This window comes from Polypterus senegalus, chromosome 3 (assembly GCF_016835505.1).
Source record: "Polypterus senegalus isolate Bchr_013 chromosome 3, ASM1683550v1, whole genome shotgun sequence".
Classification (NCBI taxonomy): Eukaryota; Metazoa; Chordata; class Cladistia; order Polypteriformes; family Polypteridae; genus Polypterus; species Polypterus senegalus.
Genome location: NC_053156.1, coordinates 149,513,722 through 149,585,810, shown reverse-complemented (window position 1 = coordinate 149,585,810; position 72,089 = coordinate 149,513,722).

The window sequence follows — 72,089 nt, the reverse complement described above, 5'->3', positions numbered from 1 at the left end:
TGTGCTAAAGTTTTTTTTCATAGGTAGAGCTTCCCTTTCCCTTCTCCATCATCACTGCCTCTTTTTCTCTACACACTCCTCTCTTTATTTCTCCAAACCCATCCCTGTAACTAGTTTACCAGCCTGTGGATAAACCAGAGGGCACTAGAGCATATCAAGCTAAGCTTTACGCTCACTATGCTGGTTAGGTTTACTACTCCTCTATCAGCAGCCCTATTTTGTGTTAGTGAATTATCTTTAGTAACACAATTTGCAATCTGTATTTTTTCTCAAAATCTACCCAGGTTATATTTATATATAGGGAAATATAAGACAAGATGAAGTGGTGGGCACCCTGAAGACAAACCTTGCATAATTGATAATAAAAGGTAGCAAATATTGAGAAGCTCTTTTCAGACTGACATCAAACAACAGGCTGGCTCAAAATGATAGCAGAATCCCTTAAGAAGAAGCCAGATCAGAAGGGGCGGGGCAAGGAAACCATGACCCGGACGTGGCATCACTGATACTGCCAGTCATTTGCTTTGTAGGGGACAAAGTAGGAGAAGCATTTGGCAACAGCACAAACCCTCGAGTCGGGGAGGAATTACTATTATATTAACGTTCATGTTGTCTTCTGCGTGTACGTATGTGACTATATAATGTATAATTTCTCCTTTAATTTTGTTATAGCCCCAAGCTCTCCAAAATTGAGAAATATTGTCATCAAAGATGAACAAACCAAGATTCTTTTTAGCAGAAGTAAAAAAAAGAATATTGTATGGAAAGAATCTTACCATAGTAACAATATTTATTTAAACAAGTTTAAAGTTAATACACTGTGTCATTTGTAATTATTTTTTATCTTTCCATTTTCTTGGGCAGTATGTAGTACAAATGTAATTTGCACTCCATTATTCTGTTATAGTGGTGTTGTGGTTAGTGCTGCATCCTAATGTTCAGTCCATATGGGAGATTCTTTGACCTTTTCAGTTGACGGATTTCATGTAGTAGGCTAAGCCTGAAAGTCTCATCTTGCCTAATAAGAGGTTCAGTTTATTCTAGGAAATCTGAAGCACAAAGCAGGATTCAAAGTATTTTACATAGTTAGAAAATGACGCACAGCCTTTGAATGTTTTGTACAGCCAGCCTCTTTGCAGCATCAAGTAGATTTTGATTCCCATGGAAATCCACCCTGAATTGTTGATAATGAATTAGTGGCATTTTTTTGTGTTCTTAAATTGTTTGGGAGTGACTGCCCTTTGTTAGACATTTTTCAAAAGGAGTTCTTAATTCATTTGGTGGTTTGTTATAGAAATGGACTATTTGGTTCAGTTGCTTTCCTGACACTTTTGTAAAGAGCTCAGCTCAGCTGCAAAATTGACACTTACAAGGAGCCTTTCTCTATCTACTAACAACTGAATGTAGAGATATTCATGGAGCTTTGATTTTTTTCTCTGGCAAAAAATCTTTCTTTTCATTTTTTGATTAAAGATAATTAAAGATATATCATTTGTAATTAAGGAACTGGGCCATCTGGGAAATGTCATGTGGGTCTGATTGAAGACTGCATGAACCTACCCAAGTTGTGTAATTCTTTGTATTGCTTATATAATTTTTATGTGAACTCTTAAAGTATAAGTTTGATAGTTTTCAAGTCAAAGCTATTACTTCACAATAATGGCTTATATGAATTTGCTATATAAATTTGTATTCTAAAGTGAAGTGTTTTTCAGAAATTTTAAAAATACCTTTTCTGTTCCTTGCACCTTACAAAGGGGCTTAAAGTAACCTAAATTTATGAATTCATGAAAAAAAGGCTTATAGTTATTAAATTAATCCATTTTTCAAGGCAAGAATATTATCGGATATAAATCTGCATATTGAGATTTAACAAATATTGTAAAACAGTGTATCCATTTTGCTTCAGTAAGGAATTAAAAAGTAAACACATTATTAATAAGATTCTGCCATTTAAAAGAAAAACGTCTCTGCACCTCATCTTGGAAATTTTCTGTCCATCTACAATAACCTTTCACCCGCAAGGAACATCATTTCCTCTAGCTCAACTTGTGAAGGCTGCACAGAACACTTACATTTTGAAAAACTAGGACTTTTGTGTGCATTTTCTTTCATGATTTAAACAAATAAGCTAACACTTAAAATCATCAAAATGTCTAACTATAAACACAATGATGTATTAAGCAATTAACAAGTGGTAGTTGGTGGTGCATATGTGGAAAATGTGAAGTGCCTCTGTTATAGGGACTGGAGTGTGCTGCTTCCACAGCTGGAAAAGCTGGATGTGTCGGTGGATGAGCCCTTGTTGTTGCTGCTATATGAACAGCAGATAAGGATGAAATTTTCAGAATCCCGGAGACATTTTTCCACATTCCAAAATTAAACTGGAAGGAACGATCCAAACCTGAAGTAACTTCATTAGAGTAGGTTTGATCTTATTTTTTGCAGTGTAAAATGCATACTTTGCATTTATGCATGCAAGATCCAAGTGATAGTATGAATATTGTTATTATCATTATTGAAGATTGTTATTGTTATTATACAGACAATGATCAAGCATACTGGATTGGTCTACCTGGCTGCCCTTCATATGAGGTACTTATCTATACAGCATTTAGTTTGCTAGAGAAAGACACTGTTATTATCATATGACTCAACATTTCAGTCTGCTTCAGTGAAATAACTCGCCTGAAATACTGTATGTTTGGAACTGCAGTTGGATTACAATAATGTCTAATCAGGAACATGTTTTTTTCCTCATGTCCATGGAGAAATGGGCCCTACAAACTGGCAGGCCTGCTTTCAGTAGGTCTTCAATTTGAGTGTTCACATCTATCCTAAGCAATATAAGCTATAACTTTAAGGTATCAAGGGTAGCACAAAGAAGCTGATGGAAACTGTAAATGCTTTGTTTTGCAAATTTATGTTCATGTCCTGGATATGGGCATTTTTGAACCATTTTCTCAAAATACAAAATTGCTCTGAACAGCTTCAGACATGTATTTGGTTTCATGATGATTAATTTCATTTTTACTTCTAATCTCCACCCTGTGGAGTGAGCAGAACAGGAAATGTATTATGACTATAGATAAATGTATCATAGACTATGAATAATCTATTATAAAATAAATTATTTATAGTTTCTTTTCATTATCACAAGAATGCCTTATAAATGTGGAAGGTATGTTTTCTTAAATAAGAAGCTTTGCTGCTTCAAACTGGGCGTATTTGGTAAGTTTAAGCCTTTTTTCTTGCTTGGACCTGGATAACCTTAACACTAGAATCTCTGAAGCCTATGAAAAAACTTGTAATACTGGGCCAACTGGGCCTTCTCACCTCTCCATCAGCATCTTTTGTTTTGTCAATGTGTCGATCAGCACAAGCAGCAGGCAGCCTGCTATTCCATCCCCCCACTGCTGCATCTCAATTCGGACAAAAAGTTCTCCTAGCTCAAGTATGTTTATCTGGGTGTGAGGTGCCTGGAGTTCTATAGGATAAATAATATATCATTATTTGGAACACATAAATTTCATCAATTCATGTGTGTTCCATGTCTACAATGATCTGGATAAATGTAGGATGACAGGAAATGCCATGAAAGAAATGTTGAACACATAGCTAAAACAGAAACTTTTTTCATGTTACAGTACTAATGACATTTTGACATGAAGTGTATAATGTGTGAAGACTGAAGTCCAAATGTCAAATAAACACTTTCACAAGAGAAACAGATATAACAAAATAAGTGTGCTTTATTCAAGAATTTAACCGAAGTAAAAGAAATTGGAATAGGGTACGACACACACACCCAAATATATGTCTGCTTGGATGGTGTAGCGGTAAGAACTGCTGTCTCCAAGTTGAAAGGTGCCAGGTTCGATTCCAAGTCTTTCATGCATTAAACTGTTTTGAGCACTGAGCAGCTATTATTATTACTATGACAAAATAAAAACATACATTTGATTTATTTCAGTCTGTAACAGCCAGTGTAAATATATGGTACTTGTAAAAGTTAGAATTTTGTTTCATTATTCACTTTTATTCTCTCAGTCACATTCACACTCCATTCCAATCTGACGCTATTAGTTTTCAAATAAAGACGTGCTATAATAGAGGTGAACTCAGATAAGTATGAGTGTTCTACATTGGAGAAAGAGAACAGAAGCCCTTCCCTCAAGTAACGTCCACTCACTAATAAGAACAAAGCAGCTGCACCAGGCATAAAGGTGAAAGATGGCACCATTTGGATGCAGCAAGAGGTCGGGTGTCATCCTACTAGTGAATCTGCCACTCACATGTTCTTCAACGAAACAGCAGGGCTTACAGAGCTTGCCAAGGTATCGTGCAAAGTCCTGTTTGTGATTATGTTTTGTAATAGTCCTTATATAAAAAACATTTATATGTTAGTTATATAAAAGCCAGATCGATGGAGAGGTGCAAAGGAATTTAAGGTGGTCCAAGATTACACATTTTTTTGTAGGCTTCATGGATTCTAGTGTTAAGCCCTATTGAAAGATGTAAGAACAGACAATGTATTTTTTTTAAATTAATAAAAAAACACTTTCATTTAGATCACAAAATTATGTGTCAAATTATTATATACCATGATTGTGAACAAATAAATTTGATTTCCAAAAACAACATGTTATAAATCAATGTCTCTTTATGATTGAATACTAATGAGCCAATAGCTAAATTGATCATTCACCGTCTAGCTGTGGGCCTTTAAGAGCACAAAGGATGCTCATGTGATGCCATCTATTGGATGGAAATTGGGTAGAAGTAAAGTACTGTAAGTAAAGATAGTCCTAGTCACTGAAGCAGCCTGCCATACAGATACCCTGGGGTTGAATATACAGGGAACAATACAGATATTAAGACAGGTAAGAGGCCAAAGATAACAGTTGTAGAGCTGGATTTGACATTTTTTCCTATACTTTATAAAGAAAAGAACTTAAGTGGTTAGTTGGTACCTTTCATTTTAGGTGCATGTCATGGGTAATATAATAACATGATAAAACAACTCCCATGCCTGTTCACTGTCTGTGTGGAGTTTGCATTTTCTTTCAGTGTCTGTTTCAAGGTATTTCAGTGCATTCCAATTTTCCTTCCACCTCCCAAAGAAGTGTGGGTCAGGTTAATTGCTGATTTTAAATTGGATCAGTATGGATATGCAAGTTGGACCTGCAATAAACTGGCCATTGTCCAGGGTTGTTTTCAGCCTTGTGCCAAATGCTGCCAGGATATATTCTGCTTCCCAAAGACCCTGAACTGGATTATGTTGGCGTGGAAAAGTTATGTTATATTATACACTCCATTGTAATCTTGGGTACATACAACAAACCTGCACACTTATACATTACATTCTTCATGCTGTAAAATGTGTACAGTCACAGAAAAAACAAAAGTGAACTGGGCAAAATAATGCTGAAACCACTTCTATACTGTATGTTTATTATTTTCAAATTTATTATTGATTTTAAAGTTTCTATTCAGTACAACCTCACAGTACCATAATAAAATAAGTAAACTTGCAAAAAACTTTTCCTATGAACTGAATAAAAGCACATATGTCTAGGGGCATTATTTCAAATCTGACAGACTGTAATTCTAAGATATCATAGCGAGTCACTGGTTAAGCCAGGGATTGAATTTCCATTCTGTTAGATGTTAAGTTTTCAGCTCTATTTTTACACCTACCTCCCTTCTTGAAAGAAGAGATTTGCTTAATGAAGTGAACTCTTGTCCACTGCACTCCTTGTGGGTGTCAAGACAAAAATTGCTCCTGACAGCAAAACATACCCAAGGGTGAAAAAAAATAGTCTATTCAAGTTCGTCAGATTGTTGGACAATGCTGGATAGCTCAATACTTATGAATAAATCATGTTATAATATCAGATGACCAGTAGAAGAGGATAAATTAAGGTCACGTTCTGTTTTGATACTAAATGTAAAAATAATGATATACATTTGCATACAGTACAGTGTACATGCTGTTGTTCAGGTTCATACTGAAATGTAAAGTACAAACACACTATAATGTCTTACCAAAATATCAATAACAAATCCAAACAAATGTTTTGAAGTTTATGGAATGTGGGTGTATATTTAAAAAATGTCCAAAGATTAAATGTATGTTATATTTCAATAGAGGCATCCAGTCCATGGCTAATTCTTGTTTGGAGTCTGAATTTGCCAGGGTAGAATCAAGCCTCATAACCCCTGACCCTGATCTAAGCTCAAAGATTTATTTGAGAATGTTATGTTATGGTCTATTTCAAAAATCTTTACATTTGTGAGTTTAAACTACCAAATACTTTCTTTAAAAGTTGAATTTTACAATAAAATATTTTTAGCATAAACAAAAAATCAGTGCAGTGTTTAAATATTCAGAGAGGGCCCTTATGACAGCAAGAGAGTATAGAAAGGTAACAAAATTGATACCTTCACTATACATAATAAGGAAGAAATAAGCACAAATGCAAAGTAAGTGCAGAAAATAAATCCTACAGCCCATCTGGAACTCCTCTACAGGCATGAAGTACCACCTGTTACAATCATGTTTCACTTTCATCTTCTGTTTCTCTCTTTCTACCTAGATTCTGGCCTTTCTTCCTTTGTACCACTGTCCTTCTGATTACCCTCTGAAAGGATCTCTTTAGGTCTGGTGCCTTTAATCCTAAGCTTAAGGTCACGTTTGCCCAAGACTCATAAACGATTGCCTGAGGCATGGATGGACTTCCATTTGTTTGAGAAATAGCAGACTTGAACCCAGCATTGTGATTCCTGGTGTCGCAGCCTTCAGTTGTCCTTAAAGTGTCTTGTAGATTCCCAATTGCCTGTTTTTTTTTAAAGAACAGCACTATCTCATTATTTCGTTCTGCTGCCATGTGTACCAAAGGGGCAGGAGATTTCTTTTCTAATCTTGCAGACTTTTCAAGGTCATGTCAGGTGTGCCCCAAGCCTAGGCTAGGATGACTGCAATCTCACATCGTGGTAAAGTATTGCACACTTCTACCAAGACGGCAACTACCTCCATCTCTTGCTGTTGCTAGTACTCTCTTGTCTGATGCATTTCTGGGGTACACAGAACACCTGCAAAATTTATTGTCCCATAATAGCCATTGACTTCCCATACTGCCAAATCCAGGACCTTTGCTACTTACATTTATTTAGTTGACCAATGCCTTTATCCAATGTGTCTTACAACATTTGAGATACAGTTGGTTACATTTCTTTTCTTTTTCCAGTTGGAGCACAGGTGGGTGAAGTGACTTGCTCAGGGTCACACAGTATCAGTGGTTGGTTTTGAACTCACAAGCTCAAGGTTTGAAGTCCAAAGCCTTAACCACTGTGCCAAACTGCCTGCCTACTGCTACTACATTTGGTTCTTTCTATCCCTGTCCTAGAAGTATAATGTGTAAGTGTGTCATCCTGACGGTGATTTTGTTCCTTACTGTATGTAAATGTCATATATTCATAAACTTTGGTGTAGACATATTTATAAATCTGTGCAATCACTGTGATCCACCACTCAGTGGTTCAAATTGAATATTTATGAATATAATGAGTGCTGCAGTATTTGACACTGGCCTTGTGTACTTCAGTTTGCACATATTTTGGAAAATATGTAGTTTAAGCGACCATGTCTTTTTTTTTTTTGTTTTGTAATTTTTCCTCCACTACTGCACCCCTGCAGTATAATTTGAATCAAAGTTTATTAACTGTTATGTATCAGAAGTGAATTTTCACACCACCAGGTCAGTGTATGATTGGTGCACGACTGCTGACAAAGCCATCATCCATTCCATTTTGGCCATTCTCAGCCTGATGTTTGAATTAGGTAACATTCTATTATGCAAGCAAACATCATCATTCATCTGCACTAACAGTTGAACTGCCATTTTTGAGGTTTATGTAGCTGGTTGCCCCCTAAATCTGATTTCTTGATTATTCACAGTCCTCTGCATCCTTCACATTTTTTAATATCATATGATAACACCACCAACCACATCTCCTTTGGCCTGCTTCTGGACCTAACCCCCTCCACTGCTATCTTGGGGCCTTCACTAAGTATTTCCCTTAACTCAACATTTATCTTACAATCACTCCATGACACTCCACATGTCCATCTGATCATTCTCTTCTCTGCTCTTTCCAGCTTTGCTTCATGTAAATTAAAAAAAAAAAAAACAGTTTGAAAGTTTTCCTCTCACCATATGCATAGTTATGGAGATATTACCTTTAAAATAAAACAATTTCATAATAAATGTATCTATTTTAAATGAGAATAGTCAGCATCAAGTGGAAGTACTGCAATTTACTTTTGATAACTTTCAAAGATTCACTGAAAAACATAGAAGTTGTTAGTGTATAACATTAAAGCCAAAGAATTCACAGTTTAGAAAAATCAGGGATCTAAAATTATCCTGAGGGCTGAGAAAGCTGTAAAGTATTTGCAGAAGGCTTCTACAATGTGTTTTCTACTGGAGCTGGGTTTTTTAAGATACTGTATAGCGTATCCTTAACATAGTAGAGGATGGGACAGAATTCTTCTACATGGGCATAGTTAGGTGGCAGTGCTACATAAATGGTAAATGGCCTGTATTTGATATAGCGCCTAACTAGAGTTCAAGAACCCCCCTAGGCGCTTTACAACACAACAGTCATTCACCCATTCACACGCTGGTGATGATAAGCTACTATGTAGCCACAGCTGCCCTGGGGCACACTGACAGAAGTGAGGCTGTCGAACACTGGCACCACCAATCCTTCCGACCACCACCAGCAGGCAAGGTAGGTTAAGTGTCTTGCCCAAGGACACAACAGCTGCATTCTCATGCCGGGAGCCAGGATCGAACCTGCGACCCTCCGATTGCTGGACCACCCGCTCTACCGACTGAGCTACTGCTGCCCTAAAACTATTCAAAATTCATTGAGGATGATTTCATTGAAGACAGTAAGAGAACAAGAGCTTAGTTCAGAAAGCACCCAACAGTATAACAAAAATAAATGTTTGATAGATTCCTAGTCTGTGGCAAATTTATAACATGTGGCTCAAAGGAGTTGATGTCAGATGTTTCTGGTTGATCTCCAAAAATGAGAACAGTCTACAAATGTATTTTGTATTAATCGATGTCTAGCACAAAATTTGAAGGAATGTAATTCTTGAAGAGTAGATTTTTATTTGTTAGCTGTGATTGGAATTACAAAGTCTTTCTCCCAACATTGTCTTTTGGCATCTTCTAGACATGCATATTATTTAGAACATTACTTCTTTATTTCTGTGATTGTCTAATAGAAGTAACTGTATAGTACATAAATTAACTAAATGACATACAGTGTGCTTAAATTAAAAAATCACTTATGATTAGGGGAACGTTGCAAGTTCTATTTTCCACAGAGCTGTTCACGCTATAAAGAAGTATCTTCAAATATATATTTCTGTAAGAATCTCAATACCGCACAACTGCTAAGCATTAAAGCACAAATGACAATAAATGAAAATACCATTGGTACCAGGTTTTCAATGAGTTTTGACCCAGTGAATAAATTATGATGCACTCAGTAGAAGTTAATGAGAAGAAGAGATACTACACTCCCTTATCATAGTAATTCATGTACTTAGAGAATAAAATATATATACCAGTATATCTCAAAATCCCTTTGGGATTCCACAACCCAGTAACACTTCTATAGCCTGGTAATACCAAATTTTCTTCCTTCCACTGTAGATCTCTGGAGCAACAATTACCACAAAGAAAGCATTTTTATATTCCAAATACATTAATATATAAATTCATCTATAGTCTGAAAAAGGAAATAGCTACATAAACTTTAAAAATATGGGCATTAGAAAAATATTTTAATTCCACTATTTCTTATTTCCATCCATTATCTAACCTGCTACATCCTAACTACAGGGTCAAGGGGGTCTGCTGGAGCAAATCCCAGCCAACACAGGGCATAAGGCAGGAAACAAACTTCAGGCAAGGCACCAGCCCACCGCAGGGCACAAACACTAGGGACAATTTAGAAGTGCCAATGCACCTAACCTGCATGTCTTTGGACTGTGGGAGGAAACCAGAGCACCCGGAAGAAACCCACACAGACATGGGGAGAACATGCAAACTCCACACAGGGAGGACCCGGGAAGCAAACCCGGGTCTCCTTACTATGAGGCAGCAGTGCTACCCACTGCGCCACAGTGATGCCCTTATTTTTTATCTCCCATGAGAGATTTCAAAAACCCTGCTTTTCAGGATGGCAATAAACTTTTACTTCAGTAAAGGTTTGAAAATTTCTGCAAATATGACACTGAAAAAATATGACTTTAGACCTTGAGCACCAGTGATTACAATATAATTTTACTCAAGTTTATGATAAATTCTGAAATCTTTTGATACTCATTACTTATGTATAGCTTATATTCAAATAAACAGTTTGGACTAGAAATATGGAGGTGCAAATCATCAGTTGTTATCTTTGGTAGGCATTTCTCAACAATTTCTGAGGTCAGAAGGACAGATAATAGGAAAAGGGTAGTTTATTAAACAAATACATCAACAAAGAGGCAGGTATCACAGAAGGAACAGAAACATCAATAGGGATAAAATAAAGTAGACCTATGCCTTTCTGGGCTTAGCTATTACAAGACAGAGATCCTGCATTTACAGTTGTGCTTGAAAGTTTGTGAACCCTTTAGAATTTTTTATATTTCTGCATAAATATGACCTAAAACATCATCAGATTTTCACTCAAGTCCTGAAAGTAGATAAAGAGAAACCAGTTAAACAAATGAGAGAAAAATATTATACTTGGTAATTTATTTATTGAGGAAAATGATCGAATATTACACATTTGTGAGTGGCAAAAGTATGTGAACCTCTAGGATTAGCAGTTAGTTTGAAGGTGAAATTCGAGTCAGGTGTTTTCAATCAATGGGATGACAATCAGGTGTGAGTGGGCACCTTGTGTTATTTATTTATTTTTTTCTCCTTTTTCTTTTTTTCCTTTATTAATTTTATTGCAATCCATACAAAGCAATCAAGTTTTTACAAAAAGAAGAATTGAGTTAAGAACAGCTCGATCCCCACCCCTGAGAGAGAGAGTAAGCCAAACAGCGTAAAATTTAAGGCTTGTAAACATACCTAAATTAATAAATTCTCTGTGCTTCATGACCTTATTTTAAAATGTTACTGATTAGCTCCTGCCATGTTTTGAAAAAAGTCTGTACGGATCCTCTAACTGAGTACTGTATTTGATTTTTTCCAATTTCAAATAATATAACACATCAGTTTCCCACTGACTTAAAAGAGGAGAGTTCTTCCAGTTTATCAGAATCAGTCTGCGTGCCAAAAGTGTAGTGAATGCAATCACAATTTGTTTGTCTTTCTCCACTTTAAGCCCCTCTGGAAGAACCCCAAACACAGCTGTTAATGGGTTAGGAGGGATTGTGAGTCCAAGGCTGTCTGAAAGGTAATTAAAAATTTTGGTCCAGAATGATGTTAATTTGGTGCAGGACCAGAACATGTTACCTATTGAAGCTGGGACTTGGTTGCAACGTTCGCAGGTTGGATCATGCCCTGGAAACATTTTGGAGAGTTTTAGTCAAGACAGATGTGCTCGATATATAATTTTGAGTTGTATAATTGTATGCTTTGTGCATATGGAGCTCAAGTGAATTCTCTGCATTGCTACTTTCAACTCCTTTTCTGATATGTTAATTGAGAGATCTTTTTCCCAGTGTCCTCTTGGATCTCTGAAAGGGAGGGATTGTAAAATGATTTTATATATTTTAGAGATGGAGTCTAAGTCCTAAAGAACAGGGATCTATAAAAGTCTGCTCTTCACAACACGTTTGTGGAAGTGTATCATGGCACGAACAAAGGAGATTTCTGAGGACCTCAGAAAAAGAGTTGTTGATGCTCATCAGGCTGCAAAAGATTACAAAACCATCTCTAAAGAGTTTGGACTCCACCAATCCACAGTCAGACAGATTGTGTACAAATGGAGGAAATTCAAGACCATTGTTACCCTCCCCAGGAGTGGTCGACCAACAAAGATCACTCCAAGAGCAAGGCGTGTAATAGTCGGCGAGGTCACAAAGGACCCCAGGGTAACTTCTAAGCAACTGAAGGCCTCTCTCATATTGGCTAATGTTCATGTTCATGAGTCCAACATCAGGAGAACACTGAACAACAATGGTGCGCATGGCAGGGTTGCAAGGAGAAAGCCACTGCTCTCCAAAAAAAATATTGCTGCTCGTCTGCAGTTTTCTAAAGATCACATGGACAAACCAGAAGGCTATTGGAAGAATGTTTTGTGGACGGATGAGACCAAAATAGAACTTATTTGGTTTGAATGAAAAGCGTTATGTTTGGAGAAAGGAAAATACTGCATTCCAGCATAAGAACCTTATCCCATCTGTGAAACATGGTGGTGGTAGTATCATGGTTTGGGCATGTTTTGCTGCATCTGGGCCAGGATGACGTGCCTTCATTGATGGAATAATGAATTCGGAATTATATCAGAGAATTGTAAAGGAAAATGTCAGGACATCTGTCCAAGAACTGAATCTCAAGAGAAGGTGGGTCATGCAGCAAGACAACGACCCTAAGCACACAAGTCGTTCTACCAAAGAATGGTTAAAGAAGAATAAAGTTAATGTTTTGGAATGGCCAAGTCAAAACCCTGAACGTAATCCAATCGAAATGTTGTGGAAGAACCTGAAGCGAGCAGTTAATGTGAGGAAACCCACCAACATCCCAGAGTTGAAGCTGTTCTGTATGGAGGAATGGGCTAAAATTCCTCCAAGCCGGTGTGCAGGAATGATCAAAAGTTGCCGTTATTGCTGCAAAGCGTGGTCACACCAGATACTGAAAGCAAAGGTTCACATACTTTTGCCACTCAGAAATATGTAATATTCGATAATTTTCCTCAATAAATATATGACTAAGTATAATATTTTTGTCTCATTTGTTTAACTGGTTTCTCTTTGTCTACTTTTAGGACTTGAGTGAAAATCTGATCATGTTTTAGGTCATATTTATGCAGAAATATAGAAAATTCAAAAGGGTTCACAAATTTTTAAGCACAACTCTATATGGTGTAGCTAAGTGCACCTTTCCATAATTCCTCCTTAACACCCACACATTTCTCTCGAGTCAAACTGGACTCCGGACAATGGACTTCTCCCCTGCAACACGAACCCTCACTTCTACTCCAGACCCGATTCCATCTTCATCTGACTTGTGGTGAGGAAGGCTTTTTAAACTACTGTTCAAAAGGACATGTGGGTCAACGTGGAAGTTGCTAATGTATTTTCTGTAAAAGAGCTTTATCAGAATATGATCAAAGGGCCAAAATAAGACTTGTGCAATGTGTTGAATATGTTGTCAGAAATAAAATAAAAATATGAATTTGGCATGCAGAGAGTGACCTTGGCGTTACCTGGATTTCAAATGTAACATGCCTTTGCTTAGAAATCCAGGTTTTGAAATCTTTCTCTGTTGCTTTGCGGATATGTTCATTCATTTCTGTCAGTTTCTTTTTTTTCTGACTGCAAAATTGCAACTATGGGCATATTTACTACATAAGTGACTGCATTAGCATGCTGTAATCTATAGACAAGTGATTTGAAAAAATATTTTCATTAGCATTTAGTCTTGGATCATTTACTGCATTAACTGTTTTGGCTGTATGAAATTATTTCAATTTAGATTAATATTTTTCACAAATAATCTTCTTAATTATGGAAGTAATTTTATTTTCTTTAAATACTGCCCTTTTCACTAGCTTTCCAATGATCATGACACATGAATAGTAAGGATATTTCAAAGAAGGAAACTTTGAAGGACAAAATTGCTATTCCAAAAACATGTCATACCCCAGTTTTCAATCCACATCTGAGAAGGGATTTTTCTGTACATAGGGTAAGAAGTAGTGATGAATTCTTATGGCATTTAAAACACAAATTTAAGGTTCTGCCACTCTGACCCTTCAAAGTCATTTGCCTTGCTTATACTTGAGCTTTATAAGAAAACACAATATATGCCCTAAACAGTTGTGTTATAGGTCTGTACTTGAAATAAGACAAGACTTTTGGTTCCCTGTAGATGGAATGTTATATAAAATGAGTTGGTTTGCACGACTGTTTCAGGTTTTGAAAGCATGTGCTTTACAGAAACTACAGTATGTTTTATTGGAAACAAAGCTTTATGTGATAAACGGTTAGAGAATATAAATGTAGATAAAAATAACTTTATTAAAAAACTGTTCAAATTTATTCACTTTGTACAATTTCTGCATTTCAAAATATACATACCTGAGAGTACCTTGCTTATCCTGCTTGCTGTCAGGGATGCCAGGGGCAACGACCCGGCTGGGACACCATGAGGGTCCGGAAGAGGGTCAAAGCCCACAGTGGATCACGTGGGGGCCGCCTTCCTGGTTGCTCTGGGGGCCACGGGTACAGGGCATGGAAGCACCATCCTGTAGGGGCTCGTGGTCACCGCCAGGAGGCGCCCCAATGCCTTGGGGACCTGTTACCCCAGCACTTCCGCCACACCAGGAAGTGCTGGGGGGAAGATTTAGGACGGCACCCGGAGAACTGCCGGGAGGACAGCCGGCACTTCCGCCACGCTGGGGCGTGGCCAAGGGAGGAATGCTGGGAACACCTGGGGCTCATCAGGGAACTGGATAAAAGGGGCCGTCTCCGTTCATTCAGGGCTAGAGTCGGGTGGAAGAAGGACAAGGTAGAGAGGAGAGTGGAGGCGGCCCGAAGAAAGGCATTGAGTGGCCAGGACTGTATTGGGGTTTGTGCACTTTGAACTGGGTCTGAGTGACCGTATTATTGTACATATTTGTAAAATAAACGTGTGGTGGTTTGAAAACAACATGTCCGCCTGTCTGTGTCCGGGTCGGCTCCACATCTGGCATAGTCGGCAGGATGCTCTGCCTGTTACAAGGCGGGGACCTGTAAACCAAAATTCTGTTGTGGACAGCCTGGCGCAGCAGGGGACCCCACCCACGTGCCGCGGGTGCTGCGTGCACACAGCCCCGCGGGGTAAAGGAACCCCACGGACCACCAGGGGTCCGTAGGAGAGCCGTCTTCCCCTGTCACGGGCTGGTGGTGTGCATGGCATGACTGCAGTGGTCTCTGACGAGCGCTCCGTTGTTGGAGGCGCCCGAGACGGCATTGCGTCCAGAGAGGCCACGCCGAGGACGTTTCCTTGGTTGGACGAGTCCGGGGAGGTGAGTGCCCCTTGGGGGCCGCGTGTGTTTTTGCTTTTCCAGGCAGGGACTTCCCGGATCCACGTCAGTGGTGGGCGCATGCCGGTCTGCGGGGCTCCGGCAGCACGGCGGCAGCCGCGAGGGCTGCGGAGAAGGAGACACTGCAGCTCGAGGGCACCGGCAACAACAGGGCTGCCGGCAAGCACGTCGCCACCGCAGAAGAGGAGGCAAGATGGCCGCGGACCAGAAGTCCCTCCCCCTGACAGGCACGGGATTGGACGGTGTGTCTTGTGTGCCCGCCGATGACTGCAGAGAGACGGGACCAAGGAATGTCCATCACGGGCAGGGGGTAGACCTGATTGGGCCGGAGGAGAAGGCCCACAGGAAGTGGCCGGTGTCGGAGGCTGACAAACAGGTAGGCTCCGCGTCGGTTAACTTCCTGTCTTTGCCGGCTGCTCTGGCGGAGCAGGAGGCGTGCCTTCAGCCCGCAGAGCAGCGTTTATTGCAGATGCTACGTGCCCTCCGGGCTGATGTGCAGGTACTGGAGAGGAAGGCGCTTGCGGCGCTAAAGGTGTTTGCGACAACGAGACAGCGCGACGCTGGAATCTCCAGCCGGAGCGGTACGGAGGAGACGGTGAGTACAGCCGACTCCGTATAGCATGCAGGAGGGTCTGCTGAACATGGCTGTGATGCCAAAGATCAGCTTCGAGTAAGCATCCCTCCGACAGGAGGTGCGGCGCCGCGGGCTGTATGCATGGCGAGGGGGGAGTCCGTGAGGACGCTGAATGGACACGGGCTGCTAAGTGCCCCGGGTCCTAGCGCCCTCCGCCCTGAGTCGGCTGCGGTCTCGCGCCCCACTGTAGGGACGCAGACGGGAAAGAGGCTCTTTCTTTGTAATAAGGAGTCTCAAACCATCATGGCGTCCCAGAGTGAAAGGAGGAATGAGAGGCTGGGTGCCGATTCCTCCAATAGGAAGGGACGTGGTGCTGGGTGCACCCGTCAGAGAGCTGGCCGCCCTCTGTGGGGGCAGAGGGAATCCCTGAGGCCGGCAGAGAGAGCGCAGGTGGTGCCGGCGGTTCCACCATCAAGAGGGACACGGAAGCTGCGGAGAGGGTGCCGAACAGGCAAGTGCCGGGGTGCCGAATGGAGGGGGGAAACGCTGCCAGTGCGTGGCACAGGAAGGGTGCCTAGGCAGCGGTTCTGCCCCTGTGTTGTTCTCTATTGCAGAGACGGACCCCGGGCGAGCAGTAGAACCCCCTTCATTGGGGACCTGCCCTCAGATGTCGGACCGTCTGTTGAGGGATCTCTCTGCTGGTGTGCGGGTGCCACCACGGCTGGAGGAGGCTGCAAGGGAGAGAGTGACTCCAACCAAAGGGGCGTGGAGGCCTCGGAGGGGGTGCCGAACGAGGGGGCCCCGGGGTGCCAGTAAGAGGGGGGAGTGCAACCTGTGCGAGGCACAGGGGAGCACCAAGTGGTGGTGCTCAGGCCGCGTTTCCCCCCCTTATCCCTGCTTGGAGAGCGGGACCGGACCCGCTGTCCTGGAGTAGGACCTGCTTCAGGGCTGTGCTGCCCTCACGGGACGGGTCGCTCTCCCCCTCCAGTGGTCTTCTCTGGCTGTGGGGCTCTGTCAGGGATGCCAGGGGCAGCGACCCGGCTGGCACACCGTGAGGGACTGGAAGAGGGTCAAAGCCCACCCTGGATCACGTGGGGCAGCCTTCCTGGTTGCTTTGGGGCCACGGGTACAGGGCATGGAAGCTCCACCCTGTAGGGGCCCGTGGTCACCGCCAGGAGGCGCCCCAATGTCTTGGGGACCTGTTACCCCAGCACTTCCGCCACACCAGGTGTGGCGGAAGTGCTGGGGGGAAGATTTAGGCGGCACCGGAGAGCTGCCGGGAGGACAGCCGGCACTTCCGCCACGCTGGGGCGTGGCCTAGGGAGGAATGCCGGGAACACCTGGGGCTCATCCGGGAACTGGATAAAAGGGGCCGTCTCCGTTCATTCAGGGCTAGAGTCGGGTGGAAGAAGGACAAAGTAGAGAGGAGGGTGGAGGCGGCCCGAAGAAAGGCATTGAGTGGCCAGGACTGTATTGGGGTTTGTGCACTTTGAACTGGGTCTGAGTGACCGTATTATTGTACATATTTGTAAAATAAACGTGTGGTGGTTTAAAAACAACATGTCCGCCTGTCTGTGTCCGGGTCGGCTCCACATTGCTTTATTATCTTTTTTAGCTAGCAGATTAGCTAGTTAGCAGATTGTATATCCAAAGAAAATTACAAATCAATAAAACTGCCATAATTCTATATCTAGTTTACAACATGACACTGAATTTTCTACATGATTAAAAACATGGCAGAAAGGTACTTCCTATTAATGGCTAAGCACAGCCCCGATGTTAAATTAGACACAATACAACTTCTAATCAACGTCTATAAATGAAATAGTAAGTCCATTGATAGTGTGTAAGTTTGTTTGCTTCTGCATGCGCATTATTATTGGTCCAACCCAGGGAGAGGAGTTATAACGGGACAACCCAAAAACTAGCACTGCAGATCCCATCAGGCAGCAGGAGTGCACTACTCTTGATGGAGGATATTGTCATCAACATGTACAACATTGGGCATTTTGGATAATTAATAAGTATAATACAACCTAAATAAAAATTTCTAATGAGAATTTTTTTCCTTTATGAAACAAAAAATAATCACCCCACAAAACTCTGTAGCTCCAGTTTAGCACCACTACCACAACAAGTTCATTACAGCTCTTTACTTGGTACTTTACCTTTTAAATTTTGCTTCTTTTTTGTTAATTAATTTTAAAATAGTCACCTTGAGAACCGACACTTTCATATTAGAAAGTTACAACTCTGAAGATGTTGTACACAGAAATACATTTTTCATCATAAAATCTAATTTTATTGATTGCTGAGCACTCTTAGCTTTGATTACTTTGTCTGTTTTGTTCCAAAGGATTGTGCTAATGAAAGACAGTCGACAGCTGCCAGTTCAACAATCATGACATAATTTTGCACATCATAATCTTCTGCAAGATTTTATTTTGTAATGCAACAACATCAAGAAACGTCAAGAAATGATTAGGTGTTTAGTCCTGCTAAAAATAGTATGGAACATAACTCCAAGGCGTTGAAGATGCCTGTTCTTGGAGGAGAGTTTCTGCTGCATAAATGATTCTCTGCTAAACAGAACAAGGATGGCTGAAGGTGTTGTTCATTATAGGCTCCAGTTTTAAACCAGAAACAAATATTGGGTTGCCACAAAATCCTCAGTCCTAACTATCAGCACATGGCTACTTCAACTAAATACCTTAAGTTAAGGTTTACATGTACGGGTGCTCCGGTTTCCTCCCACAGTCCAAAGACATGCTGGTTAGGTGGATTGGTGATCCTAAATTGTCCCTAGTGTGTGCTTTGTGTGTGTGTGTGTGCCCTGCAGTGGGCTGGCACCCTGCCCAGTGTTTGTTTCCTGCCTTGCACCCAGGGTTGGCTGGAATTGGCTCCAACAGACCCCCGTGACCCTTTAGTTAGGATGTAGCAGGTTGGATAATGGATGAGTGGATGTAAATCTCTCTTTAGAACACCTCATGCACAAGTCTCACCTATTGAATATGAAATTGACATCAACATGCTAACCTAAAATATTTAGGCTAGAGGAAGACTGCCAGCCCATACAGGCTCAGTTAGCATTGTCTTTTTAAGTGACAAAGTGCAAGTCTTAAATCTACTCTCTTAAAAAATATTTTTTCTTTAATGGCATTTTTTTCTTTACTGGGTAATGTGGTTCTTTATAGGACTATAGCTTGACAAATAACCATTTCATTCTAAAAGAGTGCTATGTGCTTTGAAGAACTTAATATGTAGAAAAAAACTGAAATTATTAATGTATGGTAGGCTACCTAGCAGGCTACTTACAGATTAAGAAAACCTAAACTTAGCCTGTTATACTGTATGCAGTGAGAGTCTTTTTGAAATCATGAGCCATTGGTATTTCACAAACCTGTTCCCATCTTTTCATGGTTATTCTCTGTATGGAGCCTATGTTACGCATCTAAAAAAATAAAGGTTCTTTCTGGAGCCTTCATGTGGATGGCTCTTTTGGTAACCAAAAATTGTTCCTCTGTGGCATTGCACTAATGAGCCACTCAGACCCCTGTATTTTTGTGTACTTTCTAGAATCTTCAGGATGGGAAATAAACTCTGTACTAGGTGAAGGAAGAACATTGGAATCTTTGTTATCTTAGACATGAGAACTCTAAGAACTTTTTATGTGTGCCATAACATGAGAACTCTAAGAACTTTTTATGTGTGCCATAACAGATCATTCTGTATATAAAGTATATAACCCTTCTAATACCAACACTACCTGTATACAAAACATGATGATAAGATAACAATGTTTGATGAATACTTTGCATTAGCACGGACAGTAAGGTTTGACAGAAGGAGAATATTTTAATTTGTCATTATTTATATACTAGCTTAGTGAAACACCTATTTATTAAAAAAAAAAAAACTTAATGGTACAATGGTAAGCCTGTTTGTGTCAATCACATTGTGCATTTACAAACCTTTGCTTAGAGGATATGCCTTACATCTCTCTTTACTTGTATGTCGTGTCATATGTCATGTTGCCTTTTTTCATCTGACTTTTCCTGCCTTCTTGTGGACACCAGAGAACGTGACAAACAGATATGCGCCACACAGTTTACAATTTTACACCGGCCACTTGTCTTTGTTCACTGGACATTATTTACCCTTGTGGAGGCCAGATGACATTACACCCGAGCCAGGGCATCTATATATATAGAAGCCACCTTGTGTAACTACTTCTTTATTTAGTCAGTGTGTTGCTTTCTCTAAGATATTTTTCTGGAAATTGTGTATGTTTATAATTGTGTCATATGTTAATTTTATAATTTTATAATTTTGTCATATGTTTTAGTTGGGACTTAAAGATTGACTGGTCTTTAGGTTTTACATACCGTATATATATATATATATATATATTGTTACGCATGCTTGCGAGTAGGAGGCCACGGATGGACCTTAAAACACATCCAAAGACGTTCGCCGGTGGGAAATGGTGGGGTACTAACCTTTCTCCTTTGTTTTCCAGAAGTAAAGACACTCCGCCATAAGGCACTGTACCGCAGTACGTCCACTTCCGCCCTTCCTCCGCCATCTTCCCTGATGTCAGCAGTCCCACCATCCCTCACGCCTCCTTCCCAGCATTCCTCCACTTCCAGCTCCTCCCATATAAAATGGCCGCCGACGCCTAGTATGGCGTCGTGCAGATGAATGTTTTGTTTTCTCTGTTTGACCCGTTTTTTTTGTTGTCTGTGGATTGTAGACAATATACGGGGCCGGAAAAACCCCAAACCTTTTTCTGTTTTGCTCTGAATCCTTTACAATATATATATATATATATATATATACAGTGCATCCGGACAGTATTCACAGCGCATCACTTTTTTCACATTTTGTTATGTTACAGCCTTATTCCAAAATGGATTTAATTCATTTTTTTCCTCAGAATTCTACACACAACACCCCATAATGACAAAGTGAAAAAGGTTTACTTGAGGTTTTTGCAAATTTATTAAAAATAAAAAAAACTGAGAAATCACATGTATATAAGTATTCACAGCCTTTGCTCAATAATTTGTCGATGCACCTTTGGCAGTAATTACAGCCTCAAGTCTTTTTGAATATGATGCCACAAGCTTAGCACACCTATCCTTGGCCAGTTTCGCCCATTCCTCTTTGCAGCACCTCTCAAGCTCCATCAGGTTGGACGGGAAGCGTCAGTGCACAGCCATTTTAAGATCTCTCCAGAGATGTTCAATCGGATTCAAGTCTGGGCTCTGGCTGGGCCATTCAAGGACATTCACAGAGTTGTCCTGAAGCCACTCCTTTGATATCTTGGCTGTGTGCTTAGGGTCATTGTCCTGCTTAAAGATGAACCGTCGCCCCAGTCTGGGGTCAAGAGCGCTCTGGAGCAGGTTTTCATCCAGGATGTCTCTGTACATTGCTGCAGTCATCTTTCCCTTTATTCTGACTAGTTCCCCAGTTGTTGCCGCTGAAAAACATCCCCACAGCATGATGCTGCCACCACCATGCTTCACTGTAGGGATGGTATTGGCCTGGTGATGAGCGGTGCCTGGTTTCCTCCAAATGTGACGCCTGGCATTCACACCAAAGAGTTCAATCTTTGTCTCATCTGACCAGAGACTTTTGTTTCTCATGGTCTGAGAGTCCTTCAGGTGCCTTTTGGCAAACTCCAGGCGGGCTGCCATGTGCCTTTTACTAAGGAGTGGCTTCCATCAGACCACTCTACCATACAGACCTGATTGGTGGATTGTTGCAGTGATGGTTGCCCTTCTGGAAGGTTCTCCTCTCTCCACAGAGGACCTCTGGAGCTCTGACAGAGTAACCATCGGGTTCTTGGTCACCTCCCTGACTAAGGCCCTTCTTGCCCGATTGCTCAGTTTAGATGGCCGGCCAGCTCTAGGAAGACTCTTGGTGGTTTCGAACTTCTTCCACTTACGGATGATGGAGGCCACTGTGCTCATTGGGACCTTCAAAGCAGCAGAAATTTTTCTGTAACCTTCCCCAGATTTGTGCCTCGAGACAATCCTGTCTCGGAGGTCTACAGACAATTCCTTTGACTTCATGCTTGGTTTGTGCTCTGAGATGAACTGTCAACTGTGGGACCTTATATAGACAGGTGTGTGCCTTTTCAAATCATGTCCAATCAACTGAATTTACCACAGGTGGACTTCAAAGCTGCAGAAACATCTCAAGGATGATCAGGGGAAACAGGATGCACCTGAGCTCAATTTTGAGCTTCATGGCAAAGGCTGTGAATACTTATGTACAGGTGCTTTCTGTTTTTTTATTTTTAATTAATTTGCAAAAATCTCAAGTAAACTTTTTTCACGTTGCCATTATGGGGTGTTGTGTGTAGAATTCTGAGGAAAAAAATAAATTTAATCCATTTTGGAATAAGGCTGTAACATAACAAAATGTGGAAAAAGTGATGCGCTGTGAATACTTTCTGGATGCACTGTATATATTTATATATATATGTATTTGCATATAAATTGGGTCTTGAAACCTAAAAAATCAATCATAAAATCAGACCTCGACTTATACGCCCGTTCAAAATTACGACACTTAAATATATATTTTTTTACATCTTCCTGCTTCCTCCAATCTTGCACCAGTTTCCCAATTTCTTTTGCCACTTTAACTATTTCGCTTTTTGTCGACTTTGTGACATTTGTTTTTTAAAATCCATTTCCCTATTTGTTGGCCTGTACTTTGAGTTTGGGACTAGGCTGTCAGTTGTGAGACATACCCATTGGGTTCAGACCTGTGGAGAGCATAGGTCCAATTTTTGTCGAGTTTTGACACCTGCACCTTCTGTTTGATACTTTTGAGTGACAGGATCAAAACATGATCTGCAGAGCTAGCTGTTGTGTCAGGGAGCATGCATCAGTGTGTGACATGTGGGACATCATGTGATTTAAGAACACAATTCTGCAATAAGTTCATGTAACTTTACCAAAAGATAATCAAAAGAGTGCAAAAAATAATTAAGTAGGCTTTTGTTTAAAAATTACAGATTCAAAATTCAGCTCCACAGAGTATGATTTTAGATTTTGCCTGGTTACAAATGTTTGTACAGTCACTCATGCTTGACTTATAGTTTCATTTCAGACTTTTTATACAAACATCTGCCCTCGGTTTTTTAAATATTAAAATCATTTGCTTTCTGGTTCCTGGTTTTAATTTATTGTACAGTATTTGCACATCTTCCAGTTTCTCTGCATTGGCACAAGGCCTTTATTAATCTCAGCCAGTCTACAAAAATACAAAAATGACACATGATATGTGCATGTGGCTGTACGAATAAGAGTACATAATAATGATAATACTCTGTGAAAGTGGTAGAGCTCCAACAGCACATTTAATTTGGTAATTTAATCTGCTTAGCCAAGCATGCAGCAAAGGTGGTTCAGTATATCATCAGAAATCAAAACCATTTTCCATTAAAACTACAATTTGTTTCACATCTTAATAACTAATTTCAAATTCTTTGGCCGTTTAAGTTGTAGAATGGTAAGTTTTGTTTATGCTTTTGAAATTTCATATCTTTACTTTATTTACTGTGGAGGTTAACATTTGATTAAACACAACTAAAGCAAAATTATGCCTATGAGACAACTCAAAAAGGTTAGGGTTTCATTATAATGTAATGTATAATACAATCTTGCTCTTCTTTAATTTTTAACTTTGTTTCATTTTTTTTTTATACATTTTCATTTCAGCCATTACCCATCCACTGCTAGATGAAAGCCTCTCCCACACTACTCTAGACATCACAGTGCGCTGCTTTTCTCTTCCCTGTCTGCAAGTATTTTTATCTTGTCCACCCATCTTCCATTTAGACATCATCTTGGTCATTTCTTTTTGGAATGCAACATAAAATGTCTGATGTCCATCTTCAATTTTGTCTTCTAGCAATACGCAGGCTCTATTGTAGGAGTAAAGTTGGACAGTTTAACATCTGTAGCAGAGCGACTGGCATTAAGCAAACTCCTGTCAATCATGAAGAATCCACTGCATCCACTGAACAGTGTCATCTCCAGGCAGAACAGTAGCTTCAGTGACAGTCTTTTGTCACTGTCTTGCTCCACTGACAGACTGAGGAGATCGTTCCTCCCTCACACTATGCGACTCTTCAATTCCACCCGAGCGAGTAAATGCTAACATTATCCAAAGTTATTGTCTGTTTTTACATGCATTTTTATTACTCTTTAATTTAATATTGTTTTTTGTATCAGTATACTGCTGCTGGATTATGTGAATTTCCCCTTGGAATTAATAAAGTATCTATCTGTCTATCTATCTATCTATGATCAGCCCAATACATCTGCAACCTTTTTTTGGATGTAATCCATTCATTTCTCATTCTGTCTCTTTTGGTAATTTCCATTGCTTTCAACGTTTCAGCATTCAGGAGTCACGCTTCACATCACTACATCATCACAAATAAATTACATTGCTTATATACGTAAGTTTTAGGCACAATGTTAAGCCACTTTTTTTAAAAAAAAGTATATTTAACTGAACGACCTCCAAACCGATTCAAATTTCTTATATATCATTCTTCATTTATTTTCCCCAAATAACCCAAATAAACATCCTTATCAACGACTTCTGATTTTCTCTCATTTCAAAATTACATCCTTTCATTCAGCATGCTGCGTATAAAATAACACTTTAATCTTACTCAAATACATTTTTAGGCCTATATTCATGCATTCTGTAAATAATCCCTTCATCATTAATAGACGTTCTTTTGCATTTTATGCAAAAAGTATTTACTGTATACATTTATACTAATGTGATGGAAACTTTTTTATTTTACTCTTTGTGGCTCGTAAAGTACCAATAAGAAATATTGAAAATATTTCAATATGAAAATTTTAACATACACAGAGCACAGCAAATGTAACTGAACTAATGAAAACCTTTTCCCTTGTCAGTTCATGCCAGTCATTCAGTTTTTAATCAATCAGCCAGTAGCCTGCACAAACTGTTGAACTGAAATTCAGAAGTAAGTTCACACACATTGTTCCTGAGGTATACCGATGTTCATAAAGACAGATTTTCTTTTGATTCATTCTAGGTGGTTCTTTGTAAATAATAAGTTATATAGTATAATGTCCCCTGGCAGTTGAAGTTGGTAAGAATAAAAAACTTAAAAGAAGAAATCATCAATTCCCAGCATTCTTGAGAAAGCAAGCTGAATTGGAAGAGAAGGCGCGACACAGTCCCACTGGTCTTCAAAATAAGAGAGGGGAGTTTTTGGCAGGTTCTGAGGAGTAGAAGCAGTTATGCAAACAGGATGACAGTTTTTCACATGATCAGTAAGGAGGATGGAAAATTATTTCCATATTTTATTCAGAGGATGGAGGCAATGACCAAAAATAATACACTGAATGACTTTGACAACCCATGAGTATAAATGGCTCGCCTAAGGAGAATGCCATCTTTATTTTAATAATGAAGGAGCTGGAGAAAGCGAGTGTTTACTTTCAGATATTTAATAGCTCAAATAATGGCAAATTCCAAACACTAAACCACAGCTGAATACAATAAAATTCTCTAGATATTAAACTTGTAATTATGCTAGGTTCCAGTGTAGTTTGGTCTCAGAATGTTCTTATTATAACCTTTGACACTTTAAAACAAAGGTTTTTACATTATGATATGCCATTGAAGAGTACAACAACATTTATTTATATAGCACATTTTCATACAAACAGTAGCTCAAAGTGCTTTACATATTAAAGAATAGAAAAATGAAAGACATAATTATAAAACAAAATAAATCAACATTAACATCGAATAAGAGTAAGGTTCAATGGCCAGGGGGGACAGAAAAACAAAAACTCCAGGCGGCTGGAGAAAAATAAAATCTGTAGGGATTCCAGACCATGATACCGCCCAGTCCCCTCTGGGCATTCTACCTAACATAAATGAAACAGTCCTCTTTGGATTTAGGATTCTCACGGAAGGGCTTGATGATGATGATGGTCACGTAGACTTCTTCCTTTTAATCCGTCCATCATTGTTGGAGCATCATGAAGCTTTGAGTAGGTGGAGGTGGCGCAGGCCACCACCACAAAGAAACCGGAAAAAGAAACAGAAAAGAGAGTAGGGGTCAGTACCGATTTTAGAGCCACCATGAATAGTTATTATGATGAATTGAACATACAGAGTATCAGGATTAAGTTAAATTACGATTAAAATGAAGTTATAAAAGGCCATGTTAAAGTAATGTGTTTTCAGCAGTGTTTTAAAGTGCTCTACTGTATCAGCCTGGCGAATTCCTATTGGCAGGCTATTCCAGATTTTAGGTGCATAACAGCAGAAGGCCGCCTCACCACTTCTTTTAAGTTTTGTTCTTGGAATTCTAAGGAGACACTCATTTGAGGATCTGAGGTTACGATTTGGAATATAAGGTGTCAGACATTCCGATATATAAGATGGGGCGAGATTATTTAAGGCTTTATAAACCATAAGCAGAATTTTAAAGTCAATTCTGAATGACACAGGTAACCAGTGTAGTGACTAAGACTGGTGTGATGTGTTCTGATTTTCTTTTCCTAGTTAGGATTCTAGCAGCTGCATTCTGCACTAGTTGCAAACGATTTATATCTTTTTTGGGTAGTCCTGAGAGGAGTGCATTACAGTAATCTAGTCGACTGAAAACAAACGCGTGAACTAATTTCTCAGCATCTTTCAGTGATATAAGAGGTCTAACTTTACTTATGTTTCTTAAGTGAAAAATGCTGTCCTAATGATCTGATTAATATGTGATTTAAAATTCAGATTACAGTCAACAATCACCCCTAAGCTTTTTACCTCCGTCTTGACTTTTAATCCTAATGTATCCAGTTTATTTCTAATAGCCTCATTGTATCCATTATTGCTGATCACTAAAATTTCAGTTTTCTCTTTATTTAACTTGAGAAAATTACTATTCATCCATTCTGAGATACTAGTCAGACATTCTGTTAGTGAATCAATAGAATCAGGGTCATCAGGTGCTATTGATAAGTACAGCTGTGTGTCATCAGCATAGCTGTGGTAGCTCACGTTGTGCCCTGAGATAATCTGACCTAACGGAAGCATGTAGATTGAGAATAACAGCGGACCCAGGATAGAGCCTTGTGGAACACCATATTGGATATCATGTGTCTTTGAGTTGTAATTCCCACAACTAACAAAATATTTTCTCCCTGTCAGGTAGGATTCAAACCAATTTAAGACACTGCCAGAGAGGCCCACCCATTGACTAAGGCGATTTCTAAGAATGTTGTGATCAATGGTGTCAAATGCAGCACTCAGATCTAAGAGGATGAGAACAGATAAATGGCCTCTGTCTGCATTTACCGCAAGTCATTTACTACTTTAACGAGTGCAGTTTCTGTGCTGTGATTTGTTCTAAAACCCGACTGAAATTTATCAAGAATAGCATGTTTATTTAGGTGGTCATTTAACTGCATAATGACTGCCTTCTCCAGAACTTTACTTAAGAAAGGCAGGTTAGAGATGGGTCTAAAATTTTCAAGAGCTGAGGGGTCGAGATTATGTTTCTTAAGTAGGGGTTTAACTACAGCAGTCTTAAGACAGTCTGGGAAGACCCCAGTATCTAATGACGAATTTACTATGTCCAGAACATTATCAATTAGCACGCCTGATACTTCTTTGAAAAACCTTGTTGGTATTGGGTCAAGGACGCAGGTGGAGGGTTTTAATTGAGAGATTATTTTCTTTAAATCAGGTAAATCTATCCTAGTGAAAGAGTTTAATTTGTTTATAACAGGATGTTGGGGTTTACGGGGATCCTTAGTGTTGGGGAGATATACTATGTTATTTCTAATATCATTAATTTTTGATTGAAAATACAGCGACAGCCTCACAGGTTTCACTGGAAGCACTTAGGAGGCATTCCTTTGAGCTACCTGGGTTTAGTAGGCGATCAATTGTTGAAAATAAGACTCTGGGATTACTAGCATTGTTATTTATAATCTTGGAGAAATAGCAGCGTCTCTCAAGACGGACAGTGTTATTGTATTCTGTTATTTTGACTTTTAATATTTCGTGGTGGATAGTAAGTTTAGTCTTCCTCCATTGACGCTCAGCTCTATGGCATGTTCTCTTTAAATCAGACACTCTTTGGGTCTTCCATGGTACAGGTTTATTACAGATTATATCCATGTATGTGTTCAGAATTTCATCTCTGCATTATACACAGTTTCAAGTTTTGAAACTAAAAGTTCTCTTTTCAGTCTAGTTAGGTGATCATGGGTCTTAAAAACAATATCTCACTTGAATACCTGAGCATAAGGGTTTGTATAGCAAGATTTGTCTGGTTGACTATTTTCATTTCATTAATGTTCACTGTGTTGTGCCTAAAAAAGAAACAAAAGCATTGTGTTTCTAATTTTCTTTTAATTTTCAGTGTAAACTAAAGTTAAGTATGTATGGTGATGGAAAAAATGTCTTTAATAAAGGTTCAAAATCATAATACTGAACTATAATTTATAAACATATTTGTACTGCCAGACATATGTTCCCCTTCAAGATGAAAAACATAATAAAGAATTTGTTAATAAATGTTCAAACTCACAATACTCAACTATGAATTTAAAAAACAGTTTCAGACACATGTCTTACAGGGGCACCTTCAAAACTCTAAGCAGGTAGAAACCAGTGGAGTGGAGAAATGCATAGATGGTGACTACATGAGGAGGTTAAATTCAAAGATGAGATATGACGTCACTTTCACCCTGAACATGGAAGCCCCGCCGGTTATATAAGCAACAGAAAACCCAGATGTCAGCCTTCAATTGTAAACTGATGGTGTTGGATCTTGTACCTTGGGAGTGACTCACAACTTAGTTACTCATAGACCATGTTGGTCCTAACTTTTATTTTAGAGTCTCATTTACAAACAACAGTAAATGGGAATAACATTCTGGACCCCAAACCTTCTCCTTGTGTTGCTTATTATCCATTACAATAGAAAAAATGTAACAAAATTTAAAACGAAAAGGGCTTCATGTATAACGCTGTGCATAGAATTCACACTAAAACATGGCAAAAGGACAAAAACAGAAATGTGCGTACGCACAAAAAATCCAGATCCATAAATCTGTGCATATGCCAACTTCCACATTTCTTCCGCTACATAAATCCCAGTCAGCGTGAAATGCCGTCCCACCCCGACTCTTTGAATATGCAAATCAATATAAATAGCCCCTTAAGTTCAGCATTCTGTGAAAAGACAATGGCAAAACTACTGGGAAAATAGAAGAATTTCAGGGAATTCCAAGTGGAGGCAAGGAAAAACATACTATTTTTTTGGTTTACGCAGTGGTATAAACAACAAAAGGAAGTTGATCGACTGGCATAGAGTGGCAGAGAAAGTCAAAAGTTCAAGTTCAGAAAGTCGCACAGTACCCTACATAAATAAGAAGTGGAAAGATATCAAATTCGCCATGAAAAGGCGAGTTGTAGCCCACCATCTGAGTGTCTTATGAAAGCGTATTAGGGTACAGATAAAAGAAAAATAAATTGGGACACAGTGGAAAAAAAATGTCAAAAAGTGAACTTTAACATCAAAATTTTCACTTTAATCACATTTTATTTTGTCATTAAAGTAGAACATCATAATCTTCATCTTAAAATCGTTTAATTTACTAACTTCTCAAATCCCATTGTAACTAAAGTAGCACATTAAATGCTTCATATTCTATGTGTTTGTCTATGTACTCAATGTGTATGAATCACTATGTGCTTCTTAAACAGCTTTTCTCTTACCCCGACAGGACACAGAATACATTACATTCATGATATTACAGTTTAAAATACTAAGATGTATACTTGATATCATTTTCATGGTGATAGGAATTTTTCGGCTTGCGAGCTACTTTTAAAATGACCAGGTCGAAATGATCTACCTACATTAAAAATGCTATATATATATATATATAAAAGAGTATGCAAAGAGTACGCGACACATGTTTCGCCCTAATTCTGGGCTCATCAGGTGTACACACTCACTGCACCCCCTCTCGTGGGTCGAACCCCGGACGTCAGCGTCAGAGGCGAAGCCACGGCGTGTGGTTTGTTTATTTGACAGCATGTAGATCAGGGTAATTACATTCATGGCATTCATAGTCTGAATCACAGTCTGATTGTACGGGTGCATGTGGGATGACCAGTGTGTTAGAAGGAAAGAGATCTTAGACTGGCCGCCCTGTATGTCAATCAAGTGGCAATTTTTGAATGCAACGCGATCTACCTGCACTACCTTTCCGATCTACCGGTCGATCGCGATTGACGTATTGGGCACCCCTGATGTAACCAATAACCACACAAGCTCTGTAATAAATGTCAAGCCATCTATAAGCATAGAACGCCAATTCTTCAAAACTTTTAAGGAACACTGAAATATCTTGGTAGTAAATGTTTAATTATTCCATCCATATATCCATCCAGGGTTGCACCAGTCCCAGCAAGCATACAGTGCGAGGCAGAATCAAAACCTGAAGACGGGGTGTCAGCTCATTGCTACCTCTGCGCCACCATGCCCAAATGTTTAATTATTAACATTATACATTATTTAAATTAAGTTAAAATTTATCTGTATAATGTAATATACATACTTTACTGCATTTCATCTTAAAATTATATCAAGGGCTCCAAGGAGACGGTGCTTGGAATTCTAAATTGACTTAGAAGCCATTCATCATCATACAGTATGTAAATACGCACTTTCTTGTGTTAAATTGATTGAATTCCGTTATTGTTAGTGTATGGTACAAGGAGATTCAATATGCAAATCCCCCATAAACATATTTTCCTATAAAATGATAAAATAACAACAATAATGCAAGTTTACAATGAGGTAATTATACTTTTAAGTACAAACAGTTCTACCAGGAGCATGGACTGATTGAGTGCGTTTAGAGCTCTTGGGATGGAAGTGTTACGGAACCACGAGATTCCTACAGGAAAGGCTCTGAAGCATTTGTAATATGGGGAAAGTTCAAATAGACTGTGCGCATGGTTGAGGCAGTGTGTGCTAGATGCTGTGTCCCGATAATCCTCTTTCTGATCAGCTGCTGTATAGCTGTGAGTTCACACTTGGATACAGTGGGTTAAAATACTCTGAGTGGTGCACTGAGTAACAACGTGAAAGAAGCTATTGTATTTGAAGTGGTTTGGCCAGTCCATGGACCATTATATTAATATGTCAATTACAATCATATGTCCTGTGGTATTTTAATGGTAGTTTAAACTGCTAGATGTTTAAATTCTGTATCTTTATTGATCTGAAGTTTATATCTTTTACCTCATTGATGAGCAGTGTTGGTCCTGGAGGGCTGCAGTTGTTGCAGGTTTTTGTTCCAACACAATTGGACAGTTAGAAACCAATTTACCAAAAATAGATGTTATTTAAGACGGTGGCATCTTGTGCTGATGTTGACCTTGCTTCTGTGCTGACCTAAGCCAGAGACATTTGTTAGAAGTTCCAGAGAGGACAACTGTATTCCTTAGGTAGGTGCATAATTTTTGTGTCATTACTTGCTTTTTTGTTCCAATTAAACAGGGCTTTGCCTGGTTGGAACCCCAAGCATTTGGCTTTGTCCTGCACCTTCATTTGCCCTGCTACAAAAAAAGTGTCAATTAAATGTGGTAAATAAATGAATGTAAATACCTTGTATTTTTGTTTTTTTATTTATTGTTTATATATACTAAACACTGTTCTTTCTTTTCTTTTCTATTAATATTGTAAAGTACTTTTTGACATTTACATTATGAAGGGCACTATGAAATTTAATTTAGGAAGTCCATTAAAAAGACAAATATACTGACTGATGTCTGCATCTTTTTATACTTTTTGATGTGTGAAAATATACCAACATGAAAAAGAATAAGGACTCATATCAACATGAAGACATTAAATACAAATATTAAGGTTTCAATCAAGCATATCACTGATTATAAAATGCTTTTTCTTTTATTTTACATGATGTTATATGTCACAAGCTCTACCAGTAGCATGAGTCTCTCCTTATTACATCTACAGTATTTAAAATTTACTACACAAGAAGGCTTTCAAAGGGAGACTGGCAATGCCTTTATTGATATGTTTAATTGAAAGTGTAAAAAGTTTATCAGAATACAGAGTGTCAGATTGTTAGTTTAGAAGTTAATGGAAATAGTTTTGTACAGCTACAACTCTTAAAAGTAAAATTTCTAAAACTGCAAATAAGCATTAAAATGCATTTATTATGTTAAGCTTTGCCTAAGGATAAGTTAAAAATCATAAAATGTGTGACTGAATCATAGCCAGTCTCACAGCTTTATTATCTTTTTATTACTAGCAATCTTTTAATCAGAGGTTGATTTGTTTCCTCCTACAACTGAATGCCACACTTTGAGGATTTTCTTTCTTCCACCTTTAGTCTGGATATTAAAAATGAACATGAAATAAAATCCCAGTCTAATATGTATTACTGTTACAGGATTTTCTGGGGACAAGCACACTTATTGCTGTTACTTTTGAGAATGCAAAACAATGGTAAACAGATACTGTATGCACTACACATCTGACTCGCTCATATGCTTTATGAATTCTTTTAATTTCTCATCATAATTCACTGGGACTCATTCAACCTGACCACTCGCTCTTACTTCCAAGATAGATGGGCCTGTACTGACATAGCCAACACCGTTGATGCATTAGTACAGTATAACTTTTGTCTTAATATATGCGATTGTATATTACATTCATGTAAAACTGTAATCTTAATTCCTTTGTAAAATACTTGGGTAGAATTGACAGCAATTCATTTCTAATTACAAGGCTGGCTGTAATTAACGACTAACTGACAATTTTAGTCATTCTGGTGTATGTTTAGACCATAGGGAGACTGTATATTTAGCAATCTATTTATGTATTCATTTATTTAAATATCTTCTGTAAAAAGCCAAGTTTCCCCCTGGGGGCAAATAAAATTTCATCTATCTATTACTTATTTATTTAGTATTCAAGACTGTGTAAAACAATGGTGAATTGATTACATGATCGATTGTATGTTATTTAAAAGCTATTTATTCAGCCATAAATGGACTGAAGTGTAACTGAACAGTACTGAACAGTAAATAGCTTCTCCACACCATATTATTTATCCTCATGTTTGTTTATTAGAGGTGGTTTTGTTTTTTCTGAAATGTTTAGTCAGTCAGGTCAAGAAAACAGAACAGAGTTTGGAAGGTGAACTGCTATACTGCATGAATGTGTTGCTTCTAAAATGAAAACGATAAATGAAAATTGCTTCAGGAAGATTACGAGCTGATATTACAATTTACAAGAAATTCAATTAAAGACAGTAATTCATTTCTAATTATAAGATTGGTTTTAATCAAGAACCAACATTCAGCTCTTATTTAGTGGAATTTGGAACCCCAATTTCTCGTTTTGTTAAGGAAGTGTTAGTTTTGTTTTATTTGATATTTTATATTAAAATTGACCTGTTTCACATTTAAAATAAGTTAAACAACTGACAACCTAGTAACTTATGAAACCTTGTTATATAGCTGCTTTACTGTCATTTACTGGAGTTTCTAGGGATAACGGGCCTCTTTATGCAATTATGACGTGAACCTTCAGGACTTAATAATCACATTTAATGGGTTGAACCTGAGGAAAGATTTAAATGTATGTTATAACAAAACACAAGTCAGTTATTATGGTCAGAAACTGCACAGTACTTCTTCATGCAATCATTCCATCTATCTTCATTTTATCTAACGATTTCATAATGAGCACTTATCATAACGTGCTTTACTAATCTCCAAAGAACAATCAGATTGTTACAAACTGGTTTACATTTTTTAATAACCCATTAATTATTTTTTCTTACAAACTCATTCCAGTTCCTTTCATAACTGAGTGATTGTTAATGTGATACACATTAATTAAACACCAAATGCAAGGTAAAAAGATATACAGAGTTAATATGAAAAAGAAAAGCTCAAAATAACCTCGCATGACTCACTCCTGCTTCCAGCTTTCCAGATGATATTGTCTCCAATATGTTCAACTGGATACTCTGTCAAATTAAAAACTGAGGACATGACTGAATTTATCTTCAGCAAGAAAATAACTGTCAGGAAGAGAAGTCACATGTACTGTAAACTCAAGTACACAACAGGAAATTAACTTTACTGTTAGAAATGGAGTCCATAGGAACGTCTATCAGTTCATCATCTGCAGCATTATCAAGCCAAGAAAATATGATTCATTGTCAAGGCTCCAATAACCAAAATAATGAACTTTCTGCAGGAATTCAAAGAACAAAAAAAAATTAAGGTTTAATCTTTAAAGGCCCCACTGTGCAGCATTTTCAAGACTGACCAAAAGATATATTGTCATAGATGGGATTAGGGAAATCAGCGGCTTGTTTGATTTTTTTCCTGTATAATGACATTAAGAATAGCAGCTCCCTGACTAAACACAGCTTACAGAATGAACCCCAAAGTTATTGGAATGTATGCTTTAACTTTCATAAGTTGTGTTTACCTAGATTAAATTGTTATTGGACTGCAATGAATCTCTCTCTCTCTCTCCTTTGCTTTCTAATAAAATATATCTTAATTCCCCCAAAGTTCAATCCTAAAGTTCAGCAGCTAAAATGTGATTTTCAGTCAACACCAGCAGCAGTTCATATCTTGAATGAAAAAAATGTTTGGATTTTGCTCTGAAAATAAATCCCATAATGTTGCAGTTAGATTATTTCTTTCTGTTTTAATTTTTATTAGAGATCATCTTGCATTGTGCTGCGCTACCTGGGTTTCACAAATGCACTACTGCTTAGAGTTAATTGTAACATAATTACACTGATTAATCAGGCTGTCAATGTAGTCTAGTAGATTAACATTTGATGTTGAAACCACTAGAAATATAAATCTCCTACTATCCTGATTCCTGTGACCAAGAAAATTCACTTAATCTGACTGTGACTCAATTGTACAAATGCAAATTGAATCAAAGAGAATAAAAACACAATGTACTATAAGTATTCAGCATAAAATGCATTATATACAATAAATACATGAAAATACTTCAGTTTAGGTATTGCAAAAATGCAGTGATTACTCATTAGCTAACACATAACAAGACCTTACCAAAGGCTTCTTTAGGTCCTCATAACACTTATAAAACATCACTAGACAGATTAATTCATCTCTGTGCAGGGTAGCATATTGACATGATAATAAAATGACTTGTTAATATGAAGGATTCACAGGTCTCATACTAAATATGTAATAACAAGACAAATGTGTCTCAGTTAAGTCCGACCACTCCAAAGTGAAGTTTTGTTACTAGGCTGCATTGCGGAGATAAATAAACACTTTACTGATGTGTGACAATATATATGTTTCCAATAATATATATATATATATATATATATATATATATATATGTATATATATATGTATGTATGTATATATATATAAATATATATGTATATATATATATATATATATATATATATATATATATATATATATATATTGTCACATGCGGCTGGGGGTGGAGCCCAGCCGGGATGCCCAGGAGGACCGGGAGAGGGCTTGTACCTCATCCAGACCACGAGGGGGCGACCGCCCTGGTTGTGTTGAGGGCCACGGGTAGAGGGCTTGGAAGCCCAACCCTGTAGGGGCACGTGGCCACCTCCAGGCGGCGCCCCTGAACTGTAAATATAGTGTAAATAAACGTGTGTTGGGTGCAACAAAAGATGTCCGTCTGTCTGTGTCCGGGTCAAGGTTCACAATATATATATATATATATAAATATATATGTGTGTGTTGTCACACACGTGTGAACAGGAGGCACCTGAAGGGCTTGGAGAAGAATCGTAATACATCTGCCCAGGGGGTGGCGGCGTGCCCTAACGCTCTCTCTAAGTTCCCTGCATACCTTTCCCAGGAAATCCCACCAGGAGCCACTGCCTGACATCACTTCCAGTCCTGGACCCAAGGTCATCATCACTTCCCCCAGACTTCCTATAAAGCTTCACTCCTTTCCCCTGGAATTCAGTTCTGTTTTGGACACTTATCTTGTAAACTTGACTTACAATTCAAACATTTACTTTTTGCAGCCAGGATACAGAATTATACGGTTGGTTACTATATATATATATATATATATATATATAGTAACAAACTGACTCCAGATAGTCACAAAGGTTTGGGGCAGCCACCCGTATAATATGATCCTGGCTTGTAAAAAGGTTTGAAAAAGGGAGTTTTAAAAGACAGAGTCCAAGACAGAACCGATTAAGTGGAGGTAAAACGGCTGTTTTAAGGGCTAGATTAGGAAATTATATAATCTATGCTGGAACCGGAAGTGAAGTCTTTGGGACCGGAAGTGACATCTTTAAAGGCGCTGGGCCCGTAAGAGACATCATCCAATGCACTGGAAGTGACGTCATCAGTGGCACAGGAACCTCCCAGGAATGGTCTGCAAGAGACTGAGAGGAACAGTCAGCACATTCCGCCACTCTCTGGTCTGATGTAGTATTACAGTTACTCAAGCCCTTTAGCTGCCTCCTAATCGCACGTGTGTGACTATATATATATATATATATGTAAATGAAGAGAAGAGAGATTGATTGAAGTACAGAGTTTGACCCGGCCCCGTTTACTTTGTGTGAAATGTCAGAACTGAGCATCAGGGTGACTGCAAGTCTCTGGCATTATGAAGCTGAACATGAATATAACTTGTTTGGTTTCCATTTTACTTTTCATTGATACTCAGCACTTTCACCAAGATAGCACATTTTTTATAAAATTGTAGTCAAGAAACTGATGTAATTGATTCATAGCATTGCAGATCCACAGATCAACCCATTTTTACTTTACAAAATTCATCATCTCTCAGGCTCCCACCTTAGGTCCAAAGAACCTTTGTTAGAGCTGTTCTGACTTCATGTGGGTTATGTGGGTGGGAGTTTGTTTAGTGATGTTCTGGCATCCTCACCAGGGGATGTTCTTGCTCTGATTGATTTGGAGCATTAAAATAAACAAATGGTTAAGAGAACCATTTTTACTGCTTTACATCAATAAAAAAATAAACGTATACCAAGTTAAGCCAAGCTATAGCTATAATCCATCCTTACATTCTCACATCCAGCATCCATACCACATGAACATCAGAACAAGTCATCCACCTGAAACTAAGCATGTATGGGCCCAGTCAGTTTTTGGAATGGGAGACCAACAAACATAAGTTTGAGGTGCTTTTGGAAGAGATGTTGGAGAAGCCAGTAAGGGGGGCTTACACTGTTCCCTGTACCCTATTACCCTGTGATGTGAATGTGTATCCCAGGGTACACTGTACTGTGAAAATGGTGCCATCCGTCAGACAAAGCATAAAATCGATGTTCTGACTCACTCTCTTTTCATAAGAGATCACTGGGCATCCTTCATTAAGTTTTGGGTGTATCCCAATGTCTTGGCTAAACTGCTCACCACAATTTAATTATTCTGGCCCCCTCATCATCCTCTGTCTCTAATTGGCTGTCTCTCACCATTTCCCTACCTAATTGCTCATGTGTGATGAGCATACTGGTGTTAAATGTCTGCTGTTGCATCATCCAAGTGAATGCTGCACATTAGTGGTGGTTGAAATGGCTCCCGACTCACTATGTAAAGTGTTTTAAGTAGTGAGAAAAGCTCTATATAAATGTAAATAATAATAATTACTATTATAATAGAAAATAAAGAATGGATGCATTTTTGCAGTACCTAAACTGGCGTGTTACCAAACAGTCCTACATTAATTAATTATGAAGACTGCATGAGAGGGTTACTGTTTTATTCCTTTTTCTTTGCCACAATTTTGAGTCATTGTTGTAACTAGTATGTAAGGACATCTTATTTCATTAGTTGGTCTTTTTTTAAATGGGAGCTTTTTGGAGTGTCAGGTATTTTGCAATACGATTGTGTTTGCATGGATTGAAAAAAGAGGAAAAACAGCAAGAGACTGTAATTAATGCTAGGTAACTACTCCTCCACAGTCCAAAAGTCACAGATCCAGTAGAAGACATGACTCCAATGTAGCTCCACTAACTGAAACACCTTCAAACTAGGACCCACCATCTATATCCATTTTGTCTGTTGACTAGGTGGAAGTAGCTAAAAATATTTTCTCTACATGCAATGCCCACTGCAGGCAGATCACACCTTTCTTCACATTTACAACAGGTTTTGTTTTCCGTCTGAGACAGCACCACTTTCCCATATTCATCATGTCTTTTTTTACGGTTGTGTTTTTTTCATTGAGGCAATCAATGTATACAGTGAAATTCTTACTTGCTAGTGTTAAAATATAAAATATGGAAGACTTTACCACTCTGTGGAGACATAATTAGTGACCCTGCCTCAAAACTGCTGTCTTCCTTACCTGACAAACTATAGACATAATTGGTAGATTATATTTAACTTGATTAGAATAGCCTGCGTGGAGTTTGCATGTTCTCCCCGTGTCTGCGTGGGTTTCCTCCCACAGTCCAAAAACATGCAGGTTTGGTGCATTGGTGATCCTAAATTGTCCCTAGTGTGTGCTTGGTGTGTGGGTGCATGTGCAATATGGTGGGGTGGCACCCTGCTCATGGTTTGTACCTGCCTTGCACCCTGTGTTGGCTGGGATTGACTCCAGCAGACCCCCATGACCCTGTGTTAGGATATAGCGGGTTGGAAAATGACTGACTGACTGAGTAGAATAGGTGATTTTTAACTGTAGGGACACTGGCGCAGTGTAGCACTGCTGCCTCACAGTAAGGAGACCCGGATTCATGTCCCAGGTCCTGCCTGCATGGAATTTGCATGTTTCCCCCCATGTCTGCATGATTTTCCTCAGGGTACTCCAGTTTCCTCCCACAGTCCAAAGACAAGCAGGTTAGGTGAATTGAGCAATGCTAAATTGTTCCTAGTGTGTGTGTGTGTGTGTTTGCCCTGTGATGGACCGGCGCCCTGTCCAGGGGTTGTTCCAGCCCTGCACCTAAAGATAGTTGGAATAGTCTCCAGCCACTCCTCCCCGGTCTCAAGTAGCTGGTTAGAAAATAACCTGACATGAAAGGCAATTTAGACTGTAGTCAATGGTATTTTTAATGACAGGAAATTCTGACTCCTCTAATGCAAAGTAAATAATTCTAATGAAATTTCAAGCTTTGAACTTCCATGGACTCTGTTGCATTAAAAACACTTTAGACAATAGTGACCCTACTAGTTATATTGTGAGAAACATAAAACCAGAAATTATAGGTATTCTGCTAACAAAAATGAGAGAAAAATTGAATTGTTGCAAGATTGTGGTTATTTTGGACACATATTTGTGGTATTTCCATATTTTTTATGTTTTGTACATTTATTGTCTTCAGTTCTTTGTTTTGTTTGAAGTCAAAAACACCATCGCTATACATACATGCGGCAATCTGGTTAATGTTTGTTGTTTATTGTATTTTTGCTTTTTTTTGTTTAGAGAAAGTCAGAAGTTATTTTGAAGGTCACAGTAGTGAGGCCTCATCTCAATTACTGTATGCAGATTGCTCTCCATATTACAAAAAGACAAAGCTGCATTAGAGTAAGTCCACAGAAGTGCAACTAGGCTGATTTCAGGTCTACAAAGTATGAGCCATGAGGAAAGACTGAAGGAGCGGAAACTTTTAGCTTGAAACGAACACAGATTAAAAAGTGATATGACTGGTGTTCTAAATTATTAAGGGAATTAGTACAATAGATCCCTGCAGTTGGTTTAAAATGTTCTTTTCAAAAAGAACACAGGGATGCAGTTGGGAACTTGTTAAGGTAGATCTGTCACAAGCATTAGAACGTTTTTCTTCACACAGATAACCAAAGACACATGGAATAAGTCACCAAAGAATGAAATATAGAGCAGGATTTTGGGAACCTTCAAACTGACAATGCGATTTTCAAGAAATTAGCAGTGAATAGGATTTGTTGGTGTGAAAGGCCTGTTCTTGTCAAAATTGTTCCAATGTTCTAGAGTGACCATTTAATTTTTCTTTCATGGGGACTCTTGCTGTAAGACAATTTTGTTATTGTGTGTTATGAACCTCCCATGTTTCCTTAAGTTGTGGTTGATACCTGTTTTCCTTTGTTCCTGGCATAGCATCTCTACAGCCTTTTGGAGTTCTCCAACTCTCTGGCCTCCATTTTATTTTTCTGTAGTTGCCTGTCTAAAAAGGTAGAGCCAATTTTGTCTGCTTGGCTTACCAATGACGTGGGGGCTGTGTTTGTTCTGGCTAATTACTTACTTCTCTGCCTGATAGTAATGTTGTGTTTGTCAAGACAGACAACCTATCTACTGGCCATGCTTCTGTTTGTCTATAGAAATGCCTCTTTGTCAGCTTAAGGAGCAACTGTCTTTTTGTCTAATCTGTGTGGCTGCCAGCATTGTTTTCTGTGTAACTGTTGTGGACTGGGACCTGGACACAGACAGGTGGACATCGTATTTCACCCAACACACGTTTATTTACAGTTATATAGTATTTACAGTGCACACAAACCCCAGTGCCTCTTGCACCGATTCCCTGGTGTGGCGGAAGTGCTGGGCTCCAGGGATATTCCGGCACCGGGGCGCCGGCCTGGTGGTGGCCACGTGTCCCTACAGGGCTGGGCTTCCAAGCCCTGTACACGAGGCCCCCAACATAACCAGGACGGATGCCCCCTCGCAGTCTGGAGGAGGCACAAGCCCTCTTCCGGTCCTCCTGGGTGTCCCGGCCGGGGACCACACTGTGAACACTGGATGTGTTCAGCTTACAGAATCATTTTCATTATGGGAATGACTATGAACTGGGGTATGATAGCGTAATCCTAGAATGTTAATCTGCCTAACCAATGAAAAATTAGTCAAAATAAAGTCATCTTATTTTGGCATTTAGTTGCCCTCCCTAAATATCTATATGCCCACTCCAGGCTAACATCCTAGAAACATTGCACAGAAAATTGTTTCTGTATTCTAGCTTCTTTCAGGTATAAGCCTTCCAGATTTTAATGGATGTTAAGGACTCTTGATTATGACCCTGCTTTGTTGCTGATTTTGTATAACATTTGGATATGACTTCCCATCAAAAATAGCACTGAATAGCCAAAAGGATGCAATAAAAAACATGTTATTTTTATTTTTACAGCTTGAGAGATTTCCTCACTTTTATTGTCATTAATACACAACCTTCATAAAAACTTAAGCAATTAGCAGATAACATACGCCTTAATCATGACTCAGTTGGGCAAACAAAATACAATAAAAACATTTTTTCCAAGAAGTCATGAATTTTGCAGTTATAGAACTATTACGCACATGCATTTAGGGGACACTTTCAGGGTCTTGGGCAAGGTAAGCAGTCCCATCCCTGGACAAAAGAGAGAACTGCTGCTAACAGTGTCTGACTTTCTCTCCGCAGTACCGTTGCATAAGCTCTGGAAGATACCTGACCTCACTTCCCCTTCAGAAGTCTTCCTGAAGGACCTACATTAGATACTAGCCATGTGCAGAAAGTGGCTGTTTGTTTTGGGACCTGCAATTGAGAGTGATGGAGTTCCCATTCATTAACATTCCACAAACAATTTGAAACTTGGCTGAGGCAGTTAACCTTCATTGCTCTTTTACCTTAATGGTTTCATTAAATTATGTACTTTTGGTCTATCATTACAGAACAAATGTCCATAAACCAAAGTCTTAGTTATAAGGTAAGGTATATGTAAAAAACAGAGAATAATAATTGCTATGCCATTTGTCCAAGGGGATAAGCAAACTGCAATTATAGGACACACCAAGGTAGGTTGCTTTGTCAATGTGACTCTCCCTCCCAAAAAATGATTGTATGTAGAAATCAAGTCAATTAAAATTTTAAGCTACCCTCACTTGTCTGTTTGTATAATTGTACATTAGTTTACATGAATTATTATGTTACCAGCCATAATAATCATTAAGTATGCATTATTCTTTTGGAATGTAAATGACAAATATGTTCTCAGATTTTTCAGGTAAGGAAGGCAGTTCTATTCCCTAATGTTGGTGCCTGGGGAGTGGTGATGTGTTGCATGTTGACTAGTTCATGCAAGTAAAAATTCACTGTACTATGTACATGTAATACTCCATAAATCTGTAGGTCGAGACACACCTATGGGCTCCTGATATGTTTGCATGTCAAACCTGCGTAATTTATCTAAATGTAACTATTATAGAAAATTTTTCATATGAAAACAAATAATGCATAACATCATGCTGTTTTTTCAATAAGTAAAATAAAAAGGACAACAAATCTGTCACAAGTTGAAAAATTTTAAATGGTGCCTTCAGACTTGTATAATCTGCAATTTTACTATGATGATATTAACAGCAATAACAACATAAGCAACAAAGTTAATAATGTAAGTACAGCTACATAAATATGTATAAGAAAGGGTCTGATACTTACGAACCTTAAACAATAAAAGTATGCTTTGTTCTGCTCATCTTTTTCATTATGTTCAATAAAGTCACACCCATTTTATGTGAAAGGCCACCTTACGTTCTGTCTTTATTGAATAGTTGGTGGCAAAAGGCCTTTTAACTCTCCCCTTGTAGCAAAGGAACCATCTAAACAGCTCTGCCACTGACCTGCATGGCATTAGATAGTGCATGACTGTTTCTTATAATGTATCTCACATACTGACATGTAACCTTTCTTATACTCCACTGTGAGCTAAAGCCCAATAGCTTTACATAACTTGGTGAAAGCCAAAGCCGTAAGCTTTTTAGAAAATATTGTCTTGACTCATTTCTCTCCTTATCCTTCATTCTGCTGTGAGCCATTATGTAAATTTGCAGGAACTGCTAGATTTGAATTCAAACAAATTCTTACAAACAATTTATATGACAGGATTTACTGATATCATAACAGAACAACAAAATACCTGCTGTGAAATATCATATAAAGTAATGTGTATAATATAAATCACAGGCAACTCCTGTAAATTATTAAAAATTGCAAATAACATAGACAGCTTACTGAATGTTTTATATTTCTGCAAATTTTAAATGTCAAAGATCTTCAAAGTTGATAGTGCTATGGTTTCAGCTGGGCTGAAGAATTATATTTACAAAAAGTTAAAGGAAAAAACACTACAAAAGGAATCTTGAAAATAATTTCTGTCCTGGAGAACTCAAGAATACAGGGCAGATTTACAGGATATTCACATAATAACAAACCTTTGAGCTGGGCATTTTAAACACAAAGAGAATGTGCTAATTCTACATGGACAGGGACTGGGATGGGAACTAAAGACGGGTCCCTAGAGTGCAAAATAAGTTTGATAAAATACTGCAGAACAACTGCAAATCGCAAGTCCTGAAATTAGTATCAAGTTAAAGTTTAGAAGGGCAGAAAAATAAATGAAGAAAATAAACAAATTGAAATGTAACTCATTGTTCATACCCAATGGTCTATAGCCCCTTGCTCTCACAATAGCTCCCTTGCTCTCACAACAGCTCCCTTTTCTTAGGAGAATGTGTTTCTTTAATGTGGGACGTGATATCCTTCACATAGCTTACAACTCTGTGGTGGCCAGTGCGATTTTCTATGCTGTGGTGTGCAGGGATGGTAACATCACTTTAAGAAAAGCCCACCAAAACAGCAAGCTTATTAAATGGACAAGCTCAGTTATGGGATATATATATACAGTACAGGCCAAAAAGTTTGGACACACCTCCTCATTCAATGTGTTTTCTTTATTTTCATGACCATTTACATTGGTAGATTCTCACTGAAGGCATCAAAACTATGAATGAACACATGTGGAGTTATGTACTTAACAAAAAAAGGTGAAATAACTGAAAACATGTTCTATATTCTAGTTTCTTCAAAATAGCCACCCTTTGCTCTGATTACTGCTTTCCACACTCTTGGCATTCTCTTGATGAGCTTCAACAGGTAGTCACCTGAAAATAAAGAAAACACATTGAATGAGGAGGTGTGTCCAAACTTTTGGCCTGTACTCTCTCTCTCTCTCTCTCTCTATATATATATATATATATATTTTGTAGCAGATGGCTGGAGCCCTTGCTTGGGCACCCCCACGCTAGAAGGACCAGGGGAGGAAGCATGGTCAAAGCAATCCCTTTCCTGGAGCACTAGGTGGCAGCTCATCTGGGTTGCAACAGTGCCTCAGAGTCCCGCAGGGCTCCATGGAAGTTGGAGTTGGATACAGCCCTGTTGGGATCCGTGTGTGCCACCAGGGGGTGCTGCAGCACCTGCTGCGTCCTGTAGAGCAGCTCTCCCGCCACACCCGGAAGTGCTGCTGGAAGTAGGGCAATGAGCACCTGGAGCACTTTCCGTTGTTGTATAAAAGGAGCCAGATGACACTACTCAAGGAGCCAGAGTGGGCAGGAGGGAGACGAAGCTTGCACGGAGGAGTAGAGCAGAAGGAAAAGAGAAAGAGAAGAAGAAGGGAAAGTTGTGTTGTGCTTTTGAGACTATGTTGTGCTTGTGGGAGACGGAAGACATTTCCCACAAGAGAAAAATAAAAATAAAGTGTGTGCACTTTGAAGATGTGCCTCCTGTGTCTCTCTATGTCGGGTTGGGGCAGCTGGAGCTGCTTCTATTGGCCACTATATATATATCGTAAAAGATGTAGAAGGACACAACATAAAGGTTTGGGGTTTTCTGGCCCCGTATATTGTAGACGATCCACAATAAATAAAGAAAAAGCAGGTCAAAACATAAACTAAACAGTTCATATGCGCGACGCCGAATCATGGCGTCGGCGGCCATTTTATGAGGGAGGAGCCGGAAGTGGAGGAATGCTGGGAAGGAACCGTGAGGGAGGATGGGATCGATGACGTCAGGACAAGATGGAGGAGGAAAAGTAACGCACTGCGGGCAAACCCGGCTTATGGTGGCGGAGCGTCTTTTTTCCTAAAAGAAAGCAGAGGGAGAAAGTTAGTACCCCGCCATTCCCTGCCGGCGAATGTCTTCCCAGATCCTTCCGCGGTCTCCCACTCGCGCGTGCATGACACGATCCCCCCTTAGCCCAAGACCGTCAGGTCGGGCGGACCTAACCAAGAGGTCGTGGATACGAGAGAGGGCATCGGCATTGGCCTGAAGGATGCCCCGACAATAAGTGACGGTGAATTTATACGATTGTAAATCCAGAAACCACCTGGTGATCCGCGGATTCGATTCCTTATGTAGGGACATCCACTGAAGTGCAGCGTGATCAGTCACCAGAGTAAATTCGCGACCCAGCAGGTAATAACGGAGATGGGTCACTGCCCACTTAATGGCCAAGACCTCCAGATAACCAGATCCAATGAGGCCCCGGGAGCGATGTGTGTCTTACCGCAATTTTTTTCCGACCAGTCATGTCCCAAAATCACCGGATAGGGGGGTTCGGGCAACACAGCGACCATCAACTTAGTTAACTCCCCCTTCCAGGTGATATAATATTGTGCGGAACGATACAACTTGGTTCCTCCATGCACACAAGTGACTTGTAGGTGTTGTTTCAGCCACTGTTGCGGTAACACATAACGGCGAGCCACAATGGTTATGTTGCTGCTGGAGTCGAACAAAGCCACTACCACGTGCCCATTTAATAACACCACTCCCGTGTTCGGACTCGCCAAGGGATGCGACGGGGTACAGTACCTCTCTGTTGATGCCCAGGTGCAGTCCATTGGCTCCGCAGCGATGTTCAGGGGACAGGTTGGCAGCAGATGGCCGGTCTCGCCGCACTTGTAACAGCGCGGAGAGGCCGGCTTTTCTTTAGGCCTTGACGGCGCTTCCGCAGCGCGTCGAGGGGGCTCGGGGGTGGCCGCCCGTCCCTGTCGGTTCCCACGAGCTGACCTTTCTGACCCCCTTACTCGCAGGACCTGCTGACGCTCGAGGTCTTCCAGGAGACCCAGCATGTCCTTGTATGGATGCCGCCGGACCAGCTGGGCGAGGGAATTGGGCATGGCGTTCACTAGGCCCTCACAGGCCATCTGCTCCACTACTCTCCGGGCCTGGGGTCCCTCTGGCCGTAGCCAGCACCCCATCTTGCCCCAGAACTTGAAGGCCTGTGCACGGGCAGGTTTTTCTGGGTCGAACTGCCAGTTCCGCCACTCTGCCGCCTGCTGGCCCGGCGTGATGCTGTAGCGGGCCAGGATCTCTGGTTTGAGGAGGTCGTAGTTCGCTGCCTCCTCCTCGGGGAGATCATAATAGGCCCGCTGCGCGGATCCCTCCAGGTAAGGCGCCAAAATGGAAGCCCACTCGGACCGCTGCCACTCGTTCCGGGTGGCCGTCCGTTGAAATATACCCGGGTAGGACTCGACGTCGTCCGCGTCGGTCATAGGTACCAGGCGTCGGTCTAGGCGGGTCTGGTCTCGCTCGCTGGGCCTCTGCCAACCTGGCCTTCGTAGCCTCCAACTCCCGGGTGGTAGCGGCTTGCGCTTGCTGCAGGGCTTGGAGTTGGGCGTTCATCCCCTGCAGCACGGTGTTTAGGTCCTGTCCTTCGGTCATTGACACGGATCTTCTATCCTGCCGACTACGCCACTGTAAAAGATGTAGAAGGACACAACATAAAGGTTTGGGGTTTTCCGGCCCCGTATATTGTAGACGATCCACAATAAATAAAGAAAAAGCAGGTCAAAACATAAACTAAACAGTTCATATGCGCGGCGCCGAATCTTGCCGTCAGCGGCCATTTTATGAGGGAGGAGCCGGAAGTAGAGGAATGCTGGGAAGGAACCGTGAGGGAGGATGGGATCGATGACGTCAGGAAAAGATGAAGGAGGAAAGGCGGAAGTAACGCACTGCGGGCAAACCCGGCTTATGGTGGCGGAGCATCTTTTTTCCTAAAAGAAAGCAGAGGGAGAAAGTTAGTACCCCGCTATTCCCTGCCGGCGAATGTCTTCCCAGGTGTGTTAAGATCCTTCCGCGGTCTCCCGCTCGCGCGTGCGTGACTTTATATATATATATATATACACAGTATATATACTGTATATGTATTTATCCATCCATCTATTTATATATTTGTTTGTTTAAAGAGCTTCTGTCAAAAGCCAAATTTTCCCATGGGACAAATAAAGTTATCTATCTATCTATCTATCTATCTATCTATCTATCTATCTATCTATCTATCTATCTATCTATCTATTCTATTTATCAAAAACAACCCAGTGTAGTTTAAACATTTAGATGTGGACAAACAGTTTTGGAATTCCAGCCTACCTGTTTATCACACTGCTAAGAACATGACAAGTAACATGGTGAGACTTGATTAAAAAATAAACTGATTATGCATTCATATGGGGTAAAAAGACATTTTTTTCTGGTTTGGCTTTCCTCTCTATTTCTCTCATGTGGTTGGTGAAATCTTGTTTTGGTAGATTTTGTTTTTTCTCCTGTTTTATTTTTCATTTGTTGTATAATTTCTGCAAACTTTATGAGCTTGATTTCATATTATGTTACTTTTTTTAAAAAGAAATAATAACAATCCAAAAACTACATAAAAAAAAGAAAAAGCAACATACTGTGGGGTGCTTCATTGACTGCAGGGAACTTCCATTACGATGCAACACAGGCAATGAAGCTAACTTGTCATTCCATTCTAATTCATTTCTTCTTCACTTTCCTGTTTACTGTCTGTTTTTCCACTTGGGTCATGTCTTTCAAAGTTTCATTTACTACACAGGTCATTCGTGTCTTCTGCAGTTTGTACAGAGGTGTCATTTATCAAGTGCACCCAGTGCGGAGCTAGTCTTACATGGGTGACTGTTCACAAAGGAGAGAATGGACATAACATAAAAACTTCAAACTCCATGCAGCCTCTTAATTTATACACATAGATAGATAGATTGTGTGCATAATTTACTATGAGAGCTCAATTATTTAAAAAATTTATTTATGGATGTGATGAGAGAGGACATGCAGGTGATGGGTGTAACAGAACAAGATGCAGAGAACAGAAAGATATGAAAGAAGATGATCCGCTGTGGCAACCCCTAATGGGAGTAGCCGAAAGAATAAGAAGATTCTGGTTACAAAAGAGTAAATAACATGAGGAATATTTGGCTAATGCTGAGAAATTTTAGGAGTAATAACAATAAGTTTACCATACAGTAGGAAAACATATCTGTCATTTAAAATTTAACTGGCATTTCTTATTTTAATGTTATAAAAAATTGCATAATTTAGATTATATAGTTTCAGTGTGTAAAAATATTATTTATTTTCATCTGTCCTACCTGAAAACAGTTCATTTTCATTCTTAAATTTTAAAACATACACAGTTAGATTCATAAGTATCTGGACAGTGACACAATTTTCATAATTTTGGCTCTATACACCATCACAATGGATTTGAAGTGTAGATTTTCAGCTTTAATTTAAAGGGTTTACGAAAAATATTGTATGAGCCGTTTAGGAATGACAGCCATATTTCTGCATAGACCCCGTTTTCCAGGGGCTCAAAAGTATTTGGACAATTGACAGACAAGCTGTTCAATAGGCAGTTGGAATCAGTTCCCTCATTATTTCATTAACAATTAAGTAGGTAAAAGGTCTAGAATTGATTCTCTGTGGAATTTGCATTTGGAAGCTGTCACTGTGAACTCTCATTATGAGGTCCAAAGAGCTGCCAATGCAAGTAACAACAGTCCATCATTAGGCACAGAAAACAAAGCAAACCCATCCAAAAGATAGAAGAAACATGACTAGTGGTCAAATCACCCCTTTGGTACATTCCTAAAAAGGTGGAACACACTGGTAAACTCACTAACACCAGAAGGTCTGGAAAACCACAGACAACAGCAATTAAAAGTCAGTCACTACTGTTTATTGATGATATTACTGCTGGCAGAAGTAGCAGGATGAATTCTGAAGTGTATAGGGCTACATTATCTGCTCAAATTCAGCCAAATACTACAAAACTGACAGAACAACACTTCACAGTACAGACCCAAAACATACTGTGACGGCAAACTAAGTGCTTTTCAAGGCAAAGAAATGGAAGATTCTTCAATGGCCAAGTCAATCAATTGACCTCAGCCCAATTAGGCATGCATTTCACTTGCTGAAGACAAAACTGAAGGCAGAAAGTCCAACAAATAAGCAGAACCTGAAGATGTCTGCAGCAAAGGCCTGGCAAAGTGTCACTAGTGTGAAAACCCAGCACTTGAAGATGATCATGGGTTCCATACTTCAGGCAGTCATTAACGTTAATGTATTTTCAACCAAATATTGAAAATGATCATTATATTTATGATTATTTTAGTTTGTCCAAATACTTTGAGCCCCTAAATGGCTCATGTAATATTTTTGGTAAGCCCATTATATTAAAGCTGAAGGTCTACACTTCAGTCACATAAAGATTCCTTAATTTCATATCCATTGTGGTGGTGTACAGAGCCAAAATTATGAAAAGTTTGTTACTGTAATTGGAGTTTAAATTTTCTGTGTGTAACTATGGCCATTGTTTCCAATTTTTAATTTTATGCTCAGTTTTAATGTAGGATTATCTTTTTAAATACATTATTATCCTAATAGGTCATCCCTGCATTTGCATGTTCTCCCCGTGTACATGGGTTTCCTCCCATGGTCCAAAGACATGCAGGTTAGGTGCATTGGCGATCCTAAATTGTCCCTAGTGTGAACTTGGTGTGTTTGTGTGTGTGTGCGCGCCCTGTAGTGGGCTGGCGCCCTACCCGGGGTTTGTTTCCTGCTTTGTGCCCTGTGTTGGCTGGGATTGGCTCCAGCAGACCCCTGTGACCCTGTAGTTAGGATATAGCGGGTTGGATAATGGAGGGATTGATATTATTCTAATAAAGATAGATCATTACTTCATTATCATCTTTTAAAACAATAATCTGTAATCCATCTTTTCTTTTTAGGCAGACTTCTCTGTCATAGATGACATTTTTACATGTATGTCACATTAATCCAATGATTTGTTAAAATATAGGTAAAATTCAGTCAGAACGAATATCTTTACAATAAAATTTTCATTACAACAAAGCATTTTTATGGTCCTGACAGTTTCCTCATATGACGTGAGTCTGTAAAAATCTTGTTACTACGAAGTACTTTCAGCAGATACTTTCATTACAATGAAGTGCCCAAAAGACCTTGAAATGCCTGAATGAATCATCCACTAAGCAATTAGTTTTGTGGCCGCAGCTTAGTTGTGCACAACAATCCCCAAAACAGAAACATTTTAACTTTCTTCATACTGTTTTTTTTTTTTTTGCCTTTTTTGTTTCCTACGGTTTTCAGTGATACCTTTTGCTTATTGCTCGTCAACATTTGAAAAACATCCATTGGAATTTAACTCATTGTCACCCTCCTAAAGAAAGAGCAGACACAAAAAAACGATAACAGTTCAAAAAAGAAAAAAGACATTGTCAGTGAATTCGGAATTTCGCCATTGACCCTGTCAACTTTTTTTGAAAGACCGAGCAAAAAAAGAACAAAAATCTCGGGTTGCAAATGTATGTGAACTGCTGCATTTGAAGACGTCGAAAAAGCCATTTTTATGTGGTTCAGTGATGCTTGTTCAAGAAACATTCCTATTAATGCGGCACTCATTCAAGAAAATGTGAGGTTTGTGAACTCTCTCGGGACCTCCCCAAACTAGACAGCACATGAAGAGCGTCCCGAAGTGCGATTATGCTTCGGCATGTCGTTCCCATTGGGTGGGGAGTGGAGAGGAGTGGTCTCAAAAGAGTTCAGAAACCTCACAATATGAAGAAGAAAAGGATGATTCAGCTCCTGATTGATAATTGTGCTGCCCACAACATGTTTCTACATTTAGATAATGTTCGTGTTGAATTCATCCCACCCAATTGCACGGTAGAGCTCCAGCCATTGGATTTGGGCATCAGTCGCACCCTGAAAGTGTATTATCGCAAGGAAAAATTCTCGTGAGCATAACTTGTAGGCAGGAGAAGATTAAAATTAACACGAAAGAAGCTATTGAAATGATTGCAAACACCTGGACGCAAATTAAAGAAAGCACTATAGTAACAAATACAGAATCTCATTACAACAAAATTTTCTTTACAATGAAACATTTTTTAGGTTCCTGGGAGTTCGTTGTAACGGAATTTTACCTAGTGTGAAGGAGAGCTACATAGGTCCTGGGGGAGCCACCATGGACAGTGCAATGCCTTCCCCGGGGCGCCTGGGGGCAGCCTCCCTGGCTGTGGGTCCTTCCTCAGTCTCCCCTGTGGCTCCATGGGACATGGAGTCCACCACAGCCCGGTTGGGAGATGGGGTGGCCGCTAGGGGGTGCTGCGGAGAGCCAGCCACTACAATGGACGACTTACCAGCCCCATCCGCAGGTGCAATTAAGACCAGCTGGTCAGGCACCTGGAGCACTTCCGGGTGGGCTATAAAGCAGGCAACCTCCCTCCATTCTGGGCTAGAATCGGGAGGAAGAGGACGAGGTTGCCTGGGAGGAGTGGTGGTGGCAGGAAAGGTTGTTTAAGTTTGTGCTTTGTGTTTTGGGGACTGTGTTGGGCCTGTGGGACACGGGGAAGACGTGTTTTGTACACGTGCCTCTGCGTGGTCTGTGCCAGGTCGAGCGCTATATAGCGCTTATTACACTGTATACTCAAGTCATTAATGAAGTGTTTAAGCAAACACTAAGCTCTGCATGAACTTGTGAATCAGAGACAATGTCAGATTTAATTAAAGCGGTTGCTGAATTTCACTACCTTGAGGATGCCAAATTTCATGATTTACGAAATAGGCTAGCCTGTTTGTTGATGTAAGTTTTATGATCAATATATGTTGTCCATTTGTATATATCTAATTTTTAATCTTCTTTATATAACCATGCAATGTTGTATTGTTATGCTCTCCATAGCAATTGTGTCATATTTTACTCTGGTTTTATAAGAGCAGGGAAATGGTGTAGGAATTGTTGCTCAATATTCCGGAATGTTTTCCACAAAAGAATTATTACATGAATTAAATCTGAAATCTAACAACATTTCTAACATGTAATCCAAGTCATATCTGCATGAGACTTGCCCTGTAAAGTTAGTAAACTATGATGATAAACTATAATGTTCAAAATATAGGAGTTTTTAATTATTGTTTGGGCACTTGCAGTATAGTCAATACAGTTAAAATGAGAAAATTGGGCAAGATTTTCACGAAGTATCAATTGAATTGTTTTGTCAGCATAAGGCTGTTCATCCTAACATAATCTCATCAACATATATTTACCTAAAGGAACCAGTTTTTACTTCCCAGCCAATTATTCTTTTACTCTTAAACAAATATGCTTTGACTTCCATTGATTTTTGTCAACTGTGATGTCTATTAATTTTAAATTGTAAAAAACTAAAGATCAACAGCTATTCAGCTAACCTGTTCCCATTCTTTTAACTAATCATGATATATGTAAGCATTCATTTTTCTGTTCAACGCAATTAATTCTTTTGTAGTCCTTAAACTGAGAATGAAAACTCACTTGCAATTATTCACCTTAATAAAAGGGTAATTGTCTGTGTGCCTGTCTGTGTTTTCATCTGCTGCTATGCCTCTGTCATTCCAACAGATGGCACATCACAAGCATTAACACTGTTGCTATGAATCCAATACCAAATGGCATATAACAGAGACAAGTACATTACATGATGTCCTGTAAACATTAACATTTAGGCATAAATTGATTGCTCAGATTATAACCCGTCTTAGACAGGTAAAACAGCTAGTAAATGTAATAAACAGTAACAGTAAAATATAAAATGTAACAGTTACATAAATAGCCATAGCAAGGTAAACAAACAAAAAATAGAAATTAACAAAAATAGTTAAGTATAAACAAGTTTATGCTAATGTAAAAAAAATCTGCTATATATGAATTAAGACATTTGACATTTAGGACTAGTTGAGGAATGGTGAGAAAACCAAAACTCCAGTTAACAGCATTGTTGTGCCTTTCATAGTCACATACTCTGTGTCACAGTTTTACAGACCTAGGCGACATAGCCACAATCTCTTTTCAAGACATTCTGTAATGCCATTAACTCATGTAGACATTCCTAACTGTATAAGCTAAAGTCCAGTGAGATGGTTCAGTGTTGCGATGGTTCCCATCTCCATGATGTCTCATTCAGTTGACAATAATAGTAACCTGGCAAAGCAGTTCTACTTATGGGCCCCTGAGCTTTTGGATTAATGCTGGTGTTATTTTTCTTACATATATGGCTGTCATTTTTTATAATTACTTTCTCCTGCCTCCTTATGTATCCACTGTTGATGTCTACCAAATTTACATATAAACAGCCCTGCAGTGGGACACATTGATTTGTGGCAAATGCACCTAATTGAATTTACTAGTAAAAAACTATGAACTTAAAGTTTTGTTTCGATTACTTTAAAATATCATGAGAACATATGCTTCCTTTCATTTTGGTACTTTAAAATATGTTGTAGATTTCTGCTTTAACCCCAATATCCTCTCCTCAAAGTGGATCATCTTTATGATAAACTAATTATGATAGCCAAGAAGTGCAAAGAAGCTTTGTGCTTATTACAGAACATGAGCATGGGAAAGGCGTTATATTAGTAAAATGCATTACTATTATTTTATTATTATTATTATTATTATTATTATTATTATTACATGCTGCTCAACTATGTTTATTAAAATTGGCTCTGTCCCCTTTTTTAAAATTCCCACTCCTTTCAAATTTTAAACACACGTCTTCTCTTTGCCTTGCCCTTGTTTTTGAATTGTTACCACCCACTTCCACATGTCATAGACAGCTGCATGTTCTGTTGTAAGCACACAGCACTCTTTGCACTTCTTTGCCACTGTAGGGCTAATCATTTAGAGATAGAGTATCTCTTTAGATATTTTTTATATGTAATATTGTATGTGCAAATGGTCATTAAAATAGAGTAGAGGATATCTGTAAATCCAGTTTTGAACAAAAAAAGCAATATGCGCCACTGCATGTTGGGTGTGTACACTTTCATGTTCAGGGTCATGGAGCTAAAATACGGACATCTAGCCCATAGTGACAAACTGAATAGGACCTTCGAATTGAAAGCTTTGCCCAAGCTCTTGACTTCTACTTCACTACAACGTTCAAGTACAATACTCAGCATGACTGTCATTTAGGCATATCTCAAGATTTTCTACAGATTATCTTTAAGATTAAATGATACCTTTAAATTGGGTATATGAAATTATTTTAAACTGCTGTATCATAATCTTGATAGCATATACGAAATATTTGTCATGCTATAAATCAGAGCAGATTCACACTTGCACATTGTCATATGAATGTGGCTACCATCCCAACATTTTGATCTTGCCTGTCTTCTTTTATACTCTTCCCCATCTCTTCAAACAAGCCACTGGTTGATTATGACATTAAATACAACTTTATTTTATGTACCATCATGTGGTATAACGCTTGTTGTTATATTGTAAATGAACATTAGACACAGTTACACTTTTCAGCTGATGCCAACCAGAAGTTATGCACTCCTAAAAAACAAGCTCACTAAAAATCATCGCACTCAAACATCCATCTTTTTCTTGAAGATGAAAAAAGCCAAATAAACAAGAAATGTGTAATGGCAGGAAAATGTTGTAAAAGCTCATAGTGTTAACCTAAATGAAGCTGCAGGAGGAAATAATACAAACATAATCGAGACACTGACTACTAAAGTAAACTGATATTGACACTATTTTATTTTTTTGTTTGAAAAGTAGTACTATTAAGATGAACTCATAGCAAGAGTTTGCAAATAAATTATGTACAGTAAATGAGTCCAGTAAGAAAGTTAATTTAAAATTGATTTCTCCCAATATCACATAGAGTATGATCAATATCTGTGAGCCTCCCAAACAGATATACAAATTATGAAGAGTTAGTATTGAGTTACAAAAAGGTCTCAAGAAGACAAGTTAAAATAATAATTTTGTAGCTTATATCTAAATTATGAATGCATGTATTTATTTATTGTTTATGCATAAGCCATTTTCAGAAAGTTTTTTTTATAAGGCTGGGCATGCTGTGGGAACTTTCCAACTATAATCTAGGATAGTGGGTTCTCTCCAATGCTTTAGTTGTGTTGTGTGTTTTAAAACATTTCATATTCTAGTCTGCAAGCTTCCACTGATTGAAATTATGATTAGATGTTAAAATTATAGAATTTAGAAGTCACAAAAAGCAGTAATTAATTTACTTATATATAATTTTTTTTATAGTAATTCTTCTTTTGACTTCAATCGTTAGCCAGAAATCATTGAGTGTGGTTAGCTAGACAATGGATATGCCACACTATGGTACAATCAATGAGACACTGCATGAGTATGTGAACAGATCATTGTATTTTGATAGTGTTCAGAAAAACGTGAAATCATTCTTATGTGATGGGATCTGTTTTTGTGTAGTTAATTGCTTTACTAGCTTAAAAATCACTTTAAAAGAGCATTATTTAAACTCATAGACGGAGTGGTGGCCCTGAGGCTAGGGATCTGTGCTAAATGTGTAGGTTACTGGTTCAAATCCCGTAAATGTTCAACTTCGTTGGGCCCTTGTGCAAGGGCCTTAACCTACAATTGATTCATCCTGGCTATTACGTTAATCTGCATCCAGCACTGCAAGCATGTCCTTAACTTTCAAGGAAAACTTGGGTGTTGGTGGCAGGATTGGCACTCCAGCCACTGTAAAAAAATATCACACTGTTTCATTGTGGTGCTGAGGTGTCATCCGCTGTATTCGAATCCTAATCCAGTAGGTTCGTCATGTGTTAGGTGCGGCATCGCGCTATCTGTGCTTCCTCTCAACCAAATTTAAACTCATAACACTAGATACTAGATTTTTTCAAGAGATTTGCTTCCTGAAAAATTTTAAGACAAGCATCAATTTCAAATTCAGGTGAAATTAACATTTATTGAATTTAGTGTGTTTAACCACCTAATGACATTACATTGCATTAGATCAATTGAGCTAAAAAATATTGTGTTGCTGATCTTCTTTTGTACATGTCTCTGATGCTTCTCGTTTCAGTGTCTAACAATAATCAATCAGCATTAATGGATTCCACTTGCCCTTATGCTGCTTTTCCATTGTTGCTATTTCTTAGTGAAACCCTACACTACATTTTTTGTTGAGTGCACCAAAATTAGAAGGGAAGAAGTCCAAATGTGAATGCAGAAAATTAACCTTTAGCCACATTTTGCATTTCATGATTTTGCAGTCTCAAAGCATGTTGTCAGCCAACTGGACGTAGTTTGTTGCTCTATAGGTGCCGTGAAAATTCTCAACAACATCTTTGAATGACTTCCGTGCAGTTCCCTCTAGCTCTTCAAACCACTTGTCATTGATATATCTGATTTGTAGGCCAAATTTGTGAAGTCTTTTCTCTCAAATACTGAAATCCTTCATTGTTTTTGTGTGTGGATGCAACAAACAAGGACAACACAGACTGCAAAAGATAAATATAAGAAGATAAAATATAAAATGATAAAATATGATGCAGCATACAAGGGCAATGCAGTAATATAAAGAGACAGTAGGATTAAAATGTCAAGTCGAGTGTGCAGGTATACATAGATACTGAATAGAAGCACTGATTAGTCAGAATAACTGCACATGGAAAAAAATTGTTTATGTGACATGTTGTTTTAGCTTTATCTACACAATGGGAAGTGTTTGGAACAGGTAATGCCCTGGGTGTGTCGAATCAGCAATAATCTTTGTGGCCCTCTTCCTTACCCTGGACTTATATAAGACTTCATTGTTCAGGTAAGTTACAGTCTTTGATCCTTTCACAGGCTTTGGCCTTAGCCTGAACAGAGGCAGCACCAAACCAGACAGTTTTGGATGAGGTCAGAAGGGACTCAATGATGACTGTGTAGAAGTGGACCAATATTTCTTAAGGGAGATTGAATTTCGTCAGTTGACGCAAAAAGAACATTCCCTGATGGGCTTTCTTAATAATGCAAGTGATGTTATTGTCCCACTTAAGGTTTTGTGACATCACAGTACCCAGAAACTTAAATGATTCTGTCCTCCAAATGGCTGAGCCATTTATGGCAAATGATAGATGAGTTGGTGTCTGTTTCCTGAAATCTATAATCTCCTCAGTGTTTTGAATGTTGAAGTCCAAACTATTATGGCTGCATCACAATGCCAGATTTTTCCACCTCTTTTTTATATATGAACTCATCATTGTTTGAAATGAGGCCAATTAGTGTGATGTCATCTACAAGTTTAACAGACAAATCGCCAGAGGTACAGTCATTTGTACAAAGTGAAGAGAGTAGTGGGGACAGAACACATCTGTGTGCTGCACCAGAACTACGGGTTAATGGGTCAGATGTGTGTTCCCAACCGCACATACTTTTCCTATCTGTAAGAAAGTCTGTCATCCAATCACAGATTGAATTGGACAGGTTGAACTGGGTGAGTTTCTTATCTAGGAACTCTGGAATAATTGGATTGAAAAACAGGAAGTCCAGAAACAAGATCGCCACATATGTCCCTAGCTTATCAAGATGATGGTAAATAAAGCTCAGACTTAAATTCACTTAATCATCCACCTACCAATTAGCTCTGTATGCAGACTAAAATGGGTCCAGGAAGTTTTTTGTAGCATTCTTGAGGTAATTCAGAATAAGATGTTCAAAGGTCTTCATAGCCATAGAGGTCAAAGCTACCGGTCTGTAGTCATTTAGACCTGTGACCTTTGATTTGTTTGTTACTGGAATGATGGTGGAGGTTCTGAAGCAAGCCGGAGCAGTGCACAGGTTCAGAGACTGGTTGAAAATGTCTGCAAATACTGTAGACAACTGGTCTTCACAGTGCCTTAGTTTGGAAGGGGAAATAGGGTATAGGCCTGGAGTTTGCTTTTTGAATAAGCTGCAGACAGCTTTTGCAGTTATGACAGGAGGGGTAAGCTGAGGAAAAGAGGAGTGCAGAGTATTAACAATGAGACCAAAAGGTAGCTTTAAGCCCCATTGTCTTTCAAAATGGATGTAAAACTGATTTCACTGATTAGCCAGACTGGGATCAACAGAACTGTTGGTTTCTTGTTATTAGTGGCATGTTTGTCATTTGTCATTTGCAGACAACTGTTCCTTCAGTTTATCTGAGTATTTCCTTTTTTTGCAGCTTTGATCCCTCTCATCAAGATATACTTGGCTTTCCTGTATTCCTCACGATTGCCAGATCTGAAAGAACACTCTTTGTCCTGGTGCAGCCGTCTGAGCTCTAGGGTGAACCAAAGCTTATCATTGCTAAACTTCACAAAAACTTTGTTTTTTTTGGAATGCAAACCTCTTCATGAAAACTAATATATGAAGATACAGCATCAATGTAATCATGTATGTTAGAGGTGGCAGTTTTGAAGGCACGCCAGCCTGTGCAGGCAAAGCAGTCCAAAAGCTATTCTATTGCTTTGCTAGTCTACTTTTCAACTGTTCTTTTGACTGACTTTACAGTTATCAGTTTTTGCTTGTAAGCAGAAATAAGGTGAATCATAGAATGGCCAGAATTACCAAGGGGGAACAGGAGCATGATAAACATCCTTAATAGCTGCATAGCAGTGATCTAGAATATGTCCATCTCTGGTAGGGCAATTTATTTCTTGCTGATATTTAGGAAGGACCAGTTTAAAATTGACATGGTTAAAATCACCCAAAATAATGATTTGTGAGTTTGGGTTGTCATTTTCAATGTTGGTGATTACATCAGTGAGTCTCCGCTGTACTTCATTCTCAAATGAAACAACAGTACTTGGCATATTCAAGCTGTAGTCCTAGTAGCAGAGTCACTACTTTTAGATCACTACAGATGTTCAGTTCTACTGTCAAGTCAAGTCAAGAGGCTTTATTGTCAAACCATCAACACACAGTATAATAGCATACAGTGGTATGAAAGTAACGTTCACCAGAACCACGATACAACATATACATAAACACAGGACAAGTGCAAGAACAGTAAAGAACTATAGTATAAATAGAAAAATAAATAAATAATAGATAAGTGAATCGATTGTAATTATTTGATACAGACAGTAATACATAGTAATAAATAATACTGCATATGTATACTTACTTAATTGCAATAAAATAGTTAGGAAATGTCATGGTGATTTTTTGTAATCAGAAAGGCAAAATCCATACAATGCACCCCAAAAGCAAAATCTTCATTGTCCAGTATTAACTTTATTTTTTTATACACCATAATATCTTATAATATGAATGTAATGATTTACTTAATGACAGATCAGCAGTATTTAAGTTTCATGGATTTTTTTATATAAAGGTTAAGTATATCACATGTCATTTTTCCAATTAATTTGTGGATCTGCCAATGTGGTAGTGAAACAAGACAACGTTTAAAAATCAGTAAACAAACAGGTATTGCTAGCTAAGTGGAGGCAAGGTATGTTCCAAAACATTGAGAGATGTAGACCATCTCGAATGGAGGCTGGCGTGTGAGTGAGGAGGACCCCGTCTGGCTCCCCATTCCTGATGTCACACTTGCCCCTCCCTTCAGCCTGCAGCCTCTCTCTCGGATTAGCATGAATAAATCACTGCCACAAGCGAATTATGATACTTAGCACGATGAGAGAAGTCACAAAATCAATCGGAATGTTCAAGCAAATTATAGGAAAAAAAGATCTGAAAAGTGGACAGACATACATACAGACAGGCACTTGTTGGATTTTATATATTGTCACACTTGGGTCACAAAGTTGTACAGGTTCATTCAGGGTTTTCAAGAGACAGAAACTTTATTCAAATACAGGTGGAACAAACACAAGTCTTTTTCAGGAGCGTTTCGGGCACACTGTCAAACTGGTCGCCACAGCTCTGCCTCTCGTTCAAAAGAACACAAAATCTTTGTCCTCAAAGGGGTGCGGCAGCTCGGGAGCGCTGACCAGAGCAGCGGGTGTCTAGGGGAAGAGAGACAAAGCAGTGAGACACTAGGACAGCCGCCTCGTGGTATTTTAAGTGTACAAAACCCTGCGCGAGATGCAGATCACGTGGCACGGCAGCCAGCAGCAGGCTAGCAGCTGATTCCACACAAAGACGAGATGAAAAGCTATGTTTGTTTCCCAGTGCATTACTGTTTAATGGGGGGTTTCGGAGGATCGGCCACTTCCCCTTGGGGCCGTGTTCACCATGTTCACAATATATACAGTATAGAGATGTATTAGGTATCACTTTAAATTAGATGTCCAAAATTACACTGCAATTACCTGTATAATTACAGAGCAACTAGGAGTTATTACTTTACATTTACTGTTTAACACAATGTAATGCTGTGGTTAAGCACTCAATTGTAATTGCCATTTCACAATGTACTGTATATACATACTTATACAAATTGTGGAATAACAGTTACAGTTGAATACTTAATTATAGTGTTACACTGTATTACACAGCAAGTACAAGGTAAATTACGGGTATTCCTAGTTACTCTGTAATTATGCATGCAGGTAATTACATGGTAAGTACAACATATTAGGGACATCTAATCTACAGTAATAACGTATTATAACTTTAACAGGAAATCAGTACAGTGTAACTATAGTCTTGCTGAGAAACTAATAAATGTTTTCATGGATTTTTTCATTGATTCATGGATTTTTTTAAATATCTAAATTGTGTTTTACACAAATGAGAAAAATGCAAGTAATTATAGTTGTTACTCTCAAAGAAAGATTCTGACATAAAAAATTGGAAATAGAAATCAGAGCTGTGAAACAGTTGCTGCACAATTAAAAAAAAAATGAAACAATTTTTGATATGGGCAACAGTTGAGGTAGTGGAAAAAGGTCTCATTTGCACAAAAAGTTATGTCATGAAAGAGACTGATATTTTATTTCTTCAAATAAGAATGGAAAACCCACACATAAATGAATTGTGTTCTTTTTATAAACCATAAAAAGTATTATGTCAGGTACCAGAAAAGTTTGCATTCTGACATTTACAGTTCTAAAATCCATTTTCTTACTTACAACACACTGTCAGATATTGAGCATTTTCTTTAACAAATAAAGGAGGATAACAAAACATGAAAAGCAAAGAAAGATGGACTTTTTCACTTTTCAAAATAAATATAATTCTTTGGTTGGTCCTGACAGTTTGTCAGGTATTAATTCTTGAGACATATACTCCACACAATGGTCCACTTCTACTTTCATTTGTTTCTTTGTTCCTAGATGTTCTGCTTTTTAATATCTTTGATTGAGATTCCTATGGTATAAAGCACACTGTTATATCAATCCAAGGAAAAATCTGGGCCATAAAGAGTAACCTAATTTGGTCTGTCATCAGAAGAGATGTAAACTGATGATGTATGGCACTCTAGCTGTGGAAGAGGTCAGACTGATGTGCCACCCATTTAGAGCTGGTCTTGTGGTTAGTGTTGTAACGCCACTCATGGTGTCAATACGAAGTACATCACAACGTGTTGAAAGAAAACCAAAAGCAAACAAAACTCAAGTGAACTCAGAATTTTAAACAGGCAAGAATCAAGACAAGAATGTTTTAAGGAATCTTTTTATTTTATATCCACAAGGTTGAAGAGTCACAGATGGCCAACACCCCTGGAAACATTACAGTGAAGTTAGCAATGAAACCACACAATCATGGCAGCCACCAATAAACAAAAATGGAGTCAAAGAAAAATAAACATAACACTTGTGAATGCTAGAGGTCTCTGTTGCCCCTTTAACCCCAATAGACAGACGCTAAGGACACAAAGTAAAAGCACTGTAATCAGAATATAAGTTAAATATCACTGTGCTCTGTACAAAAAATATTTTATAAACCCACTCACATGTACAGGCCAAAGTTAGCACACAGGGGCTCTCAGCATTTAGAACTGCTAGGCAAGCATTTGAAGAGAGAAAGGGACAACTACAAAAATGGGCATTGTACAATTTCTTTATGTTAGAGATGAAACTGAATCCTCTCCTTGCCTTGTTTGGAATGGCATGATTTACCTAAGTGGGGGCCTGCACATGGAAAACATGTATAAAAGACTTGGACAGCAGCCAAACACCTCAAAGCTGTCCTGAAAACCCTTCCATCGCAGCAACAAAAAATGGCAGACTGTATACATCGAGATCCCACCTTGGTAATTGTCTTGCCATTTGGCTTCTTTTGTCTGTAATGCCACATAAATTGTCATTAAAGAAAGCTAAGTTATTTTCTCTTATGTGATTTCTTACCGCCATATCACTATGGGAGAGGTATCACATTTTAATATTATATCTATACTGTATAGTTTCTTAAAACGCCGTAATTACAAAAGAACTTATTCCAACTAGGGAGCTAGCGACCCCTAGAGGAAATAAGCACCAATAAGTATTTTAATACTTTCTCTTCTTGGAAACATTGCCCAAAGTACCACAGCCACAATAAACAGGCAATCAAATACAATAAACAAGACAATTCTCTCTCTTACTATCTCCTCCATACCTCCCAGCAAGCATTGTCTACTACCTCCCGACTCTGGCTCATTTGCTGGGTCTCCTTGACCTGGAAGTGCTTCTGTCCTTCCGACTATGTGACTTGCTAGCACTTTTGGGTCTAATGAAGAACTGGCTTTTTTCTTCAGCCCGGAAGTACTTTGGGGCTTCCGTCCTTATGACTAGGGAGTACTTCCTGGCTATGGATGAGGCATGGCTCCTCCAGTCCTCTCACAGCTCCTCCTGGCAGCACCCACAGTACCCAACAGGACTAAGAAACTGAACTACAAGTCCCAGGATGGCCTGCGGGAATCCGGGGCACCATTACACTCCAGGGGATTTGCCATCTAGCATTTTGGGGGAACAGTGTCCAAAATTATCTGCCTTCTCCCATCCTTTGGGCATCCCAGCTGGGTTTAACTGCTGGCTGCCCCTCACACACTTAAATATAAAACTTTTTAATGTAGCCACTTGGAAAGGGAATAAACCTCTCAATAAATTCCCCACATTTTAAAGTGTATTTAATTAAACAAACTTTCTATTATAAAAATGTCTTTCTTGCAGAAAAAAAAAATTAAATTCTAACTGGACTCTTGATAGGTAGCCCAGTTGGCATCAAGGCCTCCATGACTTCATATTGCCAAACACATACAATTCATATACATAATAAAAGGCTACATTTGTGTTGCAACCTGGATCAGAGCCAGTATTCACAGGTATGTGGTTTTTCCACTCAATTGACCTATTTTTGTATGGAGTCTGTGGGGAAAGAAAAAGTTTTTTTGAGCTACTTTTTTAAAAAAACAATGCAGTATTTTGGGCAATGTTTGAACCCCATCCTGCATTATCGCCATGTTTTTCATCTATTTGACACCCATTCCTCTGGTTTTTGCACTTGTATATACAATATGTACTGTGTGTTAGAATAGCAAATGTGGTATTTACCCATTCTATCAGTCTCATATATCTCTGAAGGAGACTGCAGAGCTATAGCGTGTCTTTATGTGAAAGCAGCAGAGAATTGTGACTGCATTCTCGTACCAATGCTTGCAAACTGAAGTGTCTGTGTGCACTTTTCATGGCATTACATGTGTATTTTTTGAGCATGCCCGTGTCGGTAAATAACATTAGATCTAGCTTTTATGTAAGTAACATATAAATGTTAATGTTTTTGGCACATGCACCATCCTTTGTTACCTTTTTACCTATTTACCTTTATTTATTTACTTACTTCCTACAGCGTAAAGTCACGAGTGCAGAGCTTCCCATGTACATATACAAAGTACAGCGATGGCAAAAGTGCATTCTTGATCCGATGTAGAATCGTCGTCATGATTCCAGTTTACCTCTGTTATAGTGCGCCTATGTGAAAAAAGCAATGTCGAATGCGGGGGGTGGGGGGTATGGGGTTTGGGGAATTGGGATCGTGAACTTGGCGGAGAGAATAAAAAAAAAAAGCTAACCTTTACAAGTATCATAAATTACACCGGCTGTTACAGACTGGAATAAAATGTATGTTTTTATTCTAAAATAGTAAGAATAAGAGCAGTTCACTTCTCAAAATAGAGTCGTTCAGGATCGAACTCATGGCCTTTTGATTCCCAGTAAGCAGCAGATACTGTTGCACCACGAAGGCAGTCATAGTAAATGCATGTCAATGTTGCATGCTAACACGGCTTTTTTTCTTACCGCTACGCCACGGAAGCTGTTGTCTTTTCCTGGAACCTTTTGTGAAAGTGTTTATTTGATCTTTGGACTTCAGGCTTCATACATTATATAGTTTATGCCTACATTTTGCAATTTACTACTAAAATATGAAAAACGTTTCTGTTTTAAAAATGTGTTTACACAGATTACTGTAGAAACAGAACACACATGAAATGCGTGTGTTCCAAATAACGATCTATTATTTCCACTCTAAAACCTAACTCCACTAAACTCCCAGATAATCAATCAAGGCATGAGCTGGGAGAAGTTCGTGCACGTTCTAAGTCATTGGTGGGATGGAATAGCTGGCCGCTTGCAGCTTGCCTTTATCAGCACATTTAGAGGACAAAAGATGCCGGCAGAGAGGTGCGAACGGTTTTAAGGTGGGCCGGGTCTACGAGTTTTTTCGTAGGCTCTGGTAACTCTAGTGTTAGAAGACGTACCTTTCGAAACTCCCTTTGAAATCCATCCAAAACGCAGTCCTCTTCCGGGTACCGAAGATATGACTCCATTTCATGTTCTCACTTCCGCCTTCATCCCATCTTATACCCTCTGGCTCATCAGTTATACGTCAATGTCACTTATCTCTGTCATTTCCTGTCCATCACATATAAAAGTCCTGTGTGTCATTCAAACAAATGTCTCATGGAAGTCTTTGTTATTGTTACAAGACAGCATCCTCACGAATTTCTGTATATGGGACCGGGTCCCAAACCTTCATTTGTCTCTTTGGAGTTTTCTGTCTTCACTATATATATACTATATATATATATATATAGTAGTGAGTGGCTGGGGGTGGTACCCAGCCGGGATGCCTAGAATGACCCGAGGAGAGCTTACGTCTCCTCCAGACCACAAGGGGTTGACCGCCCTGGTAGCTTTGGGAACCATGTATGCGGCAATCCTGTGGGCGAAAATGCCTTGTTGATGCTAGAGGTCAGAGTAGAATGGGCCGACTGATTCAAGCTGATAGAAGAGTAACTTTGACTGAAATAACCACTCGTTACAACCGAGGTATGCAGCAAAGCATTTGTGAAGCCACAACATGCACAACTTTGAGGCGGATGGGCTACAACAGCAGAAGACCCCACCAGGTACCACTCATCTCCACTACAAATAGGAAAAAGAGGCTACAATTTGCACGAGCTCACCAAAATTGGACAGTTGAAGACTGGAAAAATGTTGCCTGTTCTGATGAGTCTCGATTTCTGTTGAGACATTCAAATGGTAGAGTCAGAATTTGGCGTAAACAGAATGAGAACATGGATCCATCATGCCTTGTAACCACTGTGCAGGCTGGTGGTGGTGGTGTAATGGTGTGGGGGATGTTTTCTTGGCACACTTTAGGCCCCTTAGTGCCAATTGGGCATCATTTAAATGCCACAGGCTACCTGAGCATTGTTTCTGACCATGTCCATCCCTTCATGACCACCATGTGCCCATCCTCTGATGGCTACTTCCAGCAGGATAATGCACCATGTCACAAAGCTCGAATCATTTCAAATTGGTTTCTTGAAAATGACAATGAGTTCACTGTACTAAAATGGCCCCCACAGTCACCAGATCTCAACCCAATAGAGCATCTTTGGGATGTGGTGGAACGGGAGCTTCGTGCCCTGGATGTGCATCCCACAAATCTCCATCAACTGCAAGATGCTATTCTATCAATATGGGCCAACATTTCTAAAGAATGCTTTCAGCACCTTGTTGAATCAATGCCATGTAGAATTAAGGCAGTTCTGAAGGCGAAAGGGGGTCAAACACCGTATTAGTATGGTGTTCCTAATAATCCTTTAGGTGAGTGTATAGTGGAACATATACATACATGTGTTGTGAACATGGTGAAAGCGGCCCCAAGAGGATATACCTGTATATATACAGTATATATATATATATATTGTAAGAACTGGAGACCAGAGGCGTGGAAAGGTTTGGGGCAGCCACCCGTTTAATGCGGTTTCCCGGCTGCAAAAGTCTTTGAGGCATTTTCAAACAGTTGTTTACACAACAGAGTCCAAAACAGAACTGCCTGCCTAAGCAAAGGCAGTGAGCTTTATAGCACAGAGGGCGGAAATGATGTCGTCCTCTGGGCCGGAACTGGAAGTGACATCATCCTTGGGGCGGAACCGAAGTGACCTCATTCTTGGGGCCGGAACGAAGTGATGTGTCCTTCCTGGAAATGGCGGCTCCTGGTGGGATTTCCCGGGTAAGACCTGCAGAGAACTCAGAAAGAGCGTCAGCGTACCCGCCCCTGGGCAGATGTATAAACAGTATTGTCTAAGCCCTTCAGCTGCTTCCCATGCACACGTGTGTGACAAGACTCCCCCCTCAGCCCAGACCCGTCGGGTCGGGCGACCTGCACCGAGAGGTCGTGGGCCCGGGAGAGGGCATCGGCGTTGGCATGAAGGGACCCCTGTCGATGAACGAGCGTATATTTGTACTGCTGCAGGTCAAGAAACCACCTCGTGACCCGTGGATTCGACTCCCTGTGAAGGGCCATCCACTTCAGAGGCGCATGATCCGTCACCAGAGTGAACACGCGACCCAAGAGGTAGTACCGCAGCTGAGTCACCGCCCATTTGATCGCCAGAGCCTCCTTCTCCACCGCCGCGTACCTGGTCTCCCGGTCCAACAGTTTCCGGCTCAGGTACATAACGGGTGTTCAACACCGTCGACGCTTTGGCTCAACACGGCTCCCAAGCCTGTGTCCGGCGTCCGTCTGGAGGACAAAAGGAGAGAGAAGTTAGGGAGATTAAGATAGGTGCTGAAGTCAGAGCCCTTTTAAGTCACTGAATGCAGCCCCCGCTTTATCAGACCATACCACCGTATTAGGAGCTCTTTTCTTTGTCAAGTCGGTCAAGGGCGCGCTCTCGGAGAAGCGAGGCACAAACCGGCGGTAGTACCGCCAAACCGAGAAAGGATTGGACTTGCCGCTTGGTTTTGGACGGGCCAGGCCATTATGGCTTGCAACTTGGAACACTGTGGCCTCACAGTACCCCGGCCCACTAGGTAGCCCAAATATTTGGCTTCTCTCAATCCGAAGAAACATTTCTTGGGGTTGATGCGGAGCCCGGCCTCTCCCAATGTCCGTAATACTGCTGTGACCTGCTGTATGTGCTCCTTCCAGGTGCTGGAATAGATGACAACGTCATCCAGATAGGCAGCACAGAGCGAGTTATGGGGCGGAGCACTTTGTCCACCAGGCGCTGAAAAGTCGCAGGCCCGTGTAACCCGAATGGAAGGACACGATACTGCCAGTGTCCGCTAGGAGTGCTAAAGCGGTTTTTCCTTGCGGACTCCGTTAAAGGAACCTGCCAGTACCCCTTTGTCATGTCAAGTGTAGTCAAGAATTTGGCTGGTCCCAGTCTCGAGGAGGTCGTCCACGCGAGGCATGGGATAAGCATCAAATCGGGAAACTTGGTTGAGCCGACGGAAGTCATTGCAAAACCTCCAACTGCCGTCAGGCTTAGCAATCAAGGCGATGGGACTGGACCAGGGACTACTACTTTCCTCGATCACTCCTAGTGCCAGCATTCGCTTGATTTCCAGTTCCACTTCTACTTTCTTTGCCTCCGGGAGTCTGTAGGGTCGCTCACGGACGATCACCCCGGGTCAGTCAATATGTCGTGCAATCAGAGAGGTCCGACCTGGCTGTTCACTTACCACCTCTGGGACCGGCGGATAGCTGCTTGAGCTCCTGTCTCTGTCTGGGAGATAGCTGTTCGCGAAATTAAGGGAACTTACTTCAGCGAAGAGAGCAGGGCTGTCGGAGGAGGGATCGGGATCCCTCTCCTTCCACGGTTTCAGCAGGTTTACATGATATATTCGCTCAGCTGGTGGCGATTGGGCTGTTTCACCAAATAGTCGACCAATCCCTTCCTCTCCTTAATTTCGTAGGGGCCTAGCCAATGTGCGAGCAGTTTAGAGTGTGAAGTAGGAACCAATACCATGACGCGATCCCCCGGTTGGAACTCCCGGAGAGTCGTACACGGTCATACAAGCGGGCCTGTGCTGATTGTGCCTCCTCGATATGACTTTTTAGAATTGGTCTTATTGCATCAAATCTATCGCGCAATTGGGCGATATACTCCAAAATATTAGTGGAGGGCTGTGCCTCCCCTTCCCAGCCCTCTTTTAAAACATCTAATAAGCCCGGGGCTGTCTTCCGTATAGTAATTCAAAGGGAGAGAACCCGTAGAGGCTTGAGGAACTTCCGGTAGGCAAAGAGGACAAGGGGAGGAGTTGGTCCCAATTCCTCCCATCCTTGCTGACTACCTTACGTAGCATTTGCTTGAGAGTTTGGTTAAATCTCTCCACTAGCCCATCGGTTTGAGGATGATACACCAAGGGTTTTAAATGCTTTATTTTCAGTAACTTGGCAGTCTCCTTGAGCGTTTCCGAGGTGAAAGGCGTTCCTTGGTCCGTCAGGACTTCTCTAGGAATGCCCACCGTGAAAAGACTCCTACTAGTTCCGTGCAATATTTTTAGTGGTAGCGGCGCAATGGAGCGGCTTCAGGGAATCGGGTTGCATAATCCACGAGGACGAGTATATATTTATATCCTCGGGCTGAGGGCTCTAGGGGTCCTACTATATCCACCCCAATCCTGTCAAAGGAACGTCAATAAGGGGAAGGGGAATCAGAGGAGCACGGTCCTTCCTAGGAATTTGCCGCAGTTGACACTCCGGACAGGAAATGCAAAAGCGGCGAACCTCCTCATTAATCCCCGGCCAAAAAAAACGGAGCTTAATGCGCTCTAATGTTTTATCGGAGCCGAGATGGCCTCCAAGAAGGTGAGAGTGTGCTAACTCGCAAACCTGCCGCCGGTAGGTCCGCGGGACTAGCAACAACTTCGGACCTTCCCCTCATGTTCAGCAACCCGATACAATAATTCATTATCCATGACAAAGTGAGGTCCCTGTGGCATGGGCAAATCGTGCGTTGGCGTTAACGAGAACCACTGCATTCTTTATGTGCTTCAGAGAGTCGTCATTCCACTGTTCTCTCTTGAAAGAAGCCGGTCGCTCTAAACTGAAAGTGCAACTCAGAGAGCGGGTCGGTCTGACCTCAAGGGGCGGAGAATCCTCCCTCGCTGCCGGGGCGCTAGTGGATGACGTAGTAGCCCGCGACGGTCCGGGAGTCTTCGTCACTCTCTTGGCCTACCGCCCCACTCCCTGTCGGCTGATTACACGGTGTGGAAGCAGCTTGAGATGAATCTTTATCATCTATAACGAGGCCAAAAGCTTTTCGGGAATGCTTTCTAAACTACCGCGTTACTGTCAGACCAGTCCGCCCGAGGATTACGGAAGCGGAGGATCCGGGTGTACCGCCACGTAAGCTGCGAAGGGTTCCTCCGAGACATACGTAACACGGGCGGTATTGTACGCGGATATCTCCGTGTATACATTTTAGACTGGTCTTTTCTTAATCCATTGTTGCGGTAGAACAAAGCGGCGAGCAACGACAGACACGTTACTGCGGAATCAAACAGCGCTGTTATCATATGTCCATTAATAAGAAGCTCTCCCGTATGTTTATCCGCCAGGGATTGCTAAGGGCACACAAACAACCCGCCATTGTCCCCTACGGTCCGCCTTGTTCCCGACAGGTCGCAAGCCAGACGGCCCGCGACTTCGAACAGGCTCTGGATTGCGTGGAAGGGACTGCTTTGTAGGACATAACTCCGGGTAGTCCACAGAGCGGCTGTTCTGCCTCCCGGTTTCACAGCCGGCCTCTGGGTTGCAAGAGCTGTAGCAGCTCGTCATAGAATGGAATTCGCCCCAGGCGGCTGGGCAAATTCCTGGGGTATCGCTGTAGCAGCAAAAACAGGCCACTTGCTGCACTATTTGCAAGGGGTCAAATCAAATGGCCGTAGCCACTCACCCACCTGTTGCCAGAGAGCCATAGCCTGCTCTGACAGCCCTTTGTTGGGTTAAACTCCCAGTCTATTATATTCTTCACCTGCCGGCCTGGGGACAGCCCATCGCTAACAGGGACCTTGGTCCCGATGCGGCTCGGCTTTCCTACCCAGAAGAGCATACTGAGCCACTCGTGTGTTTTCCCCAGAAGCCAGCCCACGCCTGTGGGTCCCCTCTACCTTCTCCACGAGATGGGTTGGTAGCCCCGGGTTATGCTCGTGGAGCAGAGCCTGCACCGCGTCCTTCCTGACCCTCCGGCACTCCCTGCCCGAAACTCGCCCCGGTACTCACCCACCTGGTTCCTTGAAGTTCGTGTCCCGGTTCTTCGGGACACCATCCTGCCGACTACGCCACTGTAAGAACTGGAGACCAGAGGCGGAAAGGTTTGGGGCAGCCACCCGTTTAATGCGGTTTCCGCTGCAAAAGTCTTTGAGGCATTTTCAAACAGTTGTTTACACAACAGAGTCCAAAACAGAACTGCCTGCCTAAGCAAAGGCAGTGAGCTTTATAGCACAGAGGGCGGAAATGATGTCGTCCTCTGGGCCGGAACTGGAAGTGACATCATCCTTGGGGCCGGAACCGAAGTGACCTCATTCTTGGGGCCGGAACCGAAGTGATGTGTCCTTCCTGGAAATGGCGGCTCCTGGTGGGATTTCCGGTAAGACCTGCAGAGAACTCAGAAAGAGCGTCAGCGCCCGCCCCTGGGCAGATGTATAAACAGTATTGTCTAAGCCCTTCAGCTGCTTCCCATGCACGTGTGTGACATATATATATATATATATATATATATATATATATATATATATATATGTATATGTATGTGAAAGAATATATTTTACTAATCGTGAAATGTTTTTGATTTGTAGTCTTTGTTTACATCTTAGTGAGTTGTGAACAGTCGTGTTTTGTGTACATGACCTTCACCAGTGACTCAGTGACTACAATAAACACTGCCTTACTTGCCATGATAAAATCCATCAGGTTTTATTTTGCTATACAGCCAGGCTTTTGTATATGTGAGTTGACAGGCAATGAGCACTTAGCAATAAGTACAACACATTACAAACAATACAGCTGTCAAGCAGCATGTTAATTGGCAATCAAAATGGGATATGCTCATGGTACTTTTACGGAGCCATAGGACATTTGAAACTGTGTAGAAATTCTTCAGCCCTGCGACTCCTAGTTGTGAGTCATTAAATGTGACATGGTCTCCAACTTTAAGGTGAGAAGTGTGATGTCCGCATGTATGGGCTTCCCTTACTCTACGTTTACTATTTGTTTACTATACATTTACATCTACTGTTACCATTTTAAAAACTGATGATCATCTCTAGTTCTCATGGTTTGAGAAATATAGAATTTATTTTATATATAGGTCATCTTTATTTACAAAATATTGTATTTATTTAATTTAAATCTTTCATTTTATTGTCTTCGTTTCTATTTACCCTTTCTGTAGCTTTTATTTTTTTTATTTTAACCTATTAATTTACTGTTGTTTTCCCTTTCTGTGCTGTAATTGTAATTATCTTTTACCTTTGGTATATGAAATTGCATAAACTTAATTTTAATGATTTCTGTGTATTGATGTACATTTACAGCTATCAACATACCAAATATTAGAAATGTTTCATATTTTAATATCCTATTAAAAATAAAGTACTTAGACTGCTAGATGCTAGAAAAGAGTTAACAATATAATCAATCAATGGACCAGGAAAAGACATTAAATCTGCACTTTCTGTTCCCCCATGTACAGGTGAGAAGAAAAACTCCAGGAGCCCAAGCCTAATGGATCTCACCACATTCCAGTATCAGGAGGAGATAGCAGAATTCAGAGCCACAGAATAATGGAGAACAATATGTCATCTGTATTTTAATCAAGCTTTAGTGCTGTGTCTAGGAAGGCTAAAATTTCTGCAGCAGTTTCCTTTTCTGAAAATACAATGTTACTAATGTCAGCTCTGAGTCACATACATAGTCATCAGGATGTTGTATTTTGTCCTTGAACAAACATGCCAAGAGAAGTTTAAATTAATAATAATCACTTCCAAAGTTAGCACTTAAATTATGAATCTTTATGATTCTAAAGCTGGTAATATAT